This window comes from Scardinius erythrophthalmus, assembly GCF_964197995.2.
Source record: "Scardinius erythrophthalmus genome assembly, chromosome: 2".
In the NCBI taxonomy this organism is placed as follows: Eukaryota; Metazoa; Chordata; class Actinopteri; order Cypriniformes; family Leuciscidae; genus Scardinius; species Scardinius erythrophthalmus.
Window position 1 is genome coordinate 20627201 of NC_138222.1, and position 72089 is coordinate 20699289.

General features: G+C 37.5%; 3 protein-coding genes across 3 annotated transcripts in view; 2 read left to right on the forward strand and 1 right to left on the reverse strand.

Annotated features, from left to right (window-relative positions):
- The window catches only part of col25a1 (collagen type XXV alpha 1 chain), a gene marked incomplete at its 3' end in the record, with an annotated part of 949643 nt that extends 934700 nt beyond the window's left edge, over positions 1-14943 (forward strand). The window contains exons 36-39 of the mRNA XM_081359232.1: positions 8631-8717; positions 9135-9212; positions 14027-14065; positions 14917-14943. Coding sequence (XP_081215358.1) covers positions 8631-8717; positions 9135-9212; positions 14027-14065; positions 14917-14943 — 231 coding nt within the window. The remainder of the gene's footprint in view (positions 1-8630; positions 8718-9134; positions 9213-14026; positions 14066-14916) is intronic.
- Positions 14944-19015: 4072 nt separating this feature from the next.
- Positions 19016-47486, forward strand: etnppl (ethanolamine-phosphate phospho-lyase). Its single transcript, XM_081359909.1, has 13 exons — positions 19016-19176; positions 19660-19778; positions 23514-23673; positions 24293-24367; positions 27111-27204; positions 41070-41186; positions 43802-43884; positions 44392-44617; positions 45203-45357; positions 45717-45806; positions 46746-46876; positions 46950-47020; positions 47115-47486. The coding sequence occupies exons 1-13, from the start codon at positions 19118-19120 to the stop codon at positions 47220-47222; spliced, it is 1488 nt and encodes a 495-aa protein (XP_081216035.1). The 5' UTR covers positions 19016-19117; the 3' UTR covers positions 47223-47486.
- Positions 47487-50528: 3042 nt separating this feature from the next.
- Positions 50529-64947, reverse strand: ostc (oligosaccharyltransferase complex subunit). The gene is made up of 4 exons (XM_081359910.1): positions 63960-64947; positions 63407-63500; positions 52898-53095; positions 50529-50964 (listed from the first exon to the last, which is right to left on the reverse strand). The coding sequence occupies exons 1-4, from the start codon at positions 64096-64098 to the stop codon at positions 50946-50948; spliced, it is 450 nt and encodes a 149-aa protein (XP_081216036.1). The 5' UTR covers positions 64099-64947; the 3' UTR covers positions 50529-50945.
- Between the last annotated feature and the right edge of the window lie 7142 nt (positions 64948-72089).

Below are 72089 nucleotides of genomic sequence, written 5' to 3' on the forward strand. Positions count from 1 at the left end.
TTGACATCAATCACGGTATGTGTTATTGTCACCTCACACTGACCACACCACAACAAGTCTGCCCGTGTCTACCGCTCTTCCGCACCGCACCCGACAGGTAAATATTATGCCACCCATTGTATAAAATTTTCAGGTACCCGACCGCGTGCAGGACTCTGGAGTCCACCACACCCGTTTCGTAGGCTTTGGCCATGTCTAACAGTCGATAACTCTGATGTGTTTGTCAAGTGTCATGAAATTTGAAGCATGCTATGAGGCTCAAAAGCACCCGAAATTAGTTCTGTCAGGACCACTATCATCAAAGATTAACATACAGTTTGGATTGGCGGTATGGTTCTGTTCTGGGTAAGAACTCCCTGCCCATCCATGCAGCCTGGCATGGATAAGAGCAGGGAGAGCAGAACCAACATAAATGTATTACAGATGGGACTATTTAACAGATAATGTTCAATAATTTAATGTAAAACATAATTTAAGAATAATGAGTCTGATTCAAAGAGGAATATCAGAAGCCAAGTCCTGACTGAATGAGAGAAAGAGCTGGGGATAGAGGAGGGTAATTAGCTCCTGAGCAACGAGATAAAGCTGCTGATAATACTGATTGGACCTTATATATAGGGATGATCAGTGTTGGGGAGTAACGGAATACATGTACCGGCGTTACGTATTCAGAATACAAATTATGAGTAACTGTATTCCGTTACAGTTACAATTTAAATAGTTGGTATTTAGAATACAGTTACATTGTTGAAATCAATGGATTACATGACGATACTTCTCTGTTTCACGAGTTTATTCACTTTCTAAATAAATTAAGGCAACTCCATGCATTTCCTAGAAGCCCCAATATGAAAACGAAAAAATGTGCGGTTTGCATGATCAGTCACAATGGAGTCGGAAGAGGTGCAGCGGGAGCTAGAAGTAGGAATTGAGCCGAAACAACAGAGCCAGGGCAAGAATGCGTTTCTATCTTGGAAATTCAAACAGCATTTCACATTAAAGAAAGAGAAGGGAGAACGAAATATAACTGTGCAGTGCAACCTCTGCTTGCCAGCAACCAACCTCCTTTCAGCATCCACCTCCAACCTGAAGAAGCATCTTAAAGTAAGTTATTTTTTTTAATTAGCCAGGTTTAGTCATCTGCTGTAGTTTTACTGGTCACCTTGCTATTTTATAGTTGTATCAGGTAGCTACCAGGGCTGTAACGATATGCGATATGAAACCGAAATGGCGACACTCCGATCCACGAACCTGTGTCGCGGTGTGAGAAGGCAGAATCCTGACACACCCCTTCCAACTCCCATGTTATCCTTCCCGTCCAGATCCAATGCTACCACATCTTTAAATTACTATTAGTATTATTTGAAGTTAACATTATAAAATAAGTAGACCTACACCACAAAATAAATACTCTAAAATTGGGCAATTCCAGCGTTATGGACTGACATTTGCAGTCAAAACTTGAAATAGAAATTCTCAGAAAATGCATTTAATACCAATATATTGAAACGTCTGTTTATATATCCATACTCCCTTAATAAAGGAGTCCAGACATTAGAAACATATCTGTCTACACATGCGTTTTCTATTAAATATGAGGCAAATAAACATGCGTGACACAAAAAATCTTTAACTTTTAGGTGGCAAAATATTTTTTAGTACTTCTGTGAATTACACTGCGCAAACCAAAAGTAATACTGCCCACCGGATGAAGAAGTGTTGGCTCTCCACAGAACACAAAATATTCATTTTATTTAATTTTTCGTGTTCGCATTTATGAGGAAAAAATGTTACGGATGTGAGCGTTCTGAAAGCGGCACTAAAAGACTGCTTTAAAACTTTCACAGAGACCTCAAACAGAAAGCACAAAGCCTTTCTTTAAAGTGAATTTCGTTTTGTATTAATTGTATCTTAATTGTAACAAATGTTTCATCAACCAATTGCCTGGGTTTAATAAATAAGTAGTAAATATAGCAGACAATATAATCACAACATGGAGGCGCCGGCGCGTGAACTGGAGCTTGTCTCATAAATGAACCGAAACTCAGCGTATAAGGTTATACTTGCCTCACAGACATGTCTACTTTTAAACAGAACAATTCAAAATGAAAGAAAACAGACTGCTCTCTGCTAATGTAATCCGTATGAAATGCGCATTTCTCTCTGGCGCGTTCACTACTGCGAAGATCGCGAGTCAGCATCGTCAACTTCATCTTTGCAGCCGACACTGACACATAAAACACTTGTTTATTAATAAACAATTAAAATATCTCCTTGCTATATTTGGCATATTCATAATCATTACTTCTGCGATTCTTTTAGGTGCTTTATTGGCAGCGCCACCCTTACATGTTACATGAACGCGTCACCACCGCACTGCATTCCGCATTCCTACACTTATAAAATGCAATTCAATTGATTGAGTAATGTAACGGATTACGTTACAAATTACATTTTGGGGCATGTATTCTGTATTCTGTAACGAAATACGTTTTGAAAGTATCCTTCCCAACACTGGGGATGATGTGATACGTGTCGTATTCCTACAGGTAGACATGGAAAATATAGAAAAGAATAGGACTTTTCTGAAAGGAGCAGCATGTCCCTCTGAAATAGCAGAGACTGGGGGCAGCGTGCTACTTACAGGAAGAGAGTAGCAGCAAAGGGGCGCTCTTCAGTTACAAGCAACTTAGAAGAGTACCATGCCCCTTACAGGAGGAAAGTATCAGCGAAATGGTGCTCTTCTGTTTCAAGCCTCTAAGAAGAGCACCATGCCCCTTTAAATGTAGTTATCCAGATGAACTTAAGGCAACAAACATGTTGCCAATACCTGAAAATCTTAAGCAACTAGCATGTTGCCAATAATAACCGGAAAGCTTTTAGCAACAAGCATGTTGCCAATACCCGAATAAGCCATTAGCAAAACAAGCATGTTGCCAATATTACTAGAAAAGTGTTTCAGTCGATTAAGCAAGTCAAGAGGATACACATAGAAGGATTCTACAGATAATTCCAATGCAATATTTCCATAAATAAGCGGAATGAAGAAAGTGAAGATTAAGTGATCAACATCAATCAAGCACTGCTTGCTTATGGTTTTTATATCCACAGTCCAAGTTCCAGTTTCTTTTTGAGTGATGAATACTACTACCACCTGCTGGTGTGGACAGTTATTTCCTCTCACGCAGGTGCAGATGTGTATGCTTGGTGGCTGTAGTCTTGCACAGTGTTGGAGCGCAACTTGACCCAGATGCAGGCAATGTAAACGTAAACCATGGTTGCTTGTTGCCACTAGTTCTTGATCTAGGCTTGGTGTGTCTGAACTGTTAAGCCACAAACGTTACCAATAACACCTGGATGTCTTAAGGCACTAAGTGTGATGCTGATACGCAGATATCTTTAAAGGCACGATATGTACGAATTTTGCATTAAAATATCCAAAAATCACTAGAACAAAGTAATTTGTTTTGTTGATGTATACTTGTATACTTGCATTATTTCAAATGTTTCCAACAATGTGTAAATCAAGAGAAATCCACCACTTTAACCAGTGAAGTGGTATCATTGCATCACCTGTCACAACTTCATATCCGTCATATCCTCGTTATCTTTGTGTAATAAGGTTCAATGTTCGTATGGGTAAGGAAGGAAGAAGACAGGGGTCGGCGTGACTGAAACACTCAGTTTATTATAAATAAAAGTAAACAAACAAAAAGGGCGCACGTAGCGCATTCACCGTGCCACGCACAGCTTAACAAGAAACAAAACAACAAGACAGCTTCCACTCAAAAGACACAGACGCTCAGTGAGGTTTCAGTCCAACTCTCTCTCTCTCCTCCTCCCGAATGCCAGCTTATATCCGGTCTCTCCACGCCAATCACTGCAATCAGACACAGGTGTTCATCATTTTGCACTTGACCTACTTACTCACCGATCGGCCCCCTCCTTTCTCTCCTGCTACAGACTTCGCAAAACCACGCCCCCCTCGCCACACTTTGGTTGTTGGTTTTACTCCTGTAGCAAAAAAATACAGTGTTCTTCCTCATTCACGAACATGATTTCTGCTGATTTCGTTAGCTGTGGAGGCGTAGAAGACGATTCCCATGATTCCACACTCCTTCACGGGATCATCAAGCTATGATGTTGTTAGTGTTTGAATAAGAGTAGTGAATAGTCCTAACTTAAACACAGCATGTTGGCAATAATAATCAGATAAGCATAAAGAAATAAGCTTCCAATAACCAAATGAGTCTCAAGCATATCAAGCCACATCAAGAAGCTTAAAATCAATGCGCCAAGTTCCTGTGTTCAAGTTCATGAACTTGAATTGGAGGCAAAGTCCGTGTGGGGAAAGAATTCATCTTGCTAAATTCACGATTGCACAACCCCTAGTGATAGTTTAATTAGCTCCTGAGCAATGTGATAAAGCTGCTGATAATACTGAATGGACCTTATATAGGGACGCTGTGATAGGTGCTGTAGGAAACTCAGAAGCGAAGACCAGGAGACTTGGTTGTATCTTCAGCAGGATTCTTTATTGAGAACATGAGCTGTCGTAGCTGCAGTCATCAAGTCTGACTAAGGGAACTTTACATGGTATCTTATAGGCATTCACTGGGCAGTCCTTAAAAGTGCTGACAGTCCTTAAAAGTGTTGACCTTACACACAGCCTTAGAGATGACCACTAAATCTAATCATCTAAAGACATTAGAGGCAATTACCCCTGACTGATGATAATGATACCCCCCAGATTGTATAAACACCACATGGTCACAAGAACTAAGACTAAAACATTCACACATAGAAAGATCAAAGACTAACAAAACCCCTTCAATGGAAACTATATTGAATCTAATCAGTAAATTGATGCCATCATGTTCACCTTACACTGTAAAAAATTTCTAACCTCTCCAAGTCCAAATTTTCTTGTGACTGGTCACATCTAAATTTTTAAATTGGCCCAAGTGCAATTCTTGTTGCAATAGTCTGTTAACATTGGCTCAATGAGAAATAATACGTCAGACTAATTGAAAAATTTAGATGTGATCAGTCACTAGACATTTTTGACTTGGGGATGTAATTTTTTTTTACAGTGTATGTAAGGAAGTAGGATCAGCAGATCTTAAAGGTATAGCGGAGGATCTTTCCGAATTTTAGATAAGAACCGCCCTCTCCACTTTTTGAAAAAATGCACATGCGCAACACACTACATGCTCCCGAGAGGGAACGCCTATTAAACGTGTGCGAGGTTCTCCTCGTGCACGCTCTGTTTACAAGTTGCTGTCGGCATCACTCATACAAGATTACTTTCCAAAAGAAGATTTGCACTTTTTCACCAAATAGCATGCCAAACTTTACCTGTCGAGTAGAAACTTCGCGACTGAGGCATCAGTGGGAAGCCCAACCTGTGTTTTCAGCGCACGCCATCGTGTGAAACAATCTCCCAAAAACACTCTGATCTTGTTTCTCTCTTCTGAGGCCTTTCTCTTCTTCTCATACAGTTCGTACAAACTTTTTCTCTTGCGACCCTCAGACATTTTCAAAGGACCCGGTGAAACGGCGAGCTTCAATGAATTGCTTAAACCGTAACTCTAGCTCACCACCACACATAAACACCTGAAAGTGCGCATGCGCAGAAAGCGAAAACTAAGGGACGAGCACGTACGACGGCCTTACGTAAACATATCACCAGAATGATTGACACTTAGGTGGACCAATAGTTTACACTACCCACCCGGAAAAAGAAAATCCTCCGCTATACCTTTAAACATATTCTTAAATTTGTAATCCTGCAGTGCCATATTCCTATAGGTAGATGTGAATCAGCTTAGAGTCAGTTAGTCTTCGTTAGTTTATGATCTGTCTAACAGTCCTGTCTAATACGTTATTAGATAGAACTGTTATACAAAGAAAGTAGACAAAAATAGAAAAAGCAGAAATACAAAATCATGTTTCGCCTGGTCCCCTCCAAGTTGCGTTGGATTTTCTCCTTAGCGTAAAGGTTGAGAGGTCCATCTATCACTGTTTTCCATGTTCGTAGAGTTAGTTTAGGAGTAGGAGAAAATATATAGGTAATAAACTGTGTGTATGCAGCTTTTTTTAAAATGGTGGGTGACGGCTTTCATGTGCGTTCGGCCAATCAGCTTACACCTACGTCACTGGTAGTTCCTATTGTGCTGCAGAAGTAGTGCTGAGGTCCAACTAGTATATTTATATTGTGCTAAATAATAAGTATATAATAAGTATATTTGATTGTGCTAAAGTGGAACTATTGCAAGTATACTTTAGGTATGCTTTAAATATCTTGTATTTAAAGACTGATGTTATACACGCCATATGTACTGATATTGAACATATACATATGCTCAGATTTCCGCAACCATACAGACAAGAAAAAAAAATTCTCTGATTTTTAAGCTGAAGCCAATTTGCACAAAATTTGCCACACACCATTCCCAGACACTCATGAGATTTTTTTTTTTGGATTTGTCAACGCATTGCAAAGATAGGCTATAAATTAAGTAATTGGTCTGGAAACCATTTTTACCAAACCAAACCAAATCCATTTTTACGAGTTGACATAAATATCCTGAAGGCAATATCCAATCATAATGAAGCTTGACACCATAGAAATAGGACATACTGATGATGCACTCGTAAGTTTCAAAAATATGCCAATAGGGGGCGCTACAAATGAAAAACCATTATAACTCTGCAACCGTATAATCTATGAAATTGAAGCACTGGTATGATGCTTCTTTGATGGACGTCCTAACATACTAATGACTCTTTGAAGATATTTCAAAAATCATGGCTGCCAGCAGCCAATCACATTTCAGTGACTAATAACATAAAATCTGAATATGCATCCACTGTGTGAAAACAAATGTATATACTACTTTTTTTTTTCTTTTTTTTTTCGGCCACAGGGTGGTCGCTATATAAGCTATTTTACATTGAGCTAATAAATCTACAACTGTGTGAAACCTTGCCCTATTCAAGATTAAGTCTATTTTTTTATGATTATCTATAAACTTTAATTTATGGGTGTGGAAATGCCAATTTGCACAAATTGCTCTATTTCTACAGTGTCCAAACATAACAAAATGGATACACATAGTCAATGGGACATTCTGAATAAACATGAGAGTTTCATGAATTTCTGATGTTCGAGGTGCTAACAGCAATTTAAATATATATATATATATATATATATATATATATATATATATATATATATATATATATATATATATATATATATATATATATATATATTCAATATATATCTTCAATTCATATCAATGGGAGTTAGAGATGAAGGCCAGAATACCAATGTTTTCCACCAAAGGGAACAATCCCTTTTAGGTCTCATAGTTTAAATTATGTGTAAATTGTTCAATAGATTTACTATGCATAAAACTCATTATAGTTTCATAAAATTTAATGAAGTCTAATCTAAAAGTCTTATCAGTTTGCAAAGAAATCTGTGATCTCCAAAGTTGCCAGACATGACTGAATGTATTGCTGTTAATTAAAATGGAAATGATAATATTATTTGTCTATTCTTATATAGTACATAGAATAATACTTTCATACAGGGACACTTAAAGACATGGCCATTGTATAACTGTATTGTCTTCATGAGTCGTTTGTGCTTGGACCCTGATAATTGCCGCTTGCGGCTATATTTCCAGTTTATAATTTTCCTAGAAAACTGCATCCCTTTCTTATAAATATGTGCGCACACAGCATGACCATTTCATCACATTTGTTTTTGGTATTTAATCCAGTCTACCATAGTTTTATTTTTCTTTGTTTTCATCATAAAATGTCAAATGAATGTAATCTCTTGGGATATCAATTGGGCTGAGCTGTTTGTGTATAATGTTTAATTCATGCGTAATGGTTAATTTAGTGATATAACCAAGAAGGTTGGAGGTAACTGACTTATCTGTGTTTGTCATGACATGATACAGTTTCTTTTTCCTGTGTGGTTTGTTGGGCAGTGGGCTGTTGTGGGGTATTTCCCTGCTTCTCTTTCTCTTCCCTTGTGCCCTGTAAGACTACTGTCAATCCTGTTCCTTTCAACTGTAATTGACCTACACTCTCATCCCACTTCCTCCTGTCTGGTATTCCCATCTAACTTTTCCTTTCCCTGAAAGACTCCCTCACAAGCTTCCCTTCCTAGTAACACTTCTCAGTAAAACTGTAATGAATGTTTGAATATGTAGTATGTACTTCATTCAGTTATGGATTGAATTTTTATAATGTGACAGTTTAGGAAATAAAACTGATTATTATCAGAATATATTATATTTCAGTAGTTAAAGGTGCACAGAGTTTGTTTTTCTTCTTCATTAAATACCCTTAAAGAAATGAATAGTACCTTTTAAAAATGTTTAAATTAATTTACATGACTCCAGTTATGCCTAAAAAGGCGGTCTCCACCCCCCTCTCGATAGATTAAAGTTTGGCTTTAAATACACAGTTTAATCAAAAATAAAATAAATTAAAAAAACACACACGCCACACAAAATACTGGTCTCAAAACACTGTACACATTTTAAAATACTTTACAAACTCTGATCAGACATATTCTTCAGCTGACCAAACTATTGTGTCCACAGGGGGAGAAGGGAAAGAAGGGCAAAAAGGGGCCTAAGGGGGAGAAAGGAGAACAGGGTGCCCCTGGATTAGATGCACCCTGCCCACTGGTATGTCCCAGCCGAGAGCTGGAAAACTGCCCCTGAAGTAAGACAGCAGACCCTTAAGGGAAGAGTTGTCCCGTGGTAAAAGTGGCAACCCACCTCATCCTTGATATCTGAAATAGTTATGTTGTTTTGCTTAAACAAATACTTCCAACAATCTTTTTAAAACTGGAGTTTCCTTCTAGGGATGGAATTCCTAATCTAAGCAACCACGTAAGTTGCTTTCTAGTACAAAAGCCTGGGCAAATTGGTCTCTTTTAAGGTAAAACATTGTTCATATCAAGGAAAGGTGATTAACATGATAACCAAGAAACCACTGGGCCACTCCTCTCTGCCCTGATCCGTGCCCTATCAAAGGGTGGCCGGAAGGGTGCCTGCAGCCTCTATCCTAGTAACACTCCTAGTTCCGTTTCTATGACACAGGGTTTCCGGGGCTTTAAGGGTGAAAAGGGCGAGCCAGGTCAGCCTGGCCTGGATGGGCTGGATGCCCCGTGCCAATTGGTACAGTATCCTGTTTTCCTACCTCTCCTGTGCATGCTGCCTAACTCTGCACCCACACCACTGAGCACCTCTCATCCATGCTTTTGGTTAAGAAGCTTTAACTTTAACCTCCATGCATGGCTTATAAATAGTGGAGCACAGCTTACAGTATCTCATTGCCTTTTTACCTTTAACACATGTACTGAATGCCTGCTTTCTACAGGTAAAGTCAAGATATTTTAAAGGTCCCGTTCTGCGTGATCCCATGTTTCAAACTTTAGTTAGTGTGTAATGTTGTTGTTAGAGTATAAATAATATCTGTAAAATTATAAAGCTCAAAGTTCAATGCCAAGCGAGATATTTTATTTAACAGAAATTGACTACAAAAAACGGTTGGATTGGACTACACCCCTCTACTTCCTTCATTAGTGACATCACCAGAACCGTGTTTTGACTAACCTCCGCCCACAGGAACACAGGCGTATTGATGGCGAAATGTCAACAGACATGGTTGATGTTTATCTATAATCGGGTACCGCAAAAGTTTAATTCGAAGTTGTTAGTTTGCTCTGTCCATCTCACCACGGACTGTTTTTCTAACCTGGGATAATATCAAGCAGGCTTCTCTCAGCGTTTCATACTGACGAAGGGGACAATTTCAACTATATTCCAGCAAGCAGTAAGTAGTGATTCACTATGGAAGTAGCGATTAACTTCACATCGTTTCTCTTAGTAGGATGAAAATAATCTTACTTAAACTGTGATTAATATACAGAAAGCGATCAAAGAACAATCCCTTTCCAATCGCCCAAGCTGTTGATCACACAGCGCGAGTTTATCTGGACACTTGCCAAACCTCGTTATGAAATCAATGACGCTGTTACACTGCACAACGAAGCTCTTACTGAATTTATATACCTCATGTTTGCATTGGTGAAATCATTAGTGAGTGCAGAAACTGCGTTGCAATGATAAGATCTTTTTTCACGCGATCAACAGACTGTCATCTGCTCAATGCTCATCATCACTGCAACGTTTTATGTGATGAGAATAGATCTAAATACCTAAAAAACTTCTCACGATTCGTTAATCCAGATAGCTGTAATAGTAAAAACGTATAATAGCTGTAATAGTAAAAGTTTTCCAGATAGTTCCACATGTAATGCCAGATATTTCATATGCAAGCATGTCAGCCAATCACAGCAGAGGGCATTTACATTGAAGTCTCACAGCAGACACGCCCCTTCAAACAGAGCGTTCAAACCAGGGAATGAAATCAGGCTAGGAAATATGCCTTTTATTTTTAAATTATAACAATTTTTGATCTAAAAAACATACTAACATTATAAGGGCACCCCTGGAAACATTATAAAATAATAAAAATAATCCATGGAATGGGACCTTTAACAAGTTTTTTCCCCAACTGTATAATAGCATCAATAGCACTCATTAATTCCCTAATAGTTAAATTCATTCTTTTGTATATATGTAATATTTACTGAAAACTGCATTCACTTGCACCAATATAATAATTTTAGTGATTTTTCACCTGCTGGAATAACTAAATCTTATTCTTGTTTTCCCAAGTAAAAATAATTGAATAAAAATAAATAAAAATAAGTACCCTTACTCTTTCTGCTTATTGAATAGTGTTTGCTCTCCTAAGATGAAATAACCAGTCGTAATTAACCTTATCCCCTAATAATCCATTCCTGAGAGGTTATTTAGTTCAGTGTCAGCATGAGTCTCTCTCCTCCAGCCTTTAACCCTCTCCTGTTCCCTCTCATAAATCTGTTCCAATTGGGCACTCGATCCTGCTGAAGAAGAAAATAATGAGTCTTCAATCCACATTTGACTGTGTCATTTTCATATCTGAATAAACATGTTGTTATTAAAGCTGTATAAAGTATATGCAATATAGCATTTTAATACATTTTCATAAAATTATTAACCCTTTCATGCATGAATTATGATATCCTCAGTCAGGATTTTTTTCCTATGTGTTTTTATTGCTCTTAGGGCATGAAAAACAAGAATTGATTTTTATTTTATTTTTTTACAAATTTTTCAAAGAGATTTTCAGATGTCCACTTGAGTGGACAGCATGCGTTTATGGTTTAAACTGAAGATATACTGTATTAAATAAGACAATAATCAAAAAGATAAAGTATGTGAATTTAACGAACTAATCAATACAATTATATCAAATCATGTGAAAACTATAAAATATATACAAAAAATATAAATGCAAAATATTGCAAAGGCTTCATACAACTTCATACAAGTTGCACTTCGCGTATCTTTGATATCAGAACATGAGGACGTGATTCCATCAGAATTTTCTACAGCCTGTCAAGGTACAACTGTGGAAACCACTCAGATGCTCCCTCCAGTGCACCACAATATGGAGATTTACCCTTATTAGCTGATAATTCTGATTATGTTCAAGATGGACATGCACATTTCTATCATAGCCCTCCTCTGAGAAAACCTAGCGATACGTTTTTTTCAATAGAGACAGAGCGCATTTAGGCCACGCCCACACCCAGGGGGAAAACAATCCAACCGTCTCCATTGACTTTGCATTGCGAGAGGCTGCCTCCTTGTCATTTCTTGCTTCTAACAAAAGACAGAAAAATGCCTAAAAGCTGCTTGTTCGACAAGGTGTACAGCAAACAAGCTAAAAAAAAAAACGAAATAAGTTTTTATTAGCTCTCGACCCCAAAAAACGAGTGTTTATGACATAAAAGTGGATACAGGCAGTTGAGACAGAGCGTCACGTGTCTCATTACTCTGAGAACTTACGTACGCCCGCTGGAGAAGACCGTAATCGGCAACACAGGATAGTTTATCTTACAGAAATATAATATATAAAACTGACATTTGGATATTTGACTCACCAGTGACCAAATGTTTAACTTACTGCACACGTAGTGTATTTTTAGTGCATACTGAGTGTCAGGATCCAACAATTTACCCATTCGTTCCAGCCTGTATCCACATTTATGTCCTCAAACGCTCGTTTTTTGGGGTCGACAGCTTATGAAAACTTATTTCTGGTGTTTTTTAGCTTGTTTGCTGTACACCTTGTCACATAGCTGCTTTTAGGCATTTTTCTGTCTTTTGTTAGAAGCAAGAAATGACAAGGAGGCAGCCTCTCGCAATGCAAAGTCAATGGAGACGGTTGGATTGTTTTCCCCCTTGGTGGGCGTGGTCTTCAGATTATGACGCGTTGTGCTCTGTCTCTATCTCATCTGAAATGATCAGTGTTGAGGGTAATGCATTACAAGTAACATGCATAACCCATACAGATTACTTTTTTGATGTTACAAGTAAAGTAATGTGTTACAAGTAACATGCATTACCTAATCAGATTACTTTTTGATCTAACAAGTAATTAACTACAAGTAATGTGCATTACCTAATCAGATTACTTTTTGATGTAACGAGTAAAGAAACGCATTACAAGTAACATGCATTACGTAATCAGATTACTTTGTGATGTTATGAGTAAAGAAACGCATTACAATAACGCACATTACATAATCAGATTACTTTTTGATGTTATGAGTAAGGAAACGCATTACAAGTAACATGTATTATGTAATCAGATTACTTTTTGATGTTATGAGTAAAGAAACGCATTACAAGTAACATGCATTACGTAATCAGATTACGTTTTGATGTTATGAGTAAAAAAACGCATTACAATAACGTGCATTACGAAATCAGATTACTTTTTGATCTAACAAATAAAGTAATGCATTACAAGTGTCATACATTATGTAATCACATGACTTTTTTCGATGTCAATGAAAATTACTTTCTAATAATACAAATACATTTATTTACAGTAAAAAAAGTCACTGCAGATTAAGTTTTTAAGTTTTAAATTTCAAAAACAATATTCACATTATAATTATGAATTGTAGCTGAAATATAGCAGTTGATGCATGACGTCCACTACAGTGGACATGTGATTAATCAGAGTTTTCTCTCAATCTAAAATCAAAACTTGGAAAATTTGACTGTGATATGACTCATTAGATATTGCTTGATGCTGCAATATTTTTTTTTACCTACAAGAGTCTCCTAGGATAGAAGGAATGGGTGGATATTCCGGAGCAACTTGGCATGTCTGACTGACCCTTGGCCATCTTGGTTTGGAGGGGGAAAAAATCGAAATACAAAGGCTTGCCACTTGGTTGCAATTTATAGGATGATGCACAAGGGTCCAATGAAGAGGCTGATGTGCAACTTTGCCATAAAAACCTGTGCAAATTCAAGAAAATGCTTTTTTAATAGCTGTCCACTGTAGTGACCACTATGCGTGAAAGGGTTAATGATAATTTGTATGAATAGTTCAGTTTGACTTTTTCTCATGCCTATTTACAATGTTCGATCAAAGACTAAGTGCTTGTAGTGTCAATAACACATTTGAGTTTTGTCTATTCATGGCCAATTCAGAATTGCTTTATTTTTTTAATCTGCTACCTTGCTTCTCATTACCATGTCGGGTTTGTTTAAGCATAAATGAATATATGAAAGTGATTTGTTTGTTTGTTTGTTTATTTAATTATTTATTGTATAATATAGTCTTTGCATGCACCATTGACTGGCACAATCACCGTCTCACAAAATACATGTGTTAACACAAATATTATGGCTAGCCACTTTGGGGTTTCAGTTTAGTTAAACATATTACCTCAAAAGCATGTTCAAACTTTAATATATTGATTTATTAAGGAAATAAAAAGAAAAACAAGAATGATTAACATATAAACATATACTGACACTGCATATTTCCTATTTTCTTTTCTTTTTCACCACCACAGGGTCCAGATGGACTTCCAATGCCAGGCTGTTGGCAGAAGGTAAGTTTAAGAAGATCCTCAAAAATCCTAAAGATATTTTGTAAAGTGTGGTTAAATGTTAGGGATAAAGAGCTTTCAACAGCTCTGTTGACATAATAACAGCATGAAGTTTATTCATTCATATAAGCCAGTGAGTAGTAACTCACATCCTTTGGCCTTTGAAACTGTCTTTACCTTTTTTCCATATATTAAAACATGCACATCTTTGTGTTTTCTTTACAGTGATCAGTCTAACACAAAACGCATGGAGTTTGTAAATAAAGCTTAACTTTTTTGTATTTATAAAAAAATTTACATTCCTGACACGATTAAGTGAAAAAATATATATATAAAGGAAAGTGGATGTATGTGTATACATTAAAAAAAGCAAGCCATGAAGCTCACACGTAGCTGCTCCTGTCACTTCCGTGTGCTCATGGCAATGTTTGTTATATTCACATCAGCACTGTGGAATTTAGAGACTTGACCAGCAAGAAACTCTTATTCACAAGGGCGTGTTTTCCCGGCTTTGCATGGCCCAGAATGAGAGTGGATACCAAAAGATACTAACAGGGTAAACCGAAAAGGAGGAGGAGGAAGCGACTAAGGGATCGGCTTTGGCTCTTAAACGAGATCTTAGTGTGTTTGCCATTTTATCTCCACACCATCCATACTACCAGCTTAAATGACTAAAGACTCTATCCATACATCCTAAACCAAGCATGATGCCAACTTGAAGTATGTATACATATTGTTGTGTGGTCAAATTGTATGGCTTCTGCAAATCACTAACTGCGTGTCTTTCAGCTCGAATCAAAAAGATGTGTTTCTCTAGAGGGGGTTCATTTTTATTTTGTTTTCACCTTATAAAGGGTGTCACTCCTTGGCTGGTGGCTTGAGAAAATCAGAAAAGCAGGATTGATGGATTTCTTTATTGCAAAGAGCTCAGTGTGGCATCTGGCCCTCCTGCGCCGCGACGTTGCCCTGCCTTGTAGTGAGAGTGACAACTTACACATTCAAATTATCGAAAGAGCAGGATACAAGATGCATCTGCATCTGCTCTAGAGTAAGCTAGGCAGCTGCAACTCATAAATGTCATATGTGATGCATGGGAAGTACTACGTTCATCCCTCCACCAGCAAAGCCATCTTTGTTCACTTTTCAGTGGGGTTCTTTTTCGTAGCAGTGAGCTACACGGTCTGAGAAAAGCAGGGTGGCATCTCTTTAATTATGACCTTTTGCTCATTGTTTGATTTGTTCATTTTTTAATGTTATAACAAAGACTATAGTCTTTGTGCATGAAGTAATTTGTCATTCATTCCTTTGTTGGAAATGGTTATTTCTTGTCTACTCTTTGAGTTGTAGATATAACATTTCAGTGTATTCTTTTGCAGCTATAAAGGCTCATAAATGCTATTCATGTATTGTTGGAGCTAAAAGTGTTACATTGTTTATGACTTTCTTAAAGTGAAAGTTGGGACATAATGTGGTTTTGTGGCATTGATATTCTGAGTAACCATTCTAAATCAATCAGTATTAGTCACCATAATCAAAAACAGTGTTAATGTACAGTACAAGGTGCAAGCATACAACAATCATTTGAGAGCTTTATTCCTTAGTCAGCCCTGATTATCATTTTATAGCCTATAATCAGCAAGCACCGCTACATTCCAGAGTTCATTTATTTTTACAGCTTTAAAACCATTTTGACTATTACTTTGAACTTTTTAATGAGGCTTCAGCCACAATCGATACATTAAAACATGCCTGATCACAGCACTGCTGGCGTTACAATGGGGTTTCAGTCTGGAGGTGGCAGGATTATGGTCTCTCTCAACCTCTGGTGGGCATTTAAGATTATGATAACAACAATGCAGAAATCTTTTACTGAAATTAGTTTTGTATATACTGAATTGAATGATTCATTGATAATTTAATAAGATAATTTCTTTGTTGGCTGTTTCTTTTCTTTTTACTTTTAATTACTGCATCATGCAAAGGGTATTCCTGATAATATGAAATTTGAAATACCTTTCACCATAAAATGTTTTACTTCTGTTCATGCTCAGCCGAGTTGCAGACAGTGTGATGATTATAATAGATGTTGTCTGTTTTTATTCTTTTTTTCAACCCAAAATGTTCATGGGACTCTTCGGTCAGAAATGACGAATAATTGTACGTTTTGAAATAAAATTAATTTTTTGCTTTATAGGAATGGACATGATTTGGATATGTTAAAGGGTCGGGAAAAAAATTCACACTTTTTTCCTTCGTGGCTCCTTCGTGGTCAAAAATGACCGACATAAGAAATGAATGGGGAATTCGAAAAAATATGAAAACTCTGAGAATCGCTTGGTGGCACAATCTACAAATCAGCCATTGTGCAATAAAAAGTGCACAGCAATGTAGGGGTGACACTATAAATATCAAGAGTGCAAAATCGACACCCCTCCTCCCCCCACACATATATATGAACTATCGCGACTATAGCACAGCAAGTTTTTGCAAATGTGTGAAATAAAATCGCAATGCAATAAAAAAAAATATATATATATATTTTGGGACACACCCACTCAAACACACACTCACTTCAACACATGCAGAGACATATACACACAACACACTATTGTACACACACAAATGAACTGGTCTGGCTGTAATAGTGTGGTAAAATTGAGACAAAAGACTCAAATAAGAGATTGAAATCAGATCAGACCCAGATTGATTAAGCGGTAATAAAGCATACCTGTTCATTTTTGTTACATTTTTATTGAATTTTGATGTTATGTGTAACAAAATCTCCTCCTCTTTATGCAAAAACTGACACTTCAAATCAACATTTCAACTTTGATTGAAATGAAAATCTAAACCAACATTTCAACAAGAAAATCTAAACCCTGTCAAAAAGTAGTCTTTGAGAATGTCTAAGTATAAATCCAAATTACAACTTAATAATAAAAAGTTTTATGATTGTGTTTATTAAATTATTTTCAATTGGGGAAAAAAATAGCTCATACATTTTTTTACATAACTCATTACCCTTAAAATTATAAATAATAATCCACAAATATTATTGAACAAAAATATATTACATTGGGTTTCCTGAAGAAAAAAAAAGTTACATTTCAAGTCTTCGGTCACTTTTGACCACGAAGGAGGGTTAAATGTATCACTGAACATCAGTTCTGATGACACAATTTTGATGAAATATTGACTGGAAAGGAATGAGTCTGAAATTCTTTTTTCTCTTTTCCGTTCTTTCTCTCCATCTCTTGTTGCATTAAGTTTAGATTAATATATGTATAGTGGGATATAAATGTGCAGTTATTGTGATTAAAGTGCAATTTATAGTTCTTTTTTTATGCACTGATGTAATGTACACCATACACAAATGCATTTTGTTGTCAGTTACTCAGCCACAATAAGAATATATTTTAATCACTTTCATGTTGGCACTGGGAATTAGTTTTGTTTTAACAGTGCAGAATACAGTTGCAAACAAGACTGAAAACAGTAATGCTACGCTGGATTTTTTTCAAATATTTGTTTTCAAACTGACAAGCGTCACTGTTAATGTGCATGCATACCAGTCACATTTTCATAAACATTTCATTTGTGTCCATTTATTGTTACTATTATAATGTCACAAAATATTTCTTTATGAGTTTTTTGTTTGAATAGAAGGCATGGGAGCCATATGTGACTTTTAAACTAATGTTTCAACTTTCAATGGTGCAATTCTGAAAACATTTCCTTGTTTTGTTTTCTTCTTTCTTTTTTTTCCACCAAGATAGGTTTATTAAAGAAAATTCCATTATTTTCCTAATTGTTGTAAGTTATGACAATTTATGATTTTCTAATGATATATGTTTGTACAATGTTTTAACTGCTTTTTTTGATTTACCATGTACTCTGATTGATTGTTTTTTTTAGCTACTTTTATTGAATAATAATTAAGCAAAACATCCACAAAATTAAAAACGTCCCCCTCCCCCAAATGTCTATAGTAGATATTTTTGCCACTGGCCACACACACACACACACACATTTTTTAATGTTTTTAAAATAAGTCACTTCTGCTCAACAAGGCTGCAATTATTTAATCCAAAATACAGCAAAAACATATATTTTTTTAAATGTCATCTATTCCTGTGATGGCAAAGCTGAATTTTCAGCATCATTACTCAACATTATTCAGTGTCACATGATCCTTCAGAAATCATTCTACTATGATGATTTGCTGCTCAAGAAACATTTCTTATTATCAATGTTGAAAACAGTTGTGTATTTTTTTTCAGGATTCTTTGATGTTCGAAAGAACAGCATTTATCTGAAATAAAGCTTAAGTAACATTATCTTTTCTGTCACTTTTGATCAATTCAATACGAATAAAAGTAATAGGCTACTTTCTTTCATTTCTTCCCAAAAAACAATTCTTACTGACCCCAAACTTTTGAACGATAGTGTATAATGTTACTAGAGTTTAGAAAACAATTATTTAAATTTAAATCTATTTCATAATATTACTGTTTCTGCTGCCTGTATTTTGGATCAAATAAATGCAGCCTTGGTGTGCAGAAGTGACTTCTTTTAAAAACCTTAATAAACTTACCGATCTAAAACTTTTGAAAAGTAGGTCAACTATATATATTCCAAATATCAAAAATCGTTCTTGTTTTTCTCACATTTCTCAATTCGTATAGGCTATGCTTGCTATTAATTGTTGTTGTACCATTTAAAGTGTTGGCTATTTGACAAGATTGTGTTGTGCGTGTCCATGGCTCAGGGCACTTCAATTCCAATTCATGTTATGTGATATTCTGTTGGAGCCAAATAAAATATCTTTTCTCCAGGTGTTTGGTCACTTTATCTACATTTAGATAGGAGCGAACGGTCCACTTTTGCAATAGTTATTGAACTGATAGGCTACGTGATGGTCTGTCTGTCAATCCCCCCCTCTCTCTCTCACTCACACACACACACACACACGTACATCAATGGAGTTGACAGTGCTGTACTCTTTGTACCTCCAGCAGCAGTCACGCGAGTTTGTGAGCTCCTACAAGCACAGAAATGACAACGACAACTTTCGATAAGCAGAAGACTATCGATCTCCGTCGGAAACATGTAGGGTAAGGAGACATTACTCTTATAACGGACGAACTAATGTCTGTCAGAGGTATTATGACACATGTGACCTGTTTTGTTATTAGTTATTATTGTTTGTATTATTGTTATTTATTATACATTATTAGCCTATGACCCTAAAAGAAAGGCGTACGTGGCACAGAGGATGTCTTCACTGAGAAATAAAACAACGTCTATATCAGAAGAGATGAGTTTGAGATATGCAGTGTATGGAAAGTAAGGAAACTTGGTTTCATAAGTGCACGTTTAAGTCTGGATCAAGTCTATACCGGTACCTGTCATGATGAAAAGAGGATTTGACAACAAGTTTAATGTTTCATCAAAAATATTTGACAAAGACAAAAGGGAGTGACTCAAGACAAAAGCACGCTAATAATTCAAATGCTTTATGGCTTAAATTCTTTAACTTCATGATTAAAGCGTCAGTCGATACAAGTCTTTTATTTCTTTCTTTTCCCTCCATATAGTCCATCCTGCAAAGTGTTCTTCAGTCATGACCCTATCAAGATTGTGCGAGCAAGGGGCCAGTACATGTACAACGAAAAAGATGAGAAATACCTGGATTGCATAAACAACGTAGCACATGGTAGGCCTATGTAATTGTAAAGGGAAATTGTGGTTGTAGTAAATTTGATTTTGTATAGAAGATTTGTGGAAAATATCCTCACATATACACATCAACATAAAACTGTATTTATAAAATCAGATCTACAAAAGACTCTCAGTAGAAAAGAAATGATGCACCGGGGATTGAATCAAACACTCGTGAACTGTGGACCTAAAGCAAAGCAACTTTTAAAGGCACACTATGCAAGATTTGTACCTTAATATAACAGCTTCGAAATCATTTCGGAAACTGCATAGTGTGCCTTTAAAAATGTAAGTGTTTGAAAGATCCCTAAACAGAGCAACTGGTCAAACCTGAAAACTTTATTGTCAAAATTACAGGCAAATTCCTTAGATTTAGGCTGTCAATGTAAAGGCCTGTTCACACCGGGACGAATTTCGCGCGATATTCGCCGACGTTTAATGCCTCGTGACTAAACAAAGGGCGCCAATGTGAGTGTGCACACCGACGCAAAAAACGCCACGCGTAAAAGCGTCATTTTTAAAAAAAACGCCTTGGGTTCGTTTTTTTGGTTTGACACGCCATGTCAAAAACTATCCGACCAATGAGATTGGCGCTTTTGCTCACGTGTCTGGAGCTTCTGAAGTTACAGTAAAACACAACTTGGGGGCGCTCAAACACAAAACGGTCTTGCCGAGCACACATACGTAACGGCGAAGAAGATATATGCCGAGTAGCGTCTAAACACTGCCGGGAAGAAATAAGACGAGGAAGATGCAAGGCAAGATGAATGTAGAGCTGCTGGTCTCGTTGGTGTCGGAACATTAACTATATGACAAACGCGACAGCGACTACAAAAATCTTGATAAAAGAGAACTGTTATGGAGTGGTATTAAGCGCCATCTAATGTCAGGGAATGAATTTGCATGTTCACTCGGCTCATCGTCAGCGAAAATCGCTTGGGTGTGAACACAAAAAACGCGTTGAAAAATGCTGGCGAATAACGCGCGCCGATATTCGTCCCGGTGTGTACGGGCCTTAAGACTGTCAGTCAATGTAAGATCTTCAGTCAGTGTGTATATCAGGGTTGTGAAAGTGCAGCTGCAATTGAAGTTTTGCTCATTTAAAAGTCAAAGCACCTTACCAGACATTTACTCTAGCAAAAGAAAACAAGTACATATGTAACAATATTTAATTGTACTTAAGCATTTAAAAAAAAAAAAAGTAAATCTTTTGATTAGTTTTAAAAATTAACAGATGGAATATGGAGATGTGAAGTTTCATGCAGTTTTTAAAGCAAATTGATTAATTACAATTTTCTCAATGTCCTGACTATGTAAGGCTCCAGAAACAATTATTGTAAAACCTGAAGCCAATAACGGCAAACCTCTTACATTTAACATGGTACTAAAAGAACATACATAATTGCTTTGGTAGAAACATTGTACACAAGTTTTGAGATATACTACCATCTCAATAAATTGTGGATATCTATAGTATCATAGACCATTTGCATTTCATTTATTATTATTTAAACACAAATTTGATAGAAGTAGAAATAGAACCAACACAAACTCTTATTAGAGAAGTGGTTATAGGAAAACAGTAGCTGAAAAAAAATGGTCAGATGCACCCTTACAAAATGTTGCGGGTTCAGTTGCTACAGGGTAAGTTTCAGATTAGTTTGAGCAAACTCTAGTTTTTCTGTTTTTTCTTTTTTTTTAGTGGCGTTCATCACCATCGTAACTTATGCTACAGGGCTAACCAGCTCCTGAGCAGAATTTATTCTGGGTTAGAGATAAACCTGAACTGCAAATCAGCTGGGAGCAAAGTGACATATATCTGTTGCTATAAAGCCACACTCCCCCTGTTCAAATGAAAGCAGTTCAAAGTGAACTCTCTTGCTTCAAATGAAAGCAGTTCAAAGTGAAAGTTTCTAATGTAATTGTAATTTGTATATTAAACAGCTTGAAATGTTAATTAGGAATGCCTGTGAACTTTAACTGTCAAAAACAAACAGACAACAAAAACTACAAAACAACATAAACACGGTAACTATTGATAAAGCATAGCTGACAAACTCGCCCCACAGTAATTACATAACTGGAATTCCTCCATTTAGAGAGCCCAAAAAGACTTAGACGTCAAAAAGAACATTTTGCACATTTAGAACATTTTTGCATTTTGTTTTACAGACAATATTGGAAATTTTGTAAATGAAATTGTAAGTGAAATTGAGAGAAAGAGTGCCATTTTGTTTCTTTTGAAATGTAGAAGTTAAAATTTTCTGTTTCAATACTAACTTGAGTAAAGTACCAATTTCCTGATATAATATTTGATTATACTATGTTGAAGTACACTTCATTGTACCAAAATGAAGTACATTAACTCAAGTACCCTTGCCGTTATTTGAGTGAGCGTTTTTTCAGTGTCATTGCTGCTTTGATGATGGAACAAAGATTCCCAAGCATGATGCAAGACATTGTCTGAAGATAAATTAAAAGAAAAATGTTTTATTTATCTTTATCATTTATTTCACTCTAATCAACATGCATTTTCAGAGCCATTGAAACAAACCTGATGTCCTGATTCAAAACTTAATCTTCCTAACAAAAAAAGTAGTTCATTCAAGTGTGCTATTAGTATACTTCTTTTAAACTAAAAATAAAGAAAGTATACTTTCAGTCTACTATTTATAAACTTCTTGAACTTCTCAGAAATATACTTAGACTTTTCTGTCAGTATAAGTGAAGTATACTTAAAAGTAATTTTAAGTATATTTGGCCTATACTTGTACTCAGTCTTTTGATCAAGATATAATGAAGTATTCTAAGTATACTTGGCTTGTAGTTGCTGTTCGCTCTTTTGATTAAGTAGCAAATTAAATACTTTTTTCCACATAGATTTACATTCTGTCTTATAAACTTGCATGTTCAAGTTTATATAGTAATAAGTCAGCTTTGGGGTACAAAGTTAAAAAATAATATATAAACAGTAAACTATAAGTATGATGTAAGTTTACTTAAAGAGAACTTACAAGCATACTTGCAATATAAAACTACTAAACTAGCAGTTTACAGAGAGTAGACTCCAAAGTGTACTTTCATAAACTAAATAATGCGTTTTAAGTATTTAACTAGTAAACTATCAGTATACCTACAAGTTCACTTGTATAGTTGCAGTACAAGCGAAAAACGTAGTTATAAACTAGTTGTGTACTCAAAGTTTACTACTATCACACTTAAAGTATATTTAAAAGTATACTTTTAACACTAAAAAGTAGTATTGAAATAGTACACTTACAAGTATACTACTAGTACATTAATATTATCATACTTACTACATAAAGTATCCTAAAAAAATACCATATATAGTTACTATAGTAATAACTATAAATTATGCATAATTACATGCACCAAACCCTAACCCTATCCTAACCCTATAGTAAGTACATGTAGTTACTTAATATTACTCAGTACTTAAATGTTTAATTACACTGTTACAACAACACCTTAAAATAAAGTGTAACCAAATACTTGAACTTTGTTAAAGTACACTTAATAAAATGTACTTGAAGTATACTTATTTTTTTTAAGGGCTCACTCATAAAAAGTATTTTAAATGATCTGATTTAATACAGTACCATTATTACATGAATAATAATGAATAATAACTTCCTGAGTGCAATTATCTGTTCTAATACAGTCATCCCTGTAGTAATTATTCAACTGATGTTTCTGTGTTGTTCTCCAGTGGGTCATTGCCACCCAGATGTGGTTGAGGCAGGAACAAAGCAAATGGAGCTTCTCAACACCAACTCTCGCTTCCTACATGACAATCTGGTCCTGTATGCTCAGCGTCTCCAAGCCACCCTTCCTGAAAAGCTCTCTGTGTGCTACTTTGTCAATTCAGGGTAGGTCTGTGAGCTCAGACAGTCTGTTCTCAGAGTTTAGCCTACAGTGTATGCACATTGAGTTTTCTGCTTGCTTCAAAACACTCCCAGTTTGAAACAGGTTTTACAGACAAGTCTTTAATAATACTTACACATGCATAGAGATATTTTGACTGACCAACCAGACTGTACTCTTATAAAAATTGTTATGATAGCACAAATATTCACACCTAGCCAGTGGATCATTTGCATATTAACCACTAACACATATGGTTACTGGCTGAGAGCCAATCGCCAATGGTGTAATCAGGATTGTACCGGGGTACTGTGGGTGAAAGTTTTGTAATGACTGAGGTTTAAGGTGTGGGGAGGGCTCTAACTACAGGTTATCAAACATGCAGTTTTCTGCTGGTGAGAAAGTTTCATCACAGGATTTCATTACATCACGCAGCAGCATTTACCGAGCTTCATCTGCACTTAAGCAAAAGTATTCTAGCAAATTGCTACATTCATGGCTTTTTGTTGGATGGCTAGGTAGCAATTTTTGTTTTCAGTGTTGAAGGCAGCAGCTTGATAATAAAGTCTGTATGGTGCATGGAGGCTCAAACCCATAATCAACTTTTCTGTTTTTGACATTTAGATCCGAGGCAAATGATCTGGCCCTGAGGTTGGCCTGGCAGTATACCGGCGGCAAAGACATCATCACACTGGAGAAGTAAGTCAACAGCACACTGGCTGCGTCTCCTCTTCCTCTGCACTGGGATCTAAACAGTAACCAAGTTCTTAGAAGCGTGAAGCTCATAGCTTAAATATTAACTTTATCTTAAGTCTTGTATCTGGACATACTGTAGAGAACATTCACATTGCTTTGCCTATGGATATACATAGTCATCATCTGCCTTGGTATTCAAAACCAATGCTGTACAAAAAGAAAGAATCACCTCGTCTTCAGGTTTATTTGAATGAAGGCCATATCCATTCAGAAATATAGCATGTGATTTTTTTGCTGCGTTGGTTTGTTATGGGATCAAATTCCCGCCAAATATATAGCGGTCACGTATAAAAAAATAATAAGCGTGAATCAAAAATTTAAAAACACATGTAAAAATATATTGCACAAACTGAAAAAAATAATGCAAAATGATCAGAATAGCAAACAACGTGGTCACGGATCAAAATATAATAAGCGTGAATAAAGAAATAACAAGCATGAATAAAAACTTTAAACACATTAAAAGTTATTTTGCACAAAACTTAAACTTATGGTCATGCTTTGTTAAAAAGTATGGTTTTATTACTGTGTACTTTGTGCTTTCTTGCATTTTCTGCTCATATTTTACTCTTTTGTACGCTTGTGATGTTTTTCTCTTCGCTCTTCTTTCTATGTTCTGCGCTTGCTCTTCCAAATGTTGCAGTTCGAGTTTCATGTAAATTAGGGTGGGCTTAAGCGTCACCATTGGTCCACTAGTTCTAGATTGACAGATACTCCTCTAGCCAATCAATCGAAGAGGGGAGTTGACGTCACACTAATGCGACTCGTGGTACAAGCTGTTTATGTTTGTACAATTTCTTCAATCCCATTATAATATACTAAAATGTTATTTTCTAATACTTTTATATACTGTTCAATTTCTTATTTGTGCTTTGATATGTGCATTTATTAAATTAATTATTTTCGCTTGGCATACCAGCGTGATTACGTCACCGCACACTTCAGTGGGTGGTGCGCGCCCGTGAAGCACTTCATTCTGAGTAAATATAACAACAAAGAAGCACTGCTGCACTCTCTTTTGTTTCATTTTTCTTTAATCATTATACTCTTTTTCAGGAGTGCTACACTTACAAGGGAAGACGGCAGTTCAATTTAACTTTACAAAGACTTTCAAGCAGTAAAGCTATCTGAACTCTGGACATAAATAATTAAATTCATTTCTTTTTTAGATACATGAGAATGTTAATGTGCACACAGGTAATTGGTGTTAAACAATATTACTTGGCTCATGATGCCAATATGTTAAGGCTGCTGTTAGCGAAACATCCTGCAATTATGAAACACTACAATTAGTCGCAAAAACTAAGTTAAAAACGGCCATTGTCTGAAGACTTTAGGACTTTGACCTGTCGCCGCTACGCATTGCCTACCATTTTTTTATTAACCTCGCCAAATTTGACAAGATTATTGAAAATGATTGTGTTACAGAGAAGATATAGAGAAACCAGTTGAATTTAATACAGTGGTTTATTACAAACTTACTGTGTTTACTTACATAGCTACATAATTGCATATTACTTTAGAATTAATGTTTTAAATTAAAATTTGAATACAGTAACATCTCCATCAGCGATAGGTAACGTTGTTTCTAGAGTGCCGCTGTCCTGCAGAGTATAGCGTCAACTCCGATTAAAAACCTCACCTGTCTTAAATATCCTAAAGACGATGATTAGCTGGTTCAGGTGTGTTTGATTAGGGTTGAAGGAGCTAAACTCTGCACCCAGGAGTCAGGACCGACATTACACATCCTTGTTATTGATTAAATATGATTTTAAATATGAAAGTAAAACGGCCAGTAGGTGGTGGTGGCTGCTTGGAGAAGATCGACGTTCGCGGTGCCAGGTCCAGTGCATTAGAGGTGAATGATGGATCATCAGACAGGCATAACTGTAACAGGTCGTTGTTAGGATGACGAATTTAACTATACCATATTGCCAGGTATACGTATACCGGCAACAGTTTGAGTTGCAGGCACACATGCAGTTTAAAGGTGTCCTGTTGATGGTCGTCTTCCCCGTATAACAAGTAAGCATCAGTAGCCACGAGTCGCATTGGTGTGACGTCAACTCCCCTCTTCGATTGATTGGCTAGAGGAGTATCTGTCAATCTAGAACTAGTGGACCAATGGTGACGCTTAAGCCCGCCCTAATTTACATGAAACTCGAACTGCAACATTTGGAAGAGCAAGCGCAGAACATAGAAAGAAGAGCGAAGAGAAAAACATCACAAGCGTACAAAAGAGTAAAATATGAGCAGAAAATGCAAGAAAGCACAAAGTACACAGTAATAAAACCATACTTTTTAACAAAGCATGACCATAAGTTTAAGTTTTGTGCAAAATAACTTTTAATGTGTTTAAAGTTTTTATTCATGCTTGTTATTTCTTTATTCACGCTTATTATATTTTGATCCGTGACCACGTTGTTTGCTATTCTGATCATTTTGCATTCTTTTTTTCAGTTTGTGCAATATATTTTTACATGTGTTTTTAAATTTTTGATTTACGCTTATTATTTTTTTATACGCGACCGCTATATATTTGGCGGGAATTTGATCCCATAGTTTGTTTCTGGGCCACTTTTCACTCACATAAGCAAAATAATAATTAAAAGATAAGATAACTCAAGCCCTCTCAAACATTGTGGAACTTCTTGTGAGTTTTTCATTCAGTGTGTTTATCCTGCAGTGCCTACCATGGTCATGTGTCATCGCTCATTGATATCAGTCCATATAAGTTTCATCAGATGACTGGTGCAGAGGCGAGCCAACATGTGCATGTGGTGAGTGCTGCAACATGAGACGTTTGACATATTGGATTTGACATCAGGTCACATGCACATAGTGCTCAGACACTATACTTGAAGTAAAAAAAAATCAGAGAAGGCCAAACTAATAATGTGCAGCCAAACTTCTAATGTCTCTCTATTTTTCTAATACATTTATATATAAATATAAATATATATATATATATATATATATATATATATATATATATATATATATATATATATATATATATATATATATATATATATATATATATATATATATATATATATATATATAAAATACACACAGCTTATGTTTTTGGGATCTAATAATTTGCATTACATATTCAATTCATACATACAATTACTTGAATACACTTCTTATAAGATGAGTATGAATTTCTGAATTAATGTATTTTTTTATATATACATATATATAATTTGTGGACATATTGTCAAATTGATATAGCCTAACTGATTTTATGCCCACAAATTAAAATAATAATAATAAAAAAAACTAAAGAATAAAATTCTTAAAAGAAAACCTTGTGTAGTTTGGCATAATCCTTTATCATTTTTCCTTAGACAAATATTGTCTCTGTTAGTCACACCATATTAATCGTATTTGGTGGACAAGAGTTTTTCACATTAATAAACAAAGTAATGTGGTGCAAACTACATGCAGAAAAAAAAAATAAAACATAAAACAGGAAATGGCATCATAGAGCAGCCCCCCTCATGACTGTGTGTCAAGTTCAATAAATGTCTTAAAATATCAGATATTTTCAACATACACAACTGCCAAATTGCGGTGGATGATTGTGAGGTACGTGTGTGTGAACTAGCCTCTCAGTCATCACCTTATTATAAGGAACTCTTGACGTGGTGATTAGTCAGTATCATGTTACGTGCTAGGGAGCCACATCAGTATACGTAACAACAGCATGTATTTTTTATGGAAAGTCTCTTTAAAGACGCTTCGTCTTTCTTTTCAGGCCTCTAATGCTGACATTATGCTGCATGCTTAATGTGGAGTACAGTAAATCCAGGGAGCTTGTGATTTGAATGTAGTCCTTGCTATGGCATTGAAATACCTTTCTACAAATAGTGATAAGACAACCCATCACATTATTTTGTTTATAGCCAGCATGTTGTAGAAAGGATTAAGCTCAGGTTCATCTTACTGCCCTGTCCTTACACTACCTTAACTGTGAATTTGATATAGAGTACAACTTTTTTTTTTTTCGTTCACATTGAGAATTTTTTTTGTTAGATATAAATATTGATATTACGTTTATAGGTGATATACTGGAGAAAAAATATTTATTTTTAAAATATTACATATTTATATGACATATTAATATAAAAATATTACATATTTATATTACATATTAAAAAATTACAGATTTTCAGTGTGAAATTCTTTATCTTATCCCAACTTAATATGATTAGAAATAGTAAACTTTTAGACAGAAGTGTAAACACGCATTGCTGTGTTAGAGCATTTAGTCTGACATAGTAACATTGGCTCAACCAATGGCATGAGTTTTAGGCAGGACTGCCTTTTGTAGGATTGATTGGGAAAACAAAAAAAAGGACATTATGTTTGCAATTCAATTTAAAAACAAAACAAGAAATCTGTACACCAAACACATTCAAAGTCCAAGATCCTTTGAGGAAAATGTTTTACTGAAGATTCTACTATGAAGTGACAACAAAACACAAAAGTGCACTAACTAAAAAGTGACTGAGCACCAAAAGAAAAACAAACATTTCAGTCCATTTTGGCATATCTTCAGTGCTTAAGTCATGTCAAGTCACCTTCATTTATATAGCGCTTTTAACAATGTAGATTGTTCCAAAGTGGCTTTACAGTGATAATAGGAAATTAAAGTAACAGAGATTGTTTTGGATTTATAGCAGCTCTAGAATAAAGTTATTGTCCAGCTAAAGTTAGTTTTGATTGATTCACTTCCGTCACAACGATCATTAGTTATTAACTTAGGGGTTAATAGGGGTTAACACGACACCATTTTAACAGAAAACTCTTTAAGTTCTCTCTGCGCAAACTTTAAAAACGCGAACCTGTGAGAATGCTGATGACGTGCACATGCATATTACGAGTTCAGTCTATAGGTATGTGCGTTTGAATATATGTGCGCAGGCGTGTAGTGTGCAGGCGTGTAGTCCTTCCCTACAAACCAACCCTCAACAAACTACTTGTCTGGCCTTGAAATTTATAATACAGAATTTGTATCGCTTCCGCGTAGCCACGCGAACCGGAATTATCCCGACACCGCTTTATCTGTAGAGAGGTAAACGGAGGGGAGGGAGGCCTTCACAGGGGAGAGACTAGTTGACACTTCAGGACTGTGTTGTCGTCGCATCCAGGCGCAGGTCCTGCATCAGATCTGGATACGGCCTGGATCCGGCGGACTGCGGTAAACCTCGGGATGAACAGAGAGACTAATATTAGCGTAGACGCCATTCTTCTTATGATGTAACGAGTACATCAGGATTTATGGGAAGTGTTCCTGCTTCCGGCTGACCTAATCTATGCAGCCTAACATTGAATTATAGAAGTCTATAATGTGTTATGTGTATGCTAGGTCAAAGAGATGTGTTTTTAGTCTAGCTTTGAACTGACAGTGTGTGTCTGCTTCCCGGACAATGTTAGGAAGACTGTTCCAAAGTTTTGGTGCTAAATAGGAAAAGGATCTACCGCCATGCAGCAGTCGATTTTGATATTCTAGGTATTATCAAGTGGCCGGAATTTTGAGATCGCAATAGACGTGAAGGACTATAATGCGTCAAGAGCTTGCTCAAGTACTGGGGAGCGAAACCATTTAGTGCTTTGTAAGTAATCAAGATATATTTAAAAATGTATACAATGTTTAATAGGGAGCCAATGCAGTGTTGACAGAACGGGGCTAATATATGATTATACTTCCTGGTTCTGGAAACAACTCGAGCTGCTGCGTTTTGGACCAGCTGTAGTTTGTTTATTAAGCATGCAGTGCAACCACCCAAAGGAGCATTACAATAATCTAGCCTTGATGTCATGAACGCATGAACTAATTGTTCCGCATTTGTCAATGAGAGCATATGATGTAATTTAGATATATTTTTAAGATGGAAAAATGCGGTTTTACAACCTTGACTAGATTATTACGTGAGGAAGTTTTTTGTCCAATAATTAGAATCTCTGTTTTTTCAGAATTAAGTAGTAAGAAATTACTAGTCTCCAATTTTTTATATCAGCTATGCATTCCATTAATTTTGTGAATTGGTAAGTTTCGTCAGGGCGTGAAGAAATATAGAGCTGAGTATCATCAGCATAACAGTGAATCTTTACAACATAAATCAACTGGATTTATACATTGTTCAAGACACTAATTGGAGACACCAAATAATTAACACATTTGGTAAAATGCTGGTTAATTGATTATACAATGAATGGATAATCGATGTAAATCCCACACACATGGCTGGAGTAATCCTTCACACATGCTCCAGCAACAAACAACAAAAGTTGCACCATATGCGTACGTATTTGCATGAACAAAACAGTCTTTAATGGTTCGTCCTCTAGAATGAACAAAAAGAGTTAAATCAGTAAATAAATTCTTACCAGTACTATCAACTGATCGCACATGCAATTAAAAAAGATATATATATATTTTATATGTTCTTTATATGTTCTAAATATATATATATGTTCTTTATTTCAGCACAAATGGGGCTGCATGTAATAGAACATGTGATATGGTAAAAATGACTACTTGAAACTCTCTGCACTGCAGGGTCAAAAGAGAGTTTCGAGTAGTCATTCAATGCTGGTAAGAATTTTTTCACTGATTTTTTTTGTTCACTAGCCACTGTTGACTAACCATTAGAGACAGTGTCCATACTGGCTGTAGTGCAATTACGAAGGGACAGATTAAGAGTTGTAAGCCTGGAAGAACTGTAAGGCAGATGCCAGAAAGTCTGGACTTGGAAACGACTACTGCTCGAGAAAACAACAGACTCTCCTGAGAATTAACATTTGAACACTTTCTTGAATAAGTAACGTCTCCAGTTACTTAACTGTAACCTTGTTCCCTGAGAAAGCGGAACGAGATGCTGCGCTGCTCAGCGCATTGGGAACGTCTTTAGTCGTGACCAGCTGTGAATATTGTGTGTAACACGTCGATAGAATTGACCCGGAGGTAATATAGCCTCGGTCGATGACGTCATCGGCGCGCACCCGCAACACGAGGCTATAAATAGATGAGCCACAGGTGCATCGTCAGGATATTTTGTCTGAAGAGCAGTCCTGGGACATCTTCAGCACGGCAAAGTAGCGCAGCATCTCGTTCCGCTTTCTCAGGGAACAAGGTTACAGTTAAGTAACCGGAGACGTTCCCTTTCGAAAGCTACAATCGATGCTGCGCTGCTCAGCGCATTGGGAACGAGAATACCCACGCCGCCGTGCTTGAACATGTCTGGACCCCCACGGTTGTGCAGGTGTGTTTCACAAGAACGCAAGAAGGCCTAGACATTAGCTTGTGATGTCGACTCAAGGACATGAGAGCCCGGAGTGGCATGAACATCCAAACTATAAAATCTTATGAATGTGTGCGGAGAGGACCAACCTGCCGCATCACAAACCTGTTGTAGGGGGGCACCTCTTGCCAAAGCACTAGAAGATGCGACCCCCCTGGTGGAGTGAGCCCTAAGACCTTTAGGCGAAGCTTGACGGCGCGCCTCATAAGCAAGAGCAATAGCATCCCTAACCCAATGAGACATGGTCTGCTTGGTGGCAGCTGCTCCTTTGTTACTACCACCATAACAGACAAAGAGTTGCTCTGACTTACGCCACTGGCTAGTGCGGTGGACGTAAGCCTGAAGAGCACGAACTGGACACAGTCTGTGAGATTTCTCCTGCTCCGGCGTTGTAAACGGTGGAGGGCAGAAGGCTTCTAGAATGACCGGATGTACAGCCGAAAATGGAACCTTAGGCAGGTAATCAGGATGAGGATGCAAAATCACTTTCACCATTCCTGGGGCAAAGTCTAAGCAGGATGGAGAGATAGACAGAGCCTGCATATCCCCAATTCTCTTCAAGGAAGTTATTGCCATTAGAAAAACCATTTTTAGAGTCAGAAGTTTATCAGACGCTGATTCTATAGGTTCAAAGGGGGTGTCAACCAGACCCTCGAGAACTGTAGCTAAGTCCCATGAAGGGATCTTGGTTTTTACTGGAGGCCTCAGTCGCCTGGCCCCACGAAGGAAGCGAGAGAGCAGAGGGTGTCTCCCGAGCGGTGCCCCGTCTACCAAGGCGTGGCAAGCCGCAAGAGCGGCCACATAAACCTTAAGAGTAGCAGGGCATGTGCCCGTTGATAATTTCTCTTGCATGAAGTCCAGCACTGAAGCAACCTGGCAGTTGACTGGATCCACATTGTGTACAACACACCATCTTTCAAAAACACCCCATTTATTGGCATAACTTTGTCTAGTGGAGGAAGCCCTAGCACTTAGAATGGTCTCAATAACGGCAGGCGAAAGCCCAGTGTCCCTCAGTTGGTTCCCATCAGGGGCCAAACGTGAAGATTCCACAGGTCGGGCCTGGGATGGAATATCGTGCCCTCCGCCTGAGACAGAAGGTCTCTCCTCTCCGGAATCGCCCAAGGCGAGCCGTCGAGGAGAGATATTATCTCCGAGAACCATACTCTGTTCGGCCAACGTGGCGCTATCAGTAAGAGGCAAGACCCTTGTTGGCGAACCCTGGCTAGAACTCCCGGGAGCAGAGAAACTGGAGGAAACGCATACAGGCGCATCTTGGGCCATGTGTGCGCCATCGCATCCAGACCCAGTGGAGCTGGGTGACTCAGAGAGAAGTAAAGGGGACATTGCGCTGTCTGTTGTGAGGCGAAGAGGTCCACCTCCGCTTTGTAAAATTTGGTCCAAATCTGTTTCACTACTTCCGGGTGGAGTTTCCATTCCCCCGTCGGTAGTGTCTGTCTGGACAGTAAATCTGCTCCCACATTCAAATGCCCTGGAATGTATACTGCCCTGAGTGACAGGAACTTGTCCTGGGCCCAGAGAAAAATCTGCCTCGCTATTCTGTTCAGATTGCGTGAGCGCAGACCTCCCTGGTGATTTATATAAGAGACTGCCGCTGTGTTGTCCACCCGCACTAGGACATGACAGCCTCTCAATTGATGGAGAAAATATTTCAGAGCCAGAAATATGGCCATCAGCTCGAGGCAATTGATGTGCCAATCGAGCTGATGGCCCTCCCATTCCCCTTGAGCTGGACGGCCATCTAAGACCGCTCCCCAGCCCATCAGGGAGGCGTCCGTCGTTAGCAGTCTGCGACGACACGGCGCCCCTAGAGTGGGACCCAAGGTGAGAAACCGGGGTCTTAGCCACGGAGATAGTGTACGAAGCCCGCGGCGCGTCACTTTTATTAGCCTTTGAGGATTGGCTCTTGGATGAAATCCTCTGGCTTTTAGCCACAATTGAAACGGTCTCATGTGCAACAGCCCCAAAGGAATCACCGTGGATGCTGACGCCATGAAACCTAACATTTTTTGGTACTGACGAACAGTACGTTCTTGGCCTAGCCTGACTTTGATCATGGTCTGCCGAATGGTCTCGATTCGAGCGGGAGACAGTTGTGCCCGCATCGTGATCGAATCCCAAACGATCCCGAGATAAGTCGTTCTCTGGGCAGGAGAAAGAACACTCTTCTTGGTGTTGAGTCTCAACCCTAGAGAAACTAGATGAGCTAACACGATGTCTCTGTGTTGGAGCGCCATCTCTCGTGATTGTGCTAGTATTAACCAATCGTCGATGTAATTCAAAATGCGAATGCCCTGGAGTCGCAATGGAGCTAGTGCTGCATCCATGCATTTTGTGTATGTGCGGGGTGACAAGGCTAGGCCGAATGGAAGAACCCGAAATTGGTACGCTTCGCCCCCGAAAGCGAACCTCAGGAATTTCCTGTGTTGTGGCAATATTTCTATGTGAAAATATGCGTCCTTCAGATCGATCGTGACGAACCAATCGTGATGTTGAATTTGCGTCACGACCGTCTTGACGGTTAACATCTTGAACTTGAGCGCTTTGACTGAACGGTTTAAGCCTCGAAGATCTAAGATTGGACGCACCCCCCCATCCTTTTTGGGAACCAGGAAGTATCTGCTGTAATAGCCCGACTCTCTCTCTGGAAGAGGAACATGTTCTATGGCCTCTTTGCTCAGAAGAGTTTGCAGTTCTTGTGACAGTACGTGCATCAGCTCCGGTTTCACGGAAGTGAAAACCACGGCGTTGAAACACGGAGGACGACGAATAAATTGGATTCTGTATCCTATCTGTACTGTGCTTAATACCCACGCAGAAATGCCTGGCAGAAGTTTCCACGCTGCCAGACTTTCTGAGAGTGGTATCAATTTTAATACTTCCTTTTGAGGGGATGTTAGATGTTCCGCGTCCTGAATGACGGCAGGAAACAACGGAACATCTAACATTTCGCTGGAAACCGCTGCCCCCCGAAGCACGAGAGGTGGCGGGGATGGAGTGGTTTTGTGAGGGTAGCGGGAAGGGGCGAAGAGATCTTGAACGCGCCCCATCCCGCGGGGGACTACCCCCACTAGATTGGGCGCCAGACCATCAGGACTTTCTCTTTTTATTGATAATAGTCCTGAGGTCTGGTCTGGGAGGTTGCTGAGTCTGGCGAGTCTGTCTCCAGTCTTTCTGAGGGGGAGCACGACTTGCCACACTCTGCTTTTTCTCCTCCCTAGCTTTTGAAGGACCGGGGCGGGGCTGGGTGGCCGACGGCCCCTCCCCTTGAGTGCGGCGAGGAAGGAACTGAACATACGCCTCTTCGTGTTTTTTTACGTCCTTAAACCTATTGACGACCGTATTAACGGAATCGCCGAATAAGCCTGATGGTGACACAGGTGAGTCTAATAAAAAAACACGATCTTTGTCTCTGATGCCAGTGAGATTGAGCCACAGGTGCCTCTCCGTGCTGACCAAAGCGGACATAGAACGGCCGATGGCGCGAGCCGTTTGCTTGGTCGCGCGAAGAGACAGGTCTGTGGCTCGGCGCAGTTCAGAAAACGCTTCCTCATCGATCGTATTGCCTGCACTCAAATCCTTCAACAGGTCAGCCTGGTACGCCTGTAACACTGCCATAGTGTGCAGCGCAGCACCAGCCTGACCTGCAGCTTGATAAGCTTTCCCTACGAGCGCTGATGTTGTTCTACATGGCTTCGAAGGGAGGGTAGGTCTCTTTAACGAAGATGCCGCGCCAGGCGAGAGATAGCCCGCGAGCGTCTCTTCAACCTGTGGCATCTCCGTATACCCCCGCGACTTCGCACCCACGATAGTCGAAAAAGTCGACGTCGAGGGTACAAAGACACGGGAAGTATATGGTTTACTCCATGACTTAGATAGTTCGTCATGGAGGTCCTCGAAAAAGGGGAGAGACTGATGTTGCGTTCTCTCCCCCTTGCCACCGGACAGAAACCTATCCCCTAGCTTAGACTGTTTGGGGGTCTCTTGTTCGCGTGGCCAGTCAAGCTGTAACCTGGCCACCGCGCGAGTAACCACCTCGAGTAATTCCTCGACAGATCTTTTATCGCGAGTGGAATGCTCAGAGGCGGGCTGCTCGCGGTCCGAAGACCCAAGAGATATATCATCCCCCTCGTGAACCGAAGAGGCGCCGGAGCGCACTTCGAGATCACCAGGAAGGATGCGTGGATCTGGTGATGCAGCAAGCGAAAGGGACGGACCCGTCTCTTGCTCATCATGCAGATCCATACGAGAGCCCCACGATGGTAATGCGGGTGCGGTCTGGAAATAGTTCAGACGAGCACGAAGCATTTTGACAGTAAGATGGTCGCAATGCTCGCACCCGCCCTTCTCTATCGCCAGAACCGCGTGCTCTTCCCCCAAACAAACAAAGCAGTAGTCGTGTGTATCCAGCTCAGACATGGGACGGGAGCATGGAGGAACACAACGCTTACTGCTTTGCTGACTCATTTCTCTTCTTTTTTTACTTTTTAAACTCCTTGTGTAACGTGAGAGAAAAAGACTTGAGAATGAGAAATTTCTGCACACTGCCTGACAAAACTAACTCCTAACACAGATCTGTAGTCAGATAAGAGGTAGAGAGAGAGTGTTTGCGTACACACATGCACAGAATGGTCTGAAGACAAAAGACCTGACGATGCACCTGTGGCTCATCTATTTATAGCCTCGTGTTGCGGGTGCGCGCCGATGACGTCATCGACCGAGGCTATATTACCTCCGGGTCAATTCTATCGACGTGTTACACACAATATTCACAGCTGGTCACGACTAAAGACGTTCCCAATGCGCTGAGCAGCGCAGCATCGATTGTAGCTTTCGAAAGGGAACAACGCCATTCGAGACGCACCACACCGGGCAGTTCACACCTCACCCTTACAATCTCCTCATCACCCAATCCCTTCTCTCCTCATGCTGGGATAACCTGAAATTCACCCAAAATTCTCTATAATAATAAAAAAAAAAATAATAATTTGTTACATGTATATAGCGCTTTTCTGGGTACTCAAAGCGCTTTAAATATGGAAGGGGGATCTCCTTCTTTATTTATTTATTTATTAAGCACTTTTACACAACTTGTCATTGAACAAAGTGCTGTACAAACACATAAACAATCATAACAACATACATCATTAACACCACATAAAATAATAAAATAAAATAAACCCCTCAGTTTGATAAACCTACAAATGCAACTACTATACCCCATTAAATGCTAGAGCTAGGAGGTATTCTTTAAGCTTATGTTTAAAAACAGTAAATGTACGTTCCAATCTGATAGAAAGGGGTAGATCATTCCAGAGTTTTGGAGCTATCGCTACAAATGCTCGATCTCCACTTCTCCACTTTGTTCTTGGAGTCGTTAAAACCAGCTGGTCAGCTGACCTCAAGGACCGTTTTGGTTCGTATTTCTTAATAAGATTTACCAGGTACAATGGAGCCATACCATGCAGTGATTTATGAACAAAAATTAAAATTTTAAGATTTATTCTGTAATCAATTGGTAGCCAATTTAAAGAGTTCAATACTGGGGTAATGTGGTCTCGCTTACGAGTACCCGTCAAAAGTCTCGCAGCGGCGTTTTTAACTAATTGTAAGTGATTAATCAGTGTTTTATTTATGCCGACATATAACGCATTGCAATAATCTAGTCTTGTAAATATAAATGCATGAATGAGCTTTTCGAGATCACGAGTGGACAGAGATGGTTTTCGCTTTTAATTTCAAATTATAGAAACAAGACTTAACGACTCACTTAACAAGAAATCTGTCTCTCAAACCTGAGATCACTGTCGAAAAGAACACCTAAATTTCGGACTAATGGCTTACAAAAGGGGGTTAAATCACCCAGATCATCAAGATTATTTGGAACTCCAAACCACACAACTTCAGTTTTCTCTTCATTTAGTTTTAAAAAATGTAAAGATAACCATGACTTAATGTCATGTATACAATTTCGCAACAACTCTATTTGGTTCTTGCTGTTTTTTTTTCAGAGGGAGATAAATTTGCATATCATCTGCATAAAAGTGAAAGAGTATTCCATGCTTGCTAAAAATTGACCCAAGGGGTAGCAAATACAAGGAAAACAAGATTGGGCCAAGAATGGACCCCTGTGGAACCCCACTAAGCAGAGAGGCAGGTTGTGAACTATCTCGACCAATATTTACCGAAAAGGTTCTATTTAAAAGAAAAGACTTAAACCATGCAAGCGCTGTACCTTGAATTCCTACTACATTTTCTAGACGTGAGAGTAAAATGTCGTGGTCAATGGTATCAAACGCAGCGCTAAGGTCTAATAAAACAAGAACTGCTGAAGACCCTGAGTCGACTGCAGTCAGTAAGTCATTTAAAACCCTGATCAAGGCAGACTCAGTACTGTGAAAAGCCCTAAAACCTGACTGAAAAACTTACAAGGTTTTTAGGAACAACTCCAGTTAAGAGATTATTGTTTATAATGACTAAAATACTATGGCCAAGAACATCAAATGCTTCTTTTATCAATTTAGCTGGAATAATGTCTAATGAACAGTCAGTTATTTTTGACTGTTTGATTACCTCAGCTAGTGACTGCAAGGAGATCATATGTAACAAATGGTGGCCGAACAACAGAAGGATCAAACAAACTAGGTTTGATTGTGGTTTTAATGTCAGAGATCTTACGGACAAAATAATCCAAAAAAATTTACAAGTAATGGGTGGCAGATGGAGTAGCACATCTGATTTTGGATTAAAAACAGAATTTACTATATTGAATAAAACTTGCGGCTTACTACTATTATTTGTAATTACTTCTGCAAAGTAATTCCTCTTAGCCATCTGTACGGTATTCTGATAGTTATCTTGAGACTCCCGTAGCATTTGAAAAGATACCTGTAACTTATCTTTTTTCCATTTTCGTTCAAATTTTCTACAGTTTATCCTCAACCCACAAGTCACATCATTCAGCCAGGGCTCTGATCTAAATTTGCACTTTTTGACATGAAGTGGGGCTTCTGAGTCCAAGAGGGATAAACAAACAGAATATAGCACCTCAAGTGAGGAGTCCACATTAAGAGAAAAACTATCCATAAAATAAAAAGGGTTAATTTAAAAAAATTGATCTTTAAATTGCTCTATTGCTCCAGCATTTAAAGCCTGTCGTAGTTGGCTTTGAGCTCTAGGTTTTTCAACTTTACGTGGTGTCAGCATCTTAAAAATAATTGACTTATGGTCAGAGAAAGCTTGATCTGATATTTCAACGTCAGCAATAGATAAACCATAAGTCAAAACTAGGTCTAAAATATGACCTTGAACATGAGTGGGTTTATGCACGTGTTGTATAAGATTGAAAGAATCGATTACATTCAAAAAATCTCTTACCAGTGGCTTTGTAGGACAACACACATGTATGTTAAAATCACCCACTAGTAGCAATTTATCATATTTCAGTACAATTTCACTTAAAAAATCAGTAATCTCCTCACCACCACCAATGTGCAGCATCCACCTGGATGATGCGACGGCAGCCATATTGCGTCAGAACGCCCACCACACACCAGCTTATTAGTGGAGAGGAGACAGAGTGATGAAGCCAATAGGTATATATGGGGATGATTAGGATACCATGATGGAAAGAGGCCAATGGGCACATTTGGCCAGGATGCCGGGGTTATATGGTTTAATATGAACAATTATCATATGACATTACACATGTTTGGTATCATTTGAAATGTCTCAGTGTGACTGGTACAATGGTCTCATCCCCACAGAAGTAAACCAAAAGCTAATAAGTGTACTTAGACTGTAAGACTAAAAGGGAATTTCCGTTTAGGACAGCAAAATGTCGCTTGACCAACCTAAATAGGGTGAGTCTTACCTCTGTTTAATGTAATGTTAGTCTAGCTAAGTGTACGTGGGAAACCATGGCTTGACCAAACCAAAGCTACTACCAGAGAAGTAATTTTGGTCAGCTTATATCTGCAGTAGTGGTCATGGTCTCTGACTAGAGATAGTGTTATTTTAATTCATACAAAATATCTTAGATAGAGTAAGCGTGAATGCAACCATCTAAGGCAGGCGTTCTCAACCCTGGTCCTCGAGGGCCACTTTCCTGCAGAGTTTAGCTCCAACCTTGATCTAACTCACCTGTCTGTAGTTATCTCATAATCCTGAAGAGCTTAATTAGTTGGTTCAGGTGTGTTTGATTAGGGTTGGAGCTAAACTCTGCAGGAAAGTGGCCCTCCAGGACCAGGGTTGAGAACGCCTGATCTAAGGTATTAGTCAATTACCTCTGTTTAGTGACCAAAAACTGCCGAGTTTGTGATCGTGAGAGGACCTCAAAGCGACATAGATTCCTAATGAAAATTAAAATATAAAAAGTAAAATATAAATTAAAGAGTTAAATAGAATAATCAAATGTGTAGCTAAACTATTATATAAATGACCAATAACCAATTGGCATTCCAACCTAGATTCGAGGTCGTTATAAAATGGAGTCAGATAAAAGTTGGAATTAAATTACTTTGCCACGCTGAAAAGACAGTAACTCGCAGTAAACCTTCACCCACTTATCGGAAACTGTTGTTGGACCAATTGGGCAGGCCTTACAGACTCTTGAAGGTTCAAGGTTTTTTTTCCTTGTAGACATTGTTATTCTTTTCAAAATTCAAGGTTAATACCTTTGTTAGTTTTGCTAAAAAAAAAAAAAATATATATATATATATATATATATATATATATATATATATATAGAATAACCAACGCAATTTCATGATAAAATGATAAAAAGGTGGCTAATTTGTACGAATTCGTACGACCTCACTCGTACGAATTTGTACGATTTGTCTAAACCCACGTGATGGGTAGGTTTAGGGGCGGGGTCAGGGGTAGGCCATTCGTATGAATTCATACGAATTGGGCAATTCGTAAAATATGTACGATTTAGCAAAAATCGTACGAATTCGTACGAGTGAGGTCATTTTTTGAGGTATTTTCTGTAAAAATATTTTTCTCACTTTTACTTTTAATTTACCTGGTGTGGGGATTCTTACCTTTGTGTTTCATGTCATGTAAACTGAATCTACACACCCAGAAAATACATTTAATATACAAATTGACACAGGACTTTTTTATGTATATTTTTTTGCAATTAAATTTATAAATGATACCAAATAAAAGTAATATTAAATGATACCAGTAATAATAAATAAATAAATTACATAAAAACTTGTATTTAAAATTGCCAGCACGGTGAAGAGATTTATTTCTGCACTGTAAACTTTGACTTACTATTCATAAATGTGATAATTCCTTAGGCTCTCAGTCCAGACATTTATAGAGGCAAATACCGTGAGGACCACCCAGACCCTGCCACTGCCTATGCAGAAAATGTCAAAGACATAATCGAACAGGCCCATGAAAAGGGACATAAGGTGAGTGAATGTCCATCAAAGTTATTTAACATCCACATAATTCAGCATTATTCACTGACTGGACCCTTAATCTTTATTCCATTACTGCATACCTTACTTATTAAAATTACAATTTATAACTTGCAGTGATAATTGTGTGGATTACTTTACGAATATAGTCAATTGACATCTCTCTGTCTTAATGCAATACCCTGGGGTGCGTTCTCCGATAACGTTGTCTCTTAGCGCGCTACGAAGACTCTTAAGGTATAACTTAACTGAAGGTATACCATTTCTAGGTGTGTTCCCCGAACCATACCTTAGGAAGCTGCTTAAGATATACCTTCTTACGTGCGACGTTACCCGGCGCTGTCCGTGGCGATGGTGCTGAATTGGTTGAAATCGATGGCTCGAGAATCAATTATTCTCTCGTGCAGGGGCTGTTTCACTGCGTTAAGCTAGAAAGTGGTGTTCTTTATAAAATAATCACTTAAGAAATAGTTTAAATTGCATTTATTAGGACTCATGGGATATTTAAAAAAATAATCCAAACTATAGCCTATACTTGCCTACATATTTTAAAATTATAGGCTATCATATATTGCTGCCATAATAACCATTTTAATTTTTTATGTGCTTTCTTCTCTTTCCCATTTTTGTTCGCTGAGGTGGAGCTGCGATGAAATATTGTTCTTGTAAATACTCTGCAGCATTTCAGTAAATAAAAGTGTACGTCACGTACGGTGCTCGGCAGTGATCAAAAAGGATTTAAACAGTGGATTTTGAATCTCTTTTTGTAAACTAACTCGGAGATGTGGATTCAGACGGCAATTAAATTACCACACGACCTGTTTGTCAAAAAACAGTAGGTACTAATTTGGACAGGGATTTTTACACAGGTTGGGTGAGAAAAAACACTGATATTATGGATTCGGACGGCACTAAAATAACCGACTTACCCCTGTAAATGTTTAAAATACCGTACAAGCCCATGAGAAACAATATTAGCGTCCGAATAGGACTTAACAGTAGCCTATGCTTTCACTGGTCTTTAAAACCGCTCTTTAATTAAAATAAATTTATAAAATTGTATTATATAATAATATAATTAAAATTCTAACAACAATCATTGTAATGACAATTTTATTCTTTGCATGAAAACAATTGAATTAGCCTAACTGAACACTGTCTGGGTGTATTAAAACTTCTGAATTATATTCATATAGACCTGCAACAGTGATAAGGTAAAGCTAAGAGTGATCCAGACCAACCTTACGAACGTATGACTTACAGAAGTTATACTTAACTAAGAAGGTTTCGGAAACCACGTATTAACGAAAAGGTACTTCTTAAGGTACAACTTAAGAACGACGTAGCGTTAAGGTAGTTTCGGAGAACGCAGCCCAGTTTATTAAAAAAAGATAACTCATAACATTTTGGAAGACAAATAAAAAAATAATAATCAGATAACATGGGAGGTATGGTGGTATGTTTAAATATGCAACACATTTCCAGAACAGAAATCTGAACATTGGATAAAGCCTGGCTCATAATTGTTTCATTTGGTTCACATATAGTCAATAGTTTTATCGAGTCAATAGTTTTTATCGAGGGGATTTTGGATATTTATTTGTGTCACTCCATAAATCAGAAAATACTATCAACAGCCAGAAAAAAAAACATTTTTTTGGGAATAAAATGTTGTATAAAACCAGGCAAATAATATATGAGCAAACTCCTCTGTAAAAACCTTCAGAATATAGATAAGAATAAAACTGTAAAGTTTGGTACATGTAAATAGTTCTGAAGTAGAGATTTCGTGCTAAAAGCATGAGAAACAACTTTTGAGGAACGGCCTTTACAGATACAGTATGTACTGTAAAATACATGCAATAAGAGCAATACATTCAATACAGTTACACTTTATTTTAAGATGTCATTATTACAGTGTAATACTTGCATGTGTATTTTGAATGTTTCCTTTCCACTAGTCTGAAACAACACATTATGAAAAGCCAAATATCCCAAAATCTCCAAATTTACCAGTGCATGAAAAAATGTTTTTGCTTTTAGTGTCTTGCCTTAAATTCATTGACATGATCTTCTCGGTCAGTGATTTCCTGTGATATTTTAAATTCTCAATCAATGACTGAATTCCTCCTTATCCTTTCCTTTTCCCTCCCCACATTCCCTCTGCTCTCCACCTGTTGTTGTTTTACCTCTCTCCAGGTTGAGGAAAGACGGGAATTATTCTTGCCTCCTCGATGCCTAAAGGCTCAATGATTTGCAGAAATGCATGTGCATCTTCAAAAGCCCCTTAACCTTCTGTTGCAGGAGTATAAGGGGTCATTACACAGTCCCATTTCTGAAGTGAGAACTGATGTGAATCTGTGAGGATCAGTGAATGAATTGCCCAAACATCATGGCAACTGTGTCAAAATGGCATGAAGTTCTCGTATGTGCCCGTTTTCCTCCTGAGTTTCTTTGTGTATTTTCTGTGCCTTCTTCAGCTCTGATCATGGCAGTGGCTGTTATAGTCATCTCAAGCAGCTTTTAAAAAGTTTGCTTCCATCAGTAGGACCTTGCACGTATTTCCACTAGGGTACAAGGGACTCATGTGATCTTTTCCTGTGTAGATTGCCGCTTTTATCGCTGAGTCACTGCAGAGTTGCGGAGGGCAGGTCATTCCTCCGGTGGGCTACTTCCAGAAAGTGGCACAGTATGTACTATCAAGTGCTTAACTGGCTCTGAAGCATTTTAGTTACATGATTGCAGCTCTTCTGCTTCACCCAATAAGTGACACATTAAATCTATAGGGTATAGGCTAATATATTACTATTTGCAATTCCTCTTTTCTAAGCTTACTTAAAGGTTCTGTCAATTGTGTCTGTAAATTCATTACATATTCATTTTACATTTGCTTGTTTAATTTTAGGTTTTAATACCTAAATTTGACGTTAATTTAAATTTTGACTGGTGCAGGGTTTTATTTTTGTTTTTAATTACTTTTTAATTACCAAAAATATTACAGTATATAGTCTGTATATATAATTTTGGGCTAATAAAATGATAATGTTTTATGCTGTGCCCATTTATGAATCACTTTGTATCCAAGTGTGCATTTGTCTTATAATGCATGTATCATATGAAATATGTGTTTCTGAATATAAATATGCATGCATATACATTCCAATTTGTGTGTACCACAACTCTTGCTTTATCACAGGCATGTGAGAAATGCAGGAGGTATAATCATTGCTGATGAGGTCCAGGTGGGCTTTGGCAGGGTGGGCACCCACTTTTGGGCCTTCCAGCTACAGGGAGAAGATTTTGTACCAGATATTGTTACAATGGGCAAACCTATTGGAAATGGTCATCCAATGTCATGTGTGATTACCACTAGAGAGGTTGCCGAAAGCTTCATGTCATCTGGAATGGAGTACTTCAACACAGTGAGGACAAAAAGAAAACATATTTTGACAATGGCAGGCATGAAATAATACAGATTAAGACTGAAACAACATTTGAAAATAAAACTATTTGCGTTGTTCACTGGGCCCTCATTTATAACATATACGTTCACACAGATTTGACTTAGAGTGTGTGTATGCTAAAATCCACACCACCATTCATGTTTATAAAAATGGTCTTCGAACGCCACGTCAGGGTATAAGGAGACGTATGCACTTTTCCGGAATAGGCTACTACAGGTATTTGGAAATCAACATTCTCAAGTAAATGATTTGAACGTTGACTGGTGCTCTTTTATATGTTAATGATATTAATTAGGCGGCGTTTACAAGGCGGAGTTATGACATCATTTAGCTGCGCACAATTTCAAGATCATTTGCGATTTACGAATTTCACATCTGGAAGAGAGGTGTACGCACATTTGATAAATTATTCTAAGACTTCTACGCAACATTTTATAAATAAGGCCCCAGATGTGTGAGCAACAGATATAGGGCCTAGAGCAAAAATTCTTATGAAACATAAAAAGCAAAAGGCTGAAAAATGTTCATCTTGGTGTCCTCTAGTTTGGCGGTAACCCAGTATCATGTGCTATTGGATTGGCGGTGCTAGATGTAATTGAGAAGGAAGATCTCCAAGGCAATGCCCTGCATGTCGGAGGTTACCTGACTCAACTTTTGGATGATCTGAAGAAAAGACACCCCTTAGTGGGTGACGTGAGGTTGGTAAACTCCCTCCTAACTTCTAAAAATTATAAAATCAGGAATTGATGGACATGATCAGATCCATAATGCCATCATTTCTTTAATACCGACAAACTCTGCAATGTGAATAAAGGTATAGTGTGAGTAATAATGTGCCACAGTGGAACCTTGACTATGTTTGCATAAGATTATTGAAGTTACATGGCCTCTTTATGTTGCAAGTCTTTTATAAATCATTTCCCTGGGGTTGTTTGTGAAGGTGGTAATAGTGAAGTGAATTACACAGAAGGCTGTGTAATAGTGCTGACGGACGTATGTCTGGAACACACATTGCCAGGAAGTTTAAAGTTGCCGGTCAAACATTTTGTTTTTTTAGGGGCCGTGGCCTGTTTGTTGGGTTGGAGCTGGTAAGAAACCGGGATAAGAGAACACCTGCCACAGCTGAAGCTCAGGATGTTATTTACAGGTGAGAATGAGTCATGTTTTTTAAAGTTTTTTAAAGTTTAATAGGTTTATGAGCATATCGTGCATAAGATGCATAGCCTAGCCACATAACCTGGCACATTAAAGGTAGGGTAGGCAATTTCAGAGAGGCTAGCAATAGCAAGCTAGCATAAGAAAGCATAAGATCCCACTCTCCCTTCAAAGCCACGCCTCCTTAAAAACACATGATCACGCACAGCCAGATCAGAGTCTGTAAAGCGAGAGACAGCGTTAAATTACCATGTCTCTAACAACATAACTTAACAATAATAATGAACGTAAAAAACTTAGAGAGCTCTGACTTGTACCACCCGACTACTGCATTCATTTTGGCGTTGGTAGTGTTGCCATAGAAATGCATAATTCCTACTCGGAAAAACAGTTCCGAGTCGAATGTCACGGGTCGCCATCTCTTCATTACGGTAGTTAGGACATGGCATGAAGACAGCATAAGCTTGTTGTTTTGGATCAGGAGAAACTGTAAAAGATGGCTGCTGTTTGTGGCGCTTGGTGACTGCTCTGCATAGCCTCATGGAACGCGCTGATGACGTGTGATGTTTGCGTATGGAAATACAAAGGTCGACAGGCAGGTAGGGCAAAATTAGACGAAATTTTTTTGGTCCCGAGACTTCCACAGATGATATGTACGTTTTAATATTTAGACCACTTCTATTATTGCTTGCTATCAGGATGTGAAGAGTGTTTCAACCATTATAACAATAACTATTTATGAAAAACATTACTTACCCTACCTTTCAAATATAATTAAATAATATAAATATCGAACTACACAGAAAGGGGGAGAATAAGAATGGACCTTCAAAAATTGTATATATATATATATATATATATATATATATATATATATATATATATATATATATATATATACTGTATATTATTATTATTTTTTTTTTTAAAGACTAAAAGAGCAGCGGATTCTTCTCAGTGCTGATGGCCCACACCGCAACGTTTTGAAGTTCAAGCCTCCTATGTGCTTCACTAGAGAAGATGCTGAACTTGCCGTGGAGAAGATTGACCAAATTCTGACAGGTAATTTTAGTAACAAAAATTAATTTTGGTTCATATGCCTCATGGTAATTTGTGCTTTATTCTTTTGTTTTAGACTTAGAAAGGGCTTTGGGCCTTCACATGCATGAAGCAGTAATCTCTGAGAATGGACACAGTAAGCGAAAGGTAAACTTGCAGGTTATGTTATAAACTACTTAACGTAGAATCAAAAGGGAATCAAACAACCAAGATCTTCTGTTCTTTGCCATTTGGTCCCAAGGAACTCAGTGATGAAAATGGCCTGGTTCCTGCTTCAAATGGCAGCAGCCACAAGCACGCCAGCACAATACCTCACAGCAAAAAAAACAACAAGAGACTAAGAACCTAATGAAACATCAGGGGAAACAACTGCTTTAAATTACTTTTTAATTATGTCTGTAACATTTTCCGTTTTAATGGATCTACAATTACACTGTATGAACATTGAATTGCCATATATTTTAGTGGTGCCATTCAGAACTGTAAAATATTACCTCTCAGTGAAATAAAACTATCCAATACGATAATGATGTTGGTATTAGCTTTCACACACAGAAAGCTATAAAGGACTAAAAAGGAACAAAAGAGTGATAAGAAGCTAATAAATCATTGTATGTACATGGCGTTATGGTTTTCTGTGTTGTGACCAGTGACACCTGCTGGAGCTGGTTAGTTTTGTGGGAGAGACTATAGATAATAGTTTAAATGCATCTATACCAAATTAGGCACTGCTTCAACACTGCTTGTTTTACAACAGCCTGTTCAACTGTACGCAAACCTGAACAAATGCGCACTTCAGCAGGTTCTGCTGATGTCTGCCACAGTAAAACAGCTGGAGAATCACTTCTGTCGAATAGTAATGCAGTGGAAAACACCCTCTAGATAAAAGGCAACATGGAGGGGAAAAATGTAGAATGAAAGATCCTTTTTAGAATATTTAAAATGGCATCTAGAAAAATAATCATCAGTTTATTGTTAGGTATCTCATCAAAAGATTAAACTTAAAAAATCAATCATTTCCATTTCACTAAAAATACAGAGACCCAGATAACATTGTTTCAAAGTACAATTCTGTCTTCAATCAGGATGCTTGCAACCAAAGTGCTGCAGTGGTGACATATTTTTCTAGGCCCACCCAGAAGTAAGCATCACCCTGGTTCCCTTGACAAAAACCCAATAGGTTTTTTTTTTCAATTGGCATTGAATTATTGCACAAAATAAATAAATAAATAAAAGAGGCTGTGAAAGCAGGCTAGTGAGTAGATGAGTTTACCTGTTCGGCATGATGACATTTAATGGCCCTGACAACCTCTGTACGCCCCCTTTTGCTCATTGTTAGCAACCTGCCTTTTAAGACAAGTAAAAATTCTAAAAATAATAATAAAAATAATAATAATCACAATGGGGTATTATTGATGTATTTCATGTTGTAGAATAAAACGTGAAAATATCTTGAGCTTGTGTTATCCAGACCTTTTTTCAGGCATTTAACCAAAAAAATTGACTTCAGAATGATGAAACCGGTAATGCTAAAATGCTAACTCATTTCTGGGTTTTGGCCAACAAAAATATGTCATCCATGCAGCATTGTTTATTCCAGTTCAGTCTATTCTATTAATGGTGTTTTATGTACAGATCTAGGAATGATCTCAACCTTTGTATACTCCTTTTACAAACATTTTTATACTTCTCAGTTTGTTTTATACTTCTCAAGAAAAATGTGATGATTTTCTTTTAAGTATTCATCGTAAGGTTTCAGGTATTAATGAGGATTTTAAGCAAGTTTGTGATTCTGATATCTCTATTGTTGAAATTGAGGATGCACTGAAATATATGAAGCAAGGAAAATCTCCAGGTACTGACGGTCTATCCGTTGAATTTTATTTACATTTTTGGGATGTCTTAATGCAACCTAGTTTGTTTTAAAAAAAGTATTAGAAAAGGACAGATGACTTCCACAATGAAGCAAGGTCTTATTACTCTGATTCCCAAAACCGATAAAGACCCACTTTTAACTGAGAATTGGAGACCAATATCGCTGTTAAATGTTGATTATAAATCACTTGCTTTAATATTTGCAGTTTGTTTAAAATCAGGCCTTAATGGTATAGCCTAATTGGCGAAATACAACATGGATTTACGAAAAATAGACATAGCTCCAATATAAGATTATTTCTGGATCTCACTAATTATTCAAAGAATATTGATTCAGATGCTGTTATAATGTTTTTGGATTTTTATAAAGCATTTGACTCTTTAGAACGCCATTTTTTGCTTAAATATCTCAGCGTTTTTGGTTTTGGATGTACTTTAATCAACATGGTGAGAATGCTTTATATGACATTCATTTCTCAGTTTTGGTTGGCTTTCAAACTACTAAACGCTTTAATTGTGATAGAGGAGTGCGCAGAGGTTGCCCCATTTCCCCATTTCTTTTTCTTCTAGCTGTTTGAATTATCAATTAATATTTAACAAAATCCCAGTTTAAAAGGTATCTCTATATTTGGTAAAGAATTTAAAATATCTCAGCTGGCCGATATTTCTTAAAGACCAAAGTCAAATTCGCACTATTATTAAATCTTTCTCTGAAGCCTCAGGTTTATATTTAAATGTATCAAAGTGCAAACTTTTTTTGTCTTTATGATACTCAACAACCATTGATACACCATATACCCGAGGATTTTCCTTAAGACAGATTGCTCTGCCAACAACTTAATTTTTCATCTAAAATAATGAAAACTAGAATAATCTTTAATTGTTGGCTACAACGAGACCTGTCAATCTATGGTAGAGATCTTATATCCAAAGCAGAGGGTTTGTCTGTTGTGTTTATCCCTCTCTATCCTTATTTGTTAGTGACAATTGTGATGATATTGACAAAATGTTATTGAGGTTTATTTGGAAGAACAGATCTCACAAAGTTAGGAAATCTGTTTTGTCTAATAGACGTTCTGAGAGTGGACTGAAAGTTTTACATTTTAAGGAATTAATCAGCTCTTTTAAAATTAGTTGGTTAAAAAAAATGTTTTTGTAGTAATGACTCAATTTGGTACTATATCCCCAATACCATATTTCGTAGATTAGGTGGTTTAGAGTTTCTTTTAAAATGTAATTTCACCCCTTCTAAATTACCGATTTATCTCTCTAAATTTCACCAACAAGTTTTACTTGATTGGAAATTGTGCTACATGCAAAACTTTTCTCCTCAAACTTCTCAATACATTGCCTAGATTTGATGTCTTTATCGCTGAGATCTCCCTTATTGTAAAATCTCTTAAGAAACTTGTTCTTATTGTTATCAATGAGTTTAAGAATTATGATACTATTTTTCTTACTGGTTGAGGTGTAATTGTTTTTTTTGTTTTGTTTTTCCTCTCTCTCTCTTTCCTTTTCATTTTATGTTAGTGTAGTCAAAATGCAGTGCTGTTTCTTTTCTTGCAATAAAAAAAAAAGAAAGTTCAGTCTATTCAGTGCTGCTCTCTAGTGTTTGAAAGTAATCAAAACATCTAAGGTGACAATATAAGTAAATCTATTAAATTAAAAAAAATATTTAAACTTTAAAAGAGCCTTCCATTTTAAATTAAACTTTTCATTTTTTTCAACTGATTTCACAAAGTCAAATTTAGAAAAATCAAATAATTCAAACTTTGAAAAGTTTTGTGGGAAGTACATTTGTTTATTAACCTATAGAAAAACTGCACATCAAACAGCCACATTCAAGGGTTTTCACAGAGCAGGCTGTCTACAGTAAAATGAGATATTCCAAAATGGATTTAGTTTGACCACAACAGTGATTTTCAAGGGCATCAATATAATACTGACCACCCTTTGGACTTTATAGAAATATGATAAGATGTTTTTATCAGCAATGTTGAGAAGTAAATTTAGCACAATAAGAGTCCTACTAGACAAGTTGCATGTGTCAAAAAAACAAAACAAAACAAAAAACAATAAGGGAGGAGATTTCTGCCAGTGGAAATAATTGATCAGCGTTTGATTGAGTCCTTGGCACTGAAATGGTTTTCTGTATGTTCTCTTTAATCTCTCCAGCGGATTATGCCATATTGCAGCTTTAACCCATAAGGTAACCACTGCAAGACAAAAACATTCTGTTAATCATCAAATCATCAAAAGAAAGACAACAGAGATTAATCTTAAACCAAACTAGGATGCATGTATACAGTTTTAAAGAAACTGCTAAAACATTGCTGCTATCTCCCTGCTATACACTGAGAATAACAACAACAACAACATATAGCTGCAAGCAGCAATTAATGGACCCAAGCACAACAACTACTACAATAAGTAATTAAAGACAGTTTTAGATTATTTGAGCCAAAACAGGTACAAATCATAAATAGAATCACTTTTAATATGATTTAATTACTTATGACTTTTAAAAATAGGTGGCACTGTCACCAAACTGATGTGGCGTGGTCAGTGTGGGATGACAATAAGCACATTTACACTGTTGGGCCAAACGGTTCTAAGAACGATAAGGAAAAGTTCCAGTTATATTTCTACTTCAGCTTGGTTCGGCATGGAACGATTGCAAACCGTTAAGAAACCATTCTGAACCGTGTTGGTAGAATGTGCGTAGTGACATCGCCACTCAGGATTGGTTGCTTGTCTGTTGACTGGCTAACAGTTTCTTTGTAGCTGGCTAAGCGCGCTATTTGAGCGAAGTCAACACAAGTTGATCACAAAGTTAAAAGAAATACAGGATCATCTTCCTTAACGCTATTTTCATTTACATCTCATATGTCAGTAAACTCTTGCGTTACCAAGGCGACAACTGACGCATTTGCATTACATTGCACAGAGCTCTGTTATAAGCCCCACAATTGGAAAATTAAACTGGATCTGTACCGGCTGGGCCGGATCGGCACGGAATGTAACAGTTAAGCAACGAGAAAGGTTTGGCCCAATGGTGGAAAAGCGGCTAATGGCACACACAAAGTTTGGTGTCAATATCCCAAACCATTGCAGAGATACAGCCTAGGATTCAGTTTGGCTAGGATCAAATTAGTTAATGAGATAAACGATAACGGTTTGGTGTATCAACATACCATAACTTTTTGCTGGCATGGTCTGAAGATGATCTGAATCAAATTTGGTAAAAATTGGATCAACGGTCTAGGAGGAGTTCGAAAAGTAGGTTTTCAAAGAAATTTAAAATATCGGATAAGTTTGATCGACTATGGATTAATTGGGTATCATTGGTCTTCCTTACATATCATGAGTCATACCGATAACAGTCTCGTGACAATAGGAAAAATTAATCAAAAGCTATTAGCATTTATTTGAAATGTAATTAAAATGTTTGACCACAAGGTGGCGTTGCGTGAAACTTTTTAAGTATCTCAAGGCATCATGTCGAAGACACATACCAAGTTTCGTAACGATATGCCAATACATTCATAAACCATATTCAAAATGGTTGATGCACAAAATGTGGGATGTGGGAAAATTGGATGTCGTTCGACTCGGTATGCTGTACTGAATCTAAAGAGATGTGATTTTTGGCCAAACCTTACAGAAGCTATTGCAAAAATATCTATTTTTTATATCTCCTGAGGTGGCACTTTGCCAAATCTGCTCCTCAGGTCATGGTTGTCATAGCACACACTAAGTTTGGACACTAAAAGCATTGCAGAGATACAGCCTCACATTCACTTTGACGTGCTCTTCGTCAAATTTGTTTGCACATTATTTGAGAACCAATTGACTTGACTAATTAAGTTAAATTTCTTAACTTTTTGTCGGCATTGGTCTGAAGATGATCTGAGCAATGTTCTAGGAGTTGTTTTGAGCCAAGAAATCAGAGGAAAAAAGAATTTCTATCCCTAACAGTTAAAAAGTTACAGTTCTATGGGTTGCCATAGTCTCAAATGTGGAAGACGACGAATATATGCTTGGCCCCTAATAATATTAAATAATCAGTAGGTGTTTCCACTGTAATAGTGTAATACAATATAACATAAATAAATGTTTAAAAAGCTAATGTAAAGTGTAGTGACTTACGGCAGTTTCATTCTCATGAAGACTCTGGCCATGAAAAAGCTCAGTAAAACGCTGACAAAGCCGATGAAGAGCAGGAGGAAACGGTTGAGCTTGGGAATGTTGGGTGCATTAGAGCGATCCAGAATTATGAAGCCAAGGCCTCCCATGGTGAAGAGAAAACTGGATGCCAACCCCTCCATGATGTACTGCCCATTCACCCTTTAAGAGACAACACAAGCATTCAGAGACAGACTAGCAACAGGGATCACAGAAGCACTGTTGTGCTGTTCTGCACACGTCAAAATAAAATCAACGTATATTAAAACAAGGTTTCCAAAAACACAAGGAATCTTCATTACAATGTTATGTACTGACTGAAGGGCTGGTTATCGATTCAGATGTTCCAATTCGATTTGATTCGCAAGCTCTCAATTCGATTTTCGATTCTAAATTCGATTTTCGATTTTGATTCCCTATTCGATTCAATGAATATACAGTACAGGTCAAAAGTTTGGAAACATTACTATTTTTAATGTTTTTGAAAGAAGTTTCTTCTGCTCATCAAGCCTGCATTTATTTGATCAAAAATACAGAAAAAAAATGTAATATTGTGATATATTATTACAATTTAAAATAATTGGTTTTAAAATTTATTATACTTTAAATTATCATTTATTTCTCTGATGCAAAGCTGAATTTTCAGGATCATTACTCCAGTCTATCACATGATCCTTTAGAAATCATTCTAATATGATGATTCATTATCAAAGTTGGAAACAGTTCTGCTGCTTAATATTTTTTCATAACCTGTGATACTTTTTTAGGATACTTTGATAATAATAATAAAAAAAAAAAAAAAAAAAAAAAAAAAAGAAGCAATTTTAAAAAAAAAATAGAAATCTTTTGTAACAACAATATACACTACTGGTCAGTAATTTGGGGTCAGTAATTTTTTTCTTTCTTTTTTTGAAAAAAATCTATACTTTTATTCAGCAAAGTTGTGTTAAATTGCTAAAAAGTGATAGTAAAGAAGATTTATATTATTAGAAAATATTTTTTTATTTTGAATAAATGCAGTTCTTTTTAACCTTTTATTTATCAAATATACAGTGAGGAAAATAAGTATTTGAACACCCTGCCATTTTGCAAGTTCTCCCACTTGGAAATCATGGAGGGGTCTGAAATTGTCATCGTAGGTGCATGTCCACTGTGAGAGACATAATAAAAAAAAAAAAAAAAATCCAGAAATCACAATATATGATTTTTTACCTATTTATTTGTATGATACAGCTGCAAATAAGTATTTGAACACCTGTCTATCAGCTAGAATTCTGACCCTCAAAGACCTGTTAGTCTGCCTTTAAAATGTCCACCTCCACTCCATTTATTATCCTAAATTAGATGCACCTGTTTGAGGTCGTTAGCTGCATAAAGACACCTGTCCACCCCATACAATCAGTAAGAATCCAACTACTAACATGGCCAAGACCAAAGAGCTGTCCAAAGACACTAGAGACAAAATTGTACACCTCCACAAGGCTGGAAAGGGCTACAGGGAAATTGCCAAGCAGCTTGGTGAAAAAAGGTCCACTGTTGGAGCAATCATAAGAAAATGGAAGAAGCTAAACATGACTGTCAATCTCCCTCGGACTGGGGCTCCATGCAAGATCTCACCTCGTGGGGTCTCAATGATCCTAAGAAAGGTGAGAAATCAGCCCAGAACTACACGGGAGGAGCTGGTCAATGACCTGAAAAGAGCTGGGACCACCGTTTCCAAGGTTACTGTTGGTAATACACTAAGTCGTCATGGTTTGAAATCATGCATGGCACGGAAGGTTCCCCTGCTTAAACCAGCACATGTCAAGGCCCGTCTAAAGTTTGCCAATGACCATTTGGTCATGGGAGAAAGTCATGTGGTCAGATAGAACTTTTTGGTCATAATTCCACTAAACGTGTTTGGAGGAAGAAGAATGATGAGTACCATCCCAAGAACACCATCCCTACTGTGAAGCATGGGGGTGGTAGCATCATGCTTTGGGGGTGTTTTTCTGCACATGGGACAGGGCGACTGCACTGTATTAAGGAGAGGATCACCGGGGCCATGTATTGCGAGATTTTGGGGAACAACCTCCTTCCCTCAGTTAGAGCATTGAAGATGGGTCGAGGCTGGGTCTTCCAACATGACAATGACCCGAAGCACACAGCCAGGATAACCAAGGAGTGGCTCTGTAAGAAGCATATCAAGGTTCTGGCATGGCCTAGCCAGTCTCCAGACCTAAACCCAATAGAGAATCTTTGGAGGGAGCTCAAACTCCGTGTTTCTCAGCGACAGCCCAGAAACCTGACTGATCTAGAGAAGATCTGTGTGGAGGAGTGGGCCAAAATCCCTCCTGCAGTGTGTGCAAACCTGGTGAAAAACTACAGGAAACGTTTGACCTCTGTAATTGCAAACAAAGGCTACTGTACCAAATATTAACATTGATTTTCTCAGGTGTTCAAATACTTATTTGCAGCTGTATCATACAAATAAATAGTTAAAAAATCATACATTGTGATTTCTGGATTTTTTTTTTTTTGATTATGTCTCTCACAGTGGACATGCACCTACGATGACATTTCAGACCCCTCCATGATTTCTAAGTGGGAGAACTTGCAAAATAGCAGGGTGTTCAAATATTGTTTGAACTTGAACTTATTTTCCTCACTGTATTAGGCACTAGGCAGCAGAACTGTTTCCAACACTCATAATAAATCAAAATATTAGATGATTTCTAAAGGATCATGTGATAGAATGGATGTCACATGTGACACTGAAGACTGGAGTAATGATGCTGAAAATTCAGCTTTGCATCACAGGAATAAAATATTTTTTAAAGTATATTCAAATAAAAAAAAAAATATTTTAAGTTGTAATAATATTTCAAAATATTACTGTTTTTTTCTGTATTTTTGATCAAATAAACGCAGCCTTGATAAGCATTAGAGACTTCTTTCAAAAATATAAAAAAATCGTAATGTTTCCAAACTTTTGACCTGTACTGTAGATTTAATACAAATCCTATATTTATAAAAAAGAACAGTGAACATAAGTTTACAAGTGGTTAATTAATAAAAAGAAATTAAACAAACCTGTATATTAAACTTTTTATTTTAGGAACACTTGGGTACATTAAAACAGAAGCCAACTCTATATTTCAAATGCATACAATGAATAGACAGGATTTTGATGCAAGATAAAAAATAAATAAATTGGACAAGTCAGAACAGTGGCATGCCTTGATCAAACAGGTTCAGGTTATTTAAGATAAAACAAACATAAAATCTCACAGCATCAACTGTAACATGGAGGCTGCAAGCCAATGAACAATGTAGGAAAACGCTTTTGAGTGATAAATAAATATGGAAAAAAATCGATTCATGGCCTTTAACATTAGTTAATGCACCGTGAACTAACATGAACAAACAATGAACAGCTGGATTTCTATTAACTACCATTAACAAAGATTCATAAATACTGTAATAAATATATTGCTCATTGTTAGTTTATTACATTAACTAATGTACCTTATTGTAAAGTGTTGCCTAAATACTGTATAGCTCCAAGCAGGGGCCAAGCACAAAAAAGGCTTTTATGAGTCATGCAAGCATGGCTGGAAGCATCAGAGCAGCTGCAGGTAATTTTTAGATTATTTTAGGCACAAAAGCTGAAACAATATGAATGATTTAATTTCTTGTGACTTTTGACCATTAAGTGGCACTGTTACCAAATTGATGAGGTGTGGTCAGTGTGAGGTGACAATGACACATACATTTGACATGTACACAATGACATTTGGTGTCAATTGTCAAATCATTTCATGGATACTTTGGTGCATGGTTCTACACTTAGCTACGTCCGATAAATATTTAATACCTGTTGCACCAACTAAACTATGACCAGGCACAACTATGCCCAGCATAGACAATGCATGACATAATTCTACCGCAGTTATATTTAAGACGCCATTTACAAACTTTGCTAATAATAAAGAACTGAATTGCTCATGACATCATAACAAGTGAAGCCACTGCACAGTCTGATTTCAATGCGTAAATGAACTACCTGTAAATTCTTAGTGCAAACGTCCTATGTAAACGGTTATTTATTTATTCCATAGTCTTGCTTATTAAAAAGTGTGAGAGAAGTGTGCTACCTTTACAAAGCTACTTAACCTGCTTTTGTTAGTCAAACTTAGAGTACCACCCCGGTACAAAAAAAAAAAAAAAAAAGTACACTTGCAGCCAGTCTAATTTAGTATACTTCAAGTGTGTTAATGATTAGTTAAATTGAAGTATGCTATTTTGAAACAACTAATTTTGTACCAAGTATATTTTAGTTGTAATTAAATTGTAGTAAAGCATAACTTTAATTGTATTTAGTGTACTTTTGTGTACTAAATTGGACCAACTTCATGTATACTTAGTATACTTTAAGTATATGCCTGTGTAGGGACTAATTACATGCTTGATTAATGATATTAAAGTGTACATTATTTGTGTTACAAGTACATTACAAATTCATTACAAGTGTCTTCGAAACTTACAAGCAATATATCATAAGTGTATTTATTAGTGCTGTCAAACGATTAAAATATTTAATCGCGATTAATCGCATTAATGTCATAGTTAACTCGCGATTAATCGCACATTTTTATCTATTCTAAATGTCTCTTGATTTATTTTTGTCCCATTATTTTTTTTCTCATTTTAATGCTCTTATCAACATGAAAAAAGCGGACTGGCTTGCTTTGTGCAGATTTTTTTATTATTGAAAACAACATTGGCAATAGGCTACTGTGTTCAATTTCACACTAACATTCTCACTTGGAGCAAATAATCTCTCACACAATGTAACACTGTCCATCAATAAAAGGGTGAAAGAAATCCTGACGAGGTCCTGATATTGACGAGGGTTTGGAGAATTCGCATCAGCTGTGTGTGTGTGTGTGTGTGTGTGTCTGTGGCCATCATCAAGTGGTGTTTCAGACTGGACGTACTTAAAAGTAAACTTTCCATTCAGAATCTTATTGGCATCCATTTCGGCGTCTCGCGCTCGTCATCCATTCAAAACGTAACGTTAATTTACTATTTGGCCGGCTCGCAAGCCCAAACAAGTGTGTGCGCGTGCCTGCTGTTTTGTTTCCAGTCTAGCTAGCTGCTAGATCCGCTTGCGCTTTGGTCGACGAAGCAACAAAACGTCCTCGCGCGGCGCAAGCCATTGAAATGAATGGGTTTCATAGAGCAGCGCCGCGCATGCCGCGTCCTGTTGCAAAAGCATGTGAAAAAAACTTCAAAGTTTGCTAGGCCAAAAAGACCGTTAATCTCGCGATAAAAAAATTAATCGCGTTAAAATGGGTTTGCGTTAGAGCCCGACCGATATATCGGCAGGCCGATATTATCGGCCGATATTAGGCATTTTCAAAACTATCGGTATCGGCATTTATAACGGCCGATAAATTAATATTTCAAAAATAAAATAAAAACGGACGAAACACCCTTCAACCATGTTATGAGTGTTGCCGTTGTATAGTTTGTCCACCAGAGGGCACTCTACACCGTCCCTGTTGGCAACACTCGTGTATAACGCGCCACACATTCAGCAACCTGCTGATCCAGCCCGAGTCGGGCAGAGAGAACCGCGAGTGAGATCAGCGGTGAATTGTGTTCATGGTGAGTTGGTAACGACTCACGAGACATACATTGCTTGAATAACAATTAAAAGAACATCCCTATCAGTTCTCTTAACTCAAATAAGGATGACAAAATTCGTGACTCATGTCCAGTTTTGCTGCGGTTAAATAAGCCGAGAGTGAAGCGGAACAACGCGACGTAAGCTATATTCACATAAAATGTTAACACTGCAGTTCACAAAAGTTCATAATGTGCATGTGCTTTAATGCTTTGTCGGTTAAACATTTAATTTTAAATACTGATGCGCTGTTCTAACGTGTGCGTTTCTCAGCGCGTACATGTGAAGCTCACATGCACTAAAAGCCTTTCTAGTACCAGCGCCTGGATACTGGACTAAGTTATCTTTCGAGTATTATTGTGCTAATACTGTTAAATACACACAATATTTACATAAACAATGTCGGTTGTCCGCTTGTCAAATGCGTGTACATTAGACGTGTCATGCTCAGCTCTTAAACAGACAGTAGCAATTGTAAACAGTTGCCGCTTGTCCTTAAAGGGATAGTTCACCCAATAATAAAAATGATCTCATTATTTACAGGCACTCTAATGTTGTTCCAACTGTATTAATTTCCTTCTAATATTTTTCTAATATTAATAGTTTGAAGAATGTGGGTAACCAAACAGTAGCTGGTCCCCATTGACTTCCAAAGGAGAAAAATATACTATGGAAGTCACTGGGGTACATCAACTGTTTGGTTACCCACATTCATCCAAATAACTTATTTTCAACAGAAGAAAAAAACAACTTGAGAGAGTAAATTATGACAATTTGAATTTGTTGTCAATTTGAATGTGAAATTGTTGTTTTTGTTCAAAGGACTAAACGTTTAGTCTTAAAAAAAATCTTAAGTTTGTATTTTTATACATTTTATTTATCAGAACTTTAATATATTTTGATGTTCCTCTGTTCTGTTGTGACAATACAAGAAACAAGTTTCTTTTTAAAATGCATTATCATATTATTTTAGTTAAAACTCATAAATAACTACAAATAAACTAATGTTAGGGAAATTTGTTAATGTTTTGTTGCGCGTTTCTGAAAAAAAAATAAAAAATATCGTCCGATATATCGAATATCGGATTTTAAAACCAACAAATATTTGTACCGGTATCAGCCTTCAAAATCCTTTATCAGTCGGGCTCTAGTACCCATCAAAAGTTTGTACACACCAATTGTAAAGTGTGTCCAAACTTACTGTAATATAATACACATAAATAATATTGCTACTGTATTATAATATACACATAAATAATATCGGCCGATATATCGGTATCTGGCTTTTTTTTATCGGTATCGGCATCGGCGCCCAAAAATCCATATCGGTCGGGCTCTAGTTTGCGTTAACGCCGTTAATAACGAGTTAACTGACAGCCCTAGTATTTATATATATTTTTATTTTTAAAAGATTTATTTTTGCCATTTTTGACTTTTATTAGGATAGGACAGGTGTTAGACAGGAAGTGAGGTGGGTGAGAGAGAGGGGGGATGGGATCGGGAAAGGTCCACGAGCCAGGACTTGAACTCGGGTCTCCAGAAGGCACAATGGCGCTACATGCTGGCGCACTTGCCCGCGAGGCGATCGGTGCCGACCATAAGTTTTTACTACAAATTGCACACTTTATTTAAATAATACTTGGCTATACTTTAAACAAAATACTATTGTATACTATAAAGTATTTTGAAAGTATACTTTCAATGCATTGTTACAATGATCATTTCCAGCACACAGTTAAAATATACCTAAAATATATTTTTCATAAAGTGCAAATAAATACACTTTTAAAAAATAAACTGAATTTTCACTTTAAGTATATTTTTCTAAAATATATATTTTAGAAAATATACTTAAGTACAATTATTTTAAAGTGTGTTAAAAGTTGTATTGTGAAAATAGGTAAAAGCATGACGCTAATATACTTTTAATATATTAAAAGATAGTACAATATGTAGCCTACTATTGAAAAAGGGAATATATTTCAAATACAATAAAGTATACTTTTTTTCACTAGGGAATAGCATGCAACAATACAAAAGGAATGGACAGATTCAATAAATTGTAAAACAGTATCATAATACTGCATGCAACTGGCAACGAATTTGGGAATTTTAAAAGACCTATACTTGGGTTGTGACAAAGTTATGTTGCCACAACGAAAGTTTGGTCATTAGATTACATTGCAGTCACGTATTTTGGTAAGCTCTGGTAATTTGGTCGAGATTTGTATGCCGGTGGTTTAAGAACATCACAGAAATTCTGAATTTGGACGGCAATAAAACTACCGACTAATCCTGTATCCACTGTATGATGTTTAAAGATCACGATTTTATTTATTGGGGTAACTTTTAAAAAGTATTATATAGGCCTATATGGCATAAAGTGAAAGGTCTCTGGCAAATAGTAGGGCGGTTAAGCGCAAAAATCGATCACTTTGCGATAAAAGCATAAAATTTGGTAGGAAGGCTCACAAAGGGGGTCTGATCAGATTTAGGACCGTAGGCGCTTGAAATTTGACCCCTGGGGGTCATGGCCGCCAAATATGGATTTCGTAATGGGAAAATGGATTAAAAGCTGCCAGAAACATAAAATGCAATAACACATTTCACCATAAATACATGTAAATATGAGCACACTTTCACAAAGAAGGTCTTTAAACTTTAAAATATAAGATATGTTTTAAAATTTGCTCCTGTAATACTAAATATTACTATACATGGGTTAATGAATTATCTGTAAATTCATGTTATGTGATCAAAATTAGACATCACAGTGACAAGTGATTAAGAGCTGATCTTTGTCTGGTCTCTACCAAAGCAATTCACCAATGGTGATACAAAAAGTTTTAAACAGCTGACATGGAAAGAGACACGCACCACATGTGTTTTTTTTTTTTGTGTGTTTTTTTTTTTTTTGTCTTTTTGATGTAGGCCTGCATAACAAGAAACAGAACAAAGAACCAGTAGTTCAACTCTTCAGCAGTTGAGCTTTTGAATATTAACACAAGACTTAATTAATAACATAACATATAAGATTCTAAAATTCCATGCTGAATTCAATGACCTCTTTTATCTCGGTCAAGAAGCAAAAAAATGATTAACACAGCTTTACACTCTCTGACATTCTCCCTCACATAAACATAAAGCAGTACACTGCAGTGATGCTGCTCTGCATTTGCATTGCTTAATACAGCCTTTTGTACATTTGCAGGCAATAAGTTCATAGCAGGCTTTATGCTTCAGAAAGTGAAGTCCAGTATGGTTCAAAACTGCCATCCTCTGTTTTGACCCACCCCCATTTAGATGGACAAGGCAAATGAGGAGAAGGCAGTAATACTTGGTCCCAAATATGACCACCCTGATATGTTGCCCTTTTCACATGCTGTTCAAGAGCTGCACTTGTTGGTGGAATTCGGCGAACACTGTGCCTTTTTGAAAAAAGCTTTTTCCTAGCCGTGTTCACACTCTCATATGTACTGGTTCTGTCATACAGCAGAACTGTGAACCTTTCAATTGTCTCTGATATATGTGAGGGAATATCAGATGGAGCACAGCTCAATTCCAACAATGCCTGAGTAAGTTCGGGGAGGACTTTCCATGTTACCCATGGCACAAAAAAGATTAAATCGATTGACTAATTGTGGTAATCATGCTAATCATGCTAATTTACGTTTTTCTTGTGAGGAAAACTCGGTTTACAATGTGATGTGTAGGCCTACCTACTAAACCACTTTCAAATAATCCAGCAGGACTCAACAGTTCTTACAATTAATATTCAGGTCAAGATGAGAGCATTTGGAGAGCAAAGAATCGACTGAGATTAGCTTTGGGTGGTATAAACTAGCCGTACAAGAGCACAGAGTTACAATGAAATAAATAGGATCAATTGCAGCTAGTTTAGATAACCAGCCTAAATGAAATTCTGTGGAAATGTACACCTACTTTATTTCACAGAATCCTAACTCTAAATTCCTGCAGACTAAAATCTATTTTATGTTATATTTGCCTGTCTGAGTTATGTTTGCTTACTTGCAGTATTAGCATACACTATTTTTACTGAGTAACAGTGAGAAACACATTCAACTGACTTTGCCTTTATCTCACTTGTAGTCAAGAGTAAAACATCCCACCAGTTCCCTAGATTTTAAAGAGAATAATATTCAACTGTGGCCACCACAAGATGAAACCTACTGACTGAATAAGGAGTCGTCACTGACAAACTACCAAGTAAAAATGATGCGTATTAATTAGTATATGCACACAATTTAATATTTAAATATAGATTTAAAAAGTACATAATTCTGATAGATATCATTACCTCTTTTCCTTTTTGTTTAAAAATGAACTAGATTGATTAATGATCAAATGTGCAACTTTTTTAATTGTTAATTTCTGTCGTCTATCCATTATGACATTATGAAATCCATATTTGGTGGCCATTTTCAATTTTTTTTAAAACATATCTTATATTTTAAAGTTTAAAGACCTTCTCTGTGAAAGTGTGCTCATATTTACATGTATTTATGGTGTAATGTGTTATTGCATTTTATGTTTCTGGCAGCTTTTAATCCATTTTCCCATTACGAAATCCATATTTGGCGGCCATTTTGAAAATCTGATCAGACCCCCTTTGTGAGCCTTCATACCAAATTTCATGCTTTTATCGCTAAGTGATCGATTCTGATGAAAATCTGCGCTTAGCCGCCCCACTACAAAAGTGAAGTGACTCATCTGAAGAGCAACCAGTTTTTTGTTTTGTACTGATGTTATGATGACAGGCTGTATAAAATGAAAACCATTACCTGTACGCCAGAAAGGCCACTGGCCGCTGATGTCCGTGTTCATCTGTCATTGATCCGACACTCGGAGGTTCAACGATCACATCGTATATGATGCCTGAAGAGATCAGAAGAGTATGGTAGCAGTATGATCACAGTTTTGAGCAGTCATTTAGACTAAAACAGAGTAATGTCGCACTTAAAATTATTTATTTAGCTATTGAATATCTAGAAAAATAATAATAATAAACTTCCGTTTCATTCTTGTTCATGTAAGGAGTAGTAATTAAGGAGTAAGTAAGTAGTAAGGAGCAGAGAGTAGTCATTCTGTCTGTGTGTACAATAACGTTATCATTTGAGATTAAAGAATGCGTTCACCATTGTCAGAGAAATCAGACCAGATTATTTCACAAAGCACGAAAGCATGCATCTTCATATTCAAATAAACTGTAATACAAAGTCTCTACAGTAAAAAATAACTTGTACATAAACGGCTGTGCTGATGTGTGCACAGACAACAGGATAAGGGTTAGTAGCTAAAGGCTAGTTTAGCCTCAGATTGCTTTGAGACTCTTACCACCGGTGATGAGAAAATATGAAACAATCACGACGGCATATACGGTCATTGCAGAAGGCATATGTAGCCATGATGGTTTTTTAAGTTTGACATTCGGGCATTCCAGTACAGCAAACGGTAGGCTGAATAGAGTCTCCATGGTTTAATTCAATGCTGTGTTCCTGTGGCTGCCCGGCAAATGCATACGTCACACTGGCCGTAGAGCAACGTGTACAGGAAGAGAGTAAAGAGAGGACCATCCCAGAGCCCGTCTACGGAGAGCCTGCCCACTCCCTATTAAGCTCTATTGTACCGAATTTTGGTTGTAGTACCACCAGAGTTCCACTGGGGGCGATCGCCATGAGTGCAAAATGAATGGGAGTCAATGGGGCTAGACAGCTAAATGTGTCTCTTTCACCCGATTGCCGTTGATAAATCTCAAATCTGATTGTAGATTTTGCAAGTTCAACATGGGTTTTAGGTCGAAAGTTGAACGAACGAGTACTTATGTCCTTTCGTTTTCTTACAGGTTGAGTTGTTGTTGCCCATAACACGCTAGCATTCTGCTAATGAACGCTGATTGGTCAGTGAAGGACTGATTACGACCAGAGATACCGCTTGATGGCATCGTGTCATCCGCAGCGGGACCAGAAACAAACAAAACAAAAACTCTTCTAACAAGTGTGTTTACCTGTGTCAGCTGTGTTGTCGATGCCTCGAGAGAAAAGAAAGTGCACAGCGCGAACGCACCAGAGTGACTGAAGGATTGCCGTGAAGCAGTATCTCTGGTCGTACATGTATATGACGTCATTGACACTTTAAAAGACTTTTTAAAGCAAATACGTGACTCAAAAAAATCTAACACCCAGCAATGTGTAATTTATTTGCATCTCCTTTCGAATACAACATTCAAATTACAAGACAAAAAATTATATCCTGAGAAAAGTGGATTTTTATTGGTATAGCGCCATAGACCTCCATTCATTCTGCACTCGTCCTGTGAGCGCCCTCATATGGAATCAGAGAGGAACTGCAACCAGTTCAGAAGCCGGAAGTGTACTGAGAGTGAAACTTCTCGCCATATTAGACATTCTCTGACCATCCCCATTTTTGGGACGTCTTAAAGCAACCTCTACATTGTTTGTTTAAATAATGTATTAAAAAAATGAGAGATGACTCCCATAATGAAGCAGGGTCTTATTTATTTGATCCCCAAAACGGAAAAAAGACCCACTTTTAAACCTTCATCCTTCCACATCCTAACACATTTTCCCTCGCAGTTCAAAATGACCCAAAGCCCTACAATTATACTTATTTTATTTTTTTGATAATATTTTTTCTATTATGCAATTCTTTTGGAGATTTTTTTGTTATTTTATTTACCTTTAAATTATATTTGATCAATAAATAATAAATAAAAAGTAATTTAAGCACATTCCTCAAAATAACTCTCAATAACAACTCATGCATAACCCTTTTAATTCAGCTCAAAATATCTTATATTCGGTTGTTGCCGACCTCTTGCCACTAGATGGCCTTATTAGGCCGCTGTCAGTAGCCTAAAAGAGGCCTAGAAATAGGGTTTCGTCAGCATAGATATCATATAGACGAATCCGACGAGCGTTCTGTGTAGGCTGCCATCTTGTGGCGACGCCATTACTGAGCTGTTACTAGTATGTAAACAAACCTCCGTGATAACGCAAACGCACCCTCGATGACAGCTGCAGGCAGTATTACTTGTTAGGTTGATGATGTTAGACAGTGGCCTCCAGTCACAGATGAAGGTACAAACGATCTTACAGATTATTTATGAAAATAGCTTGGCAATAACTATGCTAGCTAGGCAAGCTAACGAGGAAACTATTAAAAGATCTGTCCATTTGGCAACAATAAATAAATTAATGATATCAAATAAACGAATTCATGTTTTTATTTTGTGACCATTATTTATCTCATTTTCACATTTCAAAAGGAAAGGGTAAGGTACAGCTAACTGCTAGCGTTGTTGGTTCTCAGAGTGAGTCACAGTCAAGCAAATACAGTAACGTTAATGCTACTAAGTTACTGCCCCAACGCGCCCCTTCGGTTGTTTTAAAGGTATTCAAGAGTATTTTCTCCTTCGCCTGGCATCCGATGATCAACAAAATGCCAACTACAGGTCACTGATAGAGGGTCAAAAAATTATCTGAGCTCCGTATGGGTTGGTCAAATAATGCACACTCTACCAGATGATAAATACATAGTTCTTAAAGGACCTGTCCGATCTTCACAGACCATTAACAACACTTATACTGTTCAAATAACTCTGCAGAGGAAGAATAGTAAAGTTGTAGATGTAACGTTAGTGACAGTCGTAAATTGCGGGCTGTTTATTCCAGTGGACGCAACCAAACCAATAGGAGGCAATGGCGCAACGCTACCCAGCAACAGCTCAGTAATGGCGCCCGCTTACTTCCGGTAGTTTCGCCGGATTCGTCTATTGCTGCGTTCCAGTCCACTTTTAGACACGCACTTGCGAACTTCCCTAAGCACTTCCCCTCGGGGGAATCCCTGCCGCCATTTTGAAGTGCGTTCCACTTCGTGAAGTGGACGAGGGAAGTTTATATGGACAGACCCTCGTTCCCTCGATTTTGACAGAGGGAGCGAGTCTGCTTCAAATGTACACTTCAGGCACCTATATGTCCCACAATGCAACACGATTGTGACGTCACCGCATATCTCGTCTAATCACCACCACACAGACAACTCTATGATATATTAATTATAATTTTTTTTAAATTTAAAACAACCCAAACACACCTATAAACATTTGGATGCTGCATTAAACAAATTCTTAAAGGGAAAAAAATGTAAATAATAAATCAACTCCACAGCTGATTCCAAGTGATCAAGTGCTTAGGACGTTCCAGTTCAGCCCATTGCAGTTTCCGCCAGTAGTGGGCACTCGCAATGACGTACATCCGAGTGAACGAGACGAAGGGAAGTTAGCAAGTGAAGGGCATGACAATTTTGGACTGGAACGCAGCCTATAAAGGCTAGATGGCTCGTCCGCGCTGCTGGCCAATGGAGCTCGACATCCGCACACGGCGGCCATCTTACGACAGGGTGCTCGCTCACTCATAACATGGTGCATGTACTTTTAAATAACCATAACTTGCTCAATTTACTACCGATTTTCAAACGGTTTGGTTTGTTATAAACGTCAGAGATGTAGCTATTATACTGCATACATATGAATAATTATGTTCAAAATGTTTAAGCATTCAGAATTATAGCCACGTTAATAACGTTTGTAAGAAACCAAACCGTTTGTAAATCCGTCCAGATTTCAGCGAGATAAGAGGATTTGTGTGCGTGCTGCTCACTCACCTTAATTCACAGAGCCCTGTCCTAAGATGGCCGCCGGTGATGCCGGAAGTGACTCCGCCTTGAGCCATCTAGCCTTTATATGATATCTATGTTCGTCAGAGCCCGTCTACGGAGAGCCTTGGCACTTCCTATTAGCCCCATTGTATCGATCTTGGTTGCAGTTCCATTAGAATTCCACTGGAGGTGATCGCGGGCGAGTGCAGACTGAATGGGAGTCTATGGGGCTAGACGGCTAAATGTGTCTCTTTCACCCGATTCCCGTTGAGAAATCTCAGATTTTATTGTAAGTTTTGCAAGTTCAACATGGGTTATAGGTCGAAAGTTGAATGAACGAGTACTTATTTCTTTTCGATTTCTTACAGGTTGAGTTGTTGTTGCCCATAACACGCAAGCATTCTGCTAATGACGTCAGCATTCTGACGTCATTGACATTTTAAAAGACTTTTTAAACCAAATAAGTGACTGTAAAAAATCTAACACCCAGCAATGTGTAATTTCTTTGCATCTCCTTTCGAATACAACATTCAAATTACTAGACAAAAAATTATATCCTGAGAAAAGTGGATTTTGAGGGTTTTTCGCCATAGACCTCCATTCATTCTGCACTCGCCTGCGAGCGCCCCCGCATGGACAGAGACGTGTTACTGCAGCCAGTCCAGAAACCGGAAGTAAGCAGAGAGTGCCAATTCTCTTCCTATTAGACATTCTCTGGTTTAGATTTTTTAGAGTCACTTATTTGGTTTAAAAAGTCTTTTAAAATGTCAATGACGTCAGAATGCTGACGTCATTAGCAGAATGCTAGCGTGTTATGGGCAACAACAACTCAACCTGTAAGAAATCGAAAAGAAATAAGTACTCGTTCATTCAACTTTCGACCTATAACCCATGTTGAACTTGCAAAACCTACAATAAAATCTGAGATTTCTCAACGGCAATCGGGTGAAAGAGACACATTTAGCCGTCTAGCCCCATAGACTCCCATTCAGTCTGCACTCGCCCGCGATCACCTCCAGTGGAATTCTAATGGAACTGCAACCAAGATCGATACAATGGGGCTAATAGGAAGTGCCAAGGGTCTCCGTAGACGGGCTCTGGTTTCGTTCCACCAAGTAGGGCACTACTTTTTCTTTTGCTCAATATGTTCAACGTTAATAAAAGGTATCCAAGCAAAAAGTTCTCCACGCATTATCCTGCAGTTAATGAGAAATTGTAATTTATTGGCGCACTATATTGACTGCGTATTGAGACATATAAAACTGTTGAGCTAGATTTTCAACCAATCAGCATCGAAAATGGAAGTAGGTCACAGCCGAAATCAAGCCAATATCACTACGCACATGTAAACATGGAGGAGGACGTAAGCAGCGCATCTTCATCTGATAGCGGCGATCAAGCTCGATTAACACCCGTAAAGTGTATTCTTCATGTCGGAAAAGATGGTGGGAAAGGTCCGCAGCCCTTTACTGAAGTCCGATGGGAAAAAATCAAGCATAGGAATGGCTCAAAACGTCGGACACTACGGAGCTAACGTTAGCTATTGCTAATAAACATGTTGCCATCCTGGACAAACCGGTCTCTGATGTCCCAACAACTACGGGTTTCACCCGGCCTGCTATCGGCGTTTTATAGACAAAAAATAACAATTCACCATTAAATGTGTTATTTTTAAAAGTGTTTTTTTTTTTATATAAATATATATAATATATATATAATATATAGTATATAAATTGGAGTTTGGGGGGGGGGGGGGGGGTTGCAAAAAAAACTTGCATCACAATAAGTGTATTGTGATTGTCAAAACATTTTAGTAACTAAACTGAATTGTATTAGGTTTAGTGACAACATGTTACAATGTTTATATGGTACAATTTCTGGTAAGCTAGGTTGTTTTTGTTCTTTTTACAAATTTCTTGAAACAAATTTCACGATTTCAATTCAATTCTTGTGATTTGATTTAATATTGACTCATTTGAATAAATATTAGGTACACAAGATAGGCGTTAATTTTTCTCAAGAAAAAAAAAATACATAGGCTACAGACAGCCCTATCAACTGGTGGTATTATTTAAGGTTAAAAATAACTCAAATTAAATATAATGCGTTTTTTATTATAATAACAACTTTATTTAATGATATAAGTACAAATATAATAAATATGTAATATAGTACACATATTTAGCAAAATACTCGCTATAGCTCTTTCTAGCCAACTAACGTGTCTATATTATGGTCATTAAATGGCTTTCCTGAGGTAACTTAAATGTTATGAGACAATTTTTCTCCAGCTGTTTTATTGACCCCTTTGTTTGTTTGATTGATTGATCGATATTATGTATGAAGAATATACATTTCGGTAAGCTGTACTGTTTCTTTCAACATTGTTCATTCGTGTTTATTTACTATTAGCTAGTAGAGATGATCGGGTCACGTGCCGCTAGGGATCAATTACAAACACCAAAACGGTATTTATTGTTTGAATTTCGTAATAAAATTGACATAATCTGAGAGCTGAGATTTTTTTCATATCATAACTAACCTGCTCTGTCTAGTCTGTCGGTCTCCGTGTCCTCTTTGCTTCGCGATTTTTCTGTGCGTGAGAAAATGGATGTGTGTCGTGAGAGCGTGGGAAAAGTGTCAATTGCGTGAGTCTCACGGTGAATGCATGAGAGTTGGAAGCTCTGTTATTATATTTTGGCTTAATTCTATTTGTTATTCAGATTTTACCTCAAATATTACCTTTGAATTGGAACAACATAATGAGAAGTAATTGGGATGTTAATGCTACAGTAGAGGTTTTCTTGATAATCTTATCATGTTGACTGTCCCTATAGATTCAGGTATATCACCCATTTCAAACTGGTTTATTTTGTACTTCAAGTGGTAATTCGGCATTTTTGGGTTTATATGATAAACAGGTTTGAAAGTGCAAAATTCCCTATGTTTTCCCTTTTTTTCAAAATGGGCACCTTTAGCATAATTTTTCTCAAAAACTGCAAGGTTGTGTGTGGAGAACTTTTTCCTAAGGAATCTCTATATATTTCTGATGTTAAAAAAGTAAGTAGTGCCCCACTTGGTGGAACGAAACCCTATTTCTAGGCCTCTTTTAGGCTACCGACAGCGGCCTATCTCTCTCTCTCTCTCCCTCTCTCTCTCTCTCTCTCTCTCTCTCTCTCTCTCTCTCTCTCTCTCTCTCTCACACACACACACACTAACCCGACCCCTAAATCTACCCATCACGCACATGCACATAAGTCCAGCGTCTATAAAACGCCGATAGCAGGCCGGGTGAAACCCGTAGTTGTTGGGACATCAGAGACCAGTTTGTCCAGGAGGGCAACATGTTTATTAGCAATAGAGCTGGTAAGTCCCGCCCCTTCCGTAAAACCCCGCTGGACCTCAAAGTTGAAAAACCGTCAATGCAAGTGAATGGGAGAAAATAATTATTTTCTGGTCCCGTTTGAATTGTGCCATGAATTGAACATATGTTGTCTGTGAATTTTTTATATAACTTTTCATGTTACAAGTTTGACAGTATATGGTACGATTCTTCGGCCAGCAGTTGTGGAAAAGACATAACGAGAAAGACTACATGTCGCCTATGTGACATCACCCCATAAAGTTGACTTACCCATGGTTTTCACCAACCTCAACGATTTTGTCCTCTCCCTGAAAGAAGGCGGTGAAGTGCACCAAAGACACAGCCATGTTTAGCGGGATCCGTGAGCTAGTGTCCGTGTGCGAGTGGTGGAGACGTTTCAAACGCGTCGAAAGCAGCGAGAGTTGTAGTCCACAAAGTGCTCTCACACAAAGTCTAACCGTATCAAACTTCTACCCGCTAAATTCTAGCATTCTTTACACGAAAAGTTATATAAAAATTCACAGACAACATATGTTCACATTCATGGCAAAATTCAAACGGGACCAGAAAATAATTATTTTCTCCCATTCACTTGCATTGACGATTTTTCAACCTAGAGGTCCAGTGGGGTTTTACGGAAGGGGCGGGACTTACCAGCTCTATAGCTAACGTTAGCTCCGTAGTGTCCGACGTTTTGAGCCATTCCTATGCTTGATTTTTTCCCATCGGACTTCAGTAAAGGGCTGCGGACCTTTCCCACCATCTTTTCCGACATGAAGAATACACTTTATGGGTGTTAATCGAGCTTGATCGCCGCTATCAGATGAAGATGCGCTGCTTACGTCCTCCTCCATGTTTACATGTGCGTAGTGATATTGGCTTGATTTCGGCTGTGACCTACTTCAATTTTCGATGCTGATTGGTTGAAAATCTAGCTCAACAGTTTTATATGTCTCAATACGCAGTCAATATAGTGCGCCAATAAATTACAATTTCTCATTAACTGCATTATAATGCGTGGAGAACTTTTTGCTTGGATACCTTTTATTAACGTTGAACATATTGAGCAAAAGAAAAATTAGTGCCCCACTTGGTGGAACGAAACTGAACGATACAGCTCACGTACAGCGGCCTATATAGCTCTAGTCTATATGGAGCAAAGCATTTCTTTTCAGTATGCATTCAGATACACATGTAGACATTTTAAATAATTTTTTGATAAAGTTTTAGCATTTTTATTCAGAATTTTGAGTAATTTTAGGTTTTTCTATATGTACTGAAGCATTCCTCGCATTCCATTCATTCCTAAGGGGGTCAAATTGACCTGTGAGGGAAGGATTTATTACTTTTTAAAATTTTAACCACAAAACTCCTCGAATCCATTACATTTGTTTTTGTGTGTGTATTCGTGGTTCAAGTGTGAC

Coding starts and splice junctions, on each gene's coding strand:
- etnppl (XM_081359909.1), top strand. CDS start 19,118: ATGACAACGACAACTTTCGATAAGCAGAAGACTATCGATCTCCGTCGG. Junction 24,368..27,110: donor GACATCATCACACTGGAGAA/GTAAGTCAACAG, acceptor TTTATCCTGCAG/TGCCTACCATGGTCATGTGT. Junction 47,021..47,114: donor ATGGACACAGTAAGCGAAAG/GTAAACTTGCAG, acceptor TTTGGTCCCAAG/GAACTCAGTGATGAAAATGG.
- ostc (XM_081359910.1), bottom strand. CDS start 64,098: ATGGAGACTCTATTCAGCCTACCGTTTGCTGTACTGGAATGCCCGAAT. Junction 63,501..63,959: donor ATATTTTCTCATCACCGGTG/GTAAGAGTCTCA, acceptor TGATCTCTTCAG/GCATCATATACGATGTGATC. Junction 53,096..63,406: donor GTGGCCTTTCTGGCGTACAG/GTAATGGTTTTC, acceptor TGTCTCTTAAAG/GGTGAATGGGCAGTACATCA.